Source organism: Oncorhynchus mykiss, chromosome 12 (genome assembly GCF_057628025.1).
Source record: "Oncorhynchus mykiss isolate SJ-2025 chromosome 12, ASM5762802v1, whole genome shotgun sequence".
Taxonomy (NCBI): Eukaryota; Metazoa; Chordata; class Actinopteri; order Salmoniformes; family Salmonidae; genus Oncorhynchus; species Oncorhynchus mykiss.
In genome coordinates, this window is record NC_143033.1 from 67,739,223 (window position 1) to 67,811,311 (window position 72,089).

A 72,089-nucleotide genomic window follows, 5' to 3' on the forward strand; every position below is an offset into this window, starting at 1 on the left:
CAGTGTCACTCGTTCGATTTTGCGAGAAGTTATGAAAAACATTTGTGTTCATATTTTGATTTTTTTATTGTAATTTGGTTAACTTAGTTTCTCTCCAGTCCCTGTCTGTTTCTGCTTATAGGTGCTAGGTCTCCAGTTATTTGAACGTTGTAATTTGTCTGGCTGTCTATTGGCAGCTAAAGCCTGGCCCGTGGGGAATATTCCTGTGTCTGCAGTACTGAATGACTTATCATCAAATTTAAGACCATGTGTATCTGCTCATCCAACTAACCACTTTCTGAGCTGGTGTCAGTATGTGAGAATTACCGTAGCATATATTCATGGTTAATATCTCAGTGGCCCTTAGTGTGGATGTCATTCGTCATTTGTGTTGTGTGTGTGTGTACTTGTGCGTGTCTCTGTCTTCACAGAAAACACAATGCAAGAATTTCAGGCATGATGATAAGAACTTCCTGTGTTTTCAACCCATCACAAGGTACTACTTCCTGTTCACAAGGTACAGCATCCTGTCTTCTGAGGTTCAGTTCAGATACGTGTGTGTGTGTGTGTGTGTGTGTGTGTGTGTGTGTGTGTGTGTGTGTGTGTGTGTGTGTGTGTCGGTCAAACTGCCCCCAAACATGCTCATGTAGCTTTTTTTTTTACTATTGTGATAACGGCCTTGACCGTGGCTTGAAGGTAAAGAGGTAATTCATTTTTTCCAAACATTCCAGACTGGTTCAGATGCTGAAACTGCCCCAAAACACTCACATTCCTCTGTCCCACATTCCTCTGTCCCCACCACAGTTCTATTGTTCACAGGGAGAGGGGGGAGAGATAAAGGGAAATAGAGAGAGAGAGAGAGAGAGAGAGAGAGAGAGAGAGAGAGAGAGAGAGAGAGAGAGAGGCTTGGGTTGAGGTAAAGTCGGTGATGTCTGGGGTGGGGGCTTGGTGGCTTGTCTGTGTACAGTCTGTCCCCATCCTTTGTCGTAAATAAGAACAAGAAAATAAAAAGTGAAGAAGGTGTAGTAAAAGCAACCTCATAATGGGTATAGGGAACATTTGAGTATCATGTAGTAGCCTAAATCTATCGATGTTCCTTTGAGCTGGGTGAATGGAATATAAATGACAATCATCCAATATGCTGTAATAGAAGTAAGGCCATGCTCATACATTTTTAAAATAACCCTCCCTAATCTTAAACAGCACTGACCACCACTGCAGTGTAGGTATGTGTAGGCCTACCCTTCAGAACGGGTCTAAAGACAGAGGTAGCATACTGTGCTCGTTTTATGTTTTCGGTTGATTTTGGAACTTGAAAGTGTTGTTTGGAACGTTCAAGCCTAAAGCTCCTCAAATGATCCTTTTTGAAATTGCATACAGTCTTCGGGGGGGGGGGGGGGGGGGTGATATAATGGCATCCTCTGTGGCACTACCTGGTGTCTCCCGCCTGTCAGGGGTGAGGTTGACCTAGATGAATTGATCCTGTCGAAAATAGAACAAAAGACTTTGAACGAGCCGTTGCGTAAGCATCTGTGTGGCGCCTACGAATGACCATTTACAACATCGGTAGAGAGAAAAGTAATCAAGGGGACGGACAGTGACACATTCAATACTGCCTTGCATGCTGTTTCCTGCATCTAGCTGATGTAGGGTGTAATCATTAGTCCAACAGTTCAGTTCAGGACAAATTCAGGTATGTTTATCCCCGTTTCGTTCCATTTGCTTCCGTTTAAGAAACATTTTTCAACAGAATCAGCGGAATGAATACACCCCTGATCATCACCAAATACAGATCACTTTCATAGCAGCCACATACAAACAGCATTATCGCTTTGCTCATTGTATAATTCTTTCTCGCATCTACACACTATTCTGTGACCAGGCGAAAAAACCTTTCCAAGACAAAATGTTATACCATAACCGCTAACTGCTACACACAGCCTACATCATTAAGACCATATTAGATAACGTCATAGTCAACATCCACTACATGACCAAAAGTATGTGGACACCTGCTCATCGAGGCAGTTTGGTACTCTGTAGTTAGTTTTGCAACCGAGGCCAGACGATTTCTACTCGCTACGCGCTTCAACCCTCGGTGGTCCTTTTCTGTGAGCTTCTGTGGACTAACACTGAGCCGTTGTTGCCCCTAGATGTTTCCACTTCACAATAACAGCACTTAAAGTTGACCGGGGCAACTCTAACAGGGCAGAAATTTGACTAACTGACTTGTTAGAAAGGTGGCATCCCATGACGGTGCCATGTTGAAAGTCACTGAGCTCTTCAGTAAGGCCATTCTACAGCCAATGTTTGTCTATGGAGATTGCATGGCTGTGTGCTTGATTTTATACACCTGTCACCTGTAATAGCCGAATCCACTAATTTGAAGGTGTGTACACATACTTTTGTATATATATATATAGTAGCTGCTACAACTAACACGTTAGTAAACTCGCTATGATCATGCAGTAAACTGTACAGCAAGCAGTTTAACAGTTACACTGGCGGACCCCGGTGGCATTTAATTAATAAAACCTTACCTTGACTTGGAAGAGCCATAGCCAGCTAGCTAACACAGCACCCCTCTCTGTTTGAGCTGGGTGTTTGAGTAGGCTAAACTAGCTAGCTGCATTCACTTCGCATGTAATATGCATGTAACTTTCACATAGAAATGTGTGTTATAGATCTGTCATTATTATTGAAAGCAAGCGTAAGAAGTGGTAGATCTGTTTTATGTGCGCTATTTTTATGCTTCACGTTCTAATGCTTTGTTTTTGAGTCATTTACTTTTGATATGTACACCAGCTTCAAAAAGCTGAAAATACAATATTTTTGGTTATGGAAATGATATTTCACAGCAGTTTAGAAGGTACAATGATTCTCTACACAATACTTGCTTTATTTGTCACATAAAATGAAATTAAGCGAACTATTCAAATTTTAGCAACCAGGAAATGGCGGAGCTATTTCTGCATGGTGTATTTTTAAGTGAAAGTGAAAAAAATATGAAATATAGCTAGCTCTCTCTAGCTGCAGTCCAAACAAGTCATTTTTTGCCCTCAGCCCTCGTGCTAGCCACTTCCCTTGGGGGAATCCCTGTCGAAACCGGACGTAATTTAATTACCATTTTAAGTGGAGGTCCAATTTACTAACGTTGCCCCCTCGGCCCTCGATTTAGCTCGAGGGAGCAAGTGAAGAACTTCGATCACTTGCGGAGTTGATATGGCCCACAATTCAATGCAAACTGTAGTCACGTGTCATACTCCGGTGGCTGCGAAGTGTCAAATTTAATCAACACGGAATGTCAGATTATTGGCATGTCAGATTATGAAGCTAGCTTACTAAAAAAATATATACATATATTGATTTTAGTGTTGGAAAATTGGCTTAATCTAGTAGTAAGGACCATGTAAAACGTAAACAGTTTCATAAACCATATTTTGGGTAATTCTGAAAAGTATTGGCATAAATGACCAAACTATAAAACTATCTAGCCGGCTGTAGCTGGCTAGCTACCTGACAGGAGTGCTAGCTAGCTATGTTTTTTATTTAACCTTTGTTTAACTAGGCAAGTCAGTTAGGAACAAATTCTTATTTTCAATGATGGCCTAGGAACAGTGGGTTAACTGCCTTGCCCAGAACACTGTTGCCACTGTTCCTAGGCCATCATTGAGCTACAGATTTTTACCTTGTCAGCTCGGCGATTCGATCTTGCAACCGTTCGGTTACTAGTCCAACGCTCCAAACACTAGGCTACCTGCCGCCAACGTTAGCTTGCTAGGTACATTAATAGATTTAGGTCGATTTTTTTAAAGCTCAATTTCAAGATTTCACCAAGGACGTTGCCTCTCTGATCATCACTCTCCCTCGCTTGGGCAAGGGACATTTAAGGCACACTCGGATGTGACAATGTAAAAAGTCATTCAAGGGTTGAGGATTTAGGCCTAAGGGCTATCTACTATGAATTTGGAATGCAGCATCTCTCTCTCTCTTGCTTCTCCTTCATTTTTGAAGAAATGTATTTGTTCAAACCGGTTTAACGATTGTCCTTCTCTCTCTTTGAGTCAACTACTCACCACATTTTGTGCACTGCAGTGCTAGCTGGCTGTAGCTTATGCTTTCAGTATGAGATTCATTCTCTGATCCTTTGATTGGGTGTACAACATGTCAGTTCCTGCTGTAAGAGCTCTGATAGGTGGGAGGGCGTACTCCAGAGGTTGTCATAATTACTGTGGAAGTCTATGGAAGGTGGTGAGAACCATGAGCCTCTTAGGTTTGTAAATGTACCCAGAGGAGGATGAAAAACGAGCTGTTCTCCGGCTACACCATGGTGTTACCCCAGAGAGTATTGTTGAGGCTACAATAGACCTTTATTGCAAAACAGTGTGTTTTACTTAGCATCGAATAACCCCTGCGATATGCAACTTTTCAGGGAAGTTAACAACCAATATACACAGGCAATTAGGAAAGCGGCTAGCTTTTTCAAACAGAAATTTGCATCCTGTAGCACAAACTCCAAAAGGTTCTGGGATACTGTAAAGTCCATGGAGAATAAGAACACCTCCTCCCAGCTGCCCACTGCAATGAGGCTAGAAACACTGTCACCACCGATAAATCCGCGATAATTGAGAATTTCCAGAAGCATTTTTCTATGGCTGGCCATGCTTTTCACCTGGCTACCCCTAGCCCAGTCAACAGGCCTGTCCCCCTACAGCAACTTGCCCAAGCCCCCCATTTCTCCTTCACCCAAATCCAGATAGTTGATGTTCTGAAAGAACTGCAAAATCTGGACCCCTACAAATCAGCTGGGCTAGGTAATCTGTACCCTCTCTTTCTTAAATGATCTTCTGAAAATGTTGCAACCCCAATGTTGCAACCCTCATATCGTCTGAGATCCCCAAAGATTGGGAAGCTGCCGTGGTCATCCCCCTCTTCAAAGGTGGTGACACTCTAGACCCAAACTGTTATAGACCTAAATCCATCCTGCCCTGCCTTTCTAAAGTCTTCAAAAGCCAAGTTAATAAACAGATCACTGACCATTTCGAATCCCACCGTAACTTCTCCACTGTGCAATCCGGTTTCCGAGCTGGTCATGGGTGCACCTCAGCCACGCTCAAGGTACTAAACGATATCATAACTGCCATCGATAAAAGACAGTACTGTGCAGCCGTCTTCATCGACCTGGCCAAGGCTTTAGACTCTGTCAATCACCGTATTCTTATCAGCAGACTCAATAGCCTTGGTTTCTCAAATGACTGCCTCGCCTGGTTCACCAACTACTTCTCAGACAGAGTTCAGTGTGTCAAATCAGAGGGCCTATTGTCCGGACCTCTGGCAGTCTCTATGGGGGTACCACAGGGTTAAATTCTCGGGCCGACTCTTTTCTCTGTATATATCAACGATGTCGCTCTTGCTGCAGGTGATTCTCTGATTCACCTCTACACAGATGACACCATTCTGTATACTTCTGGCCCTTCTTTGGACACTGTGTTAACTAACCTCCAAATGAGCTTCAATGACATACAACACTCCTTCTGTGTCCTCCAACTGCTCTTAAATGCTGGTAAAACCAAATTCATGCTTTCAACCGTTCGCTGCCTGCACCCACCCACTCAACTAGCATCACTACTCTGGACGGTTCTGACCTAGAATACGTGGACAACTACAAATACCTAGGTGTCTGGCTAGACTGTAAACTCTCCTTCCAGACTCATATCAAACATCTCCAATCTAAAAATCAAATCTAGAAATCGGCTTCCTATTTCACATCAAAGACTCCTTCACTCACACCACCAAACTTACCCTAGTAAAACTCACTATCCTACTGATCCTTGACTTCAGTGATGTCATCTACAAAATAGCTTCCAATACTCTACTCAGCAAACTGGATGCAGTGTATCACAGTGCTATCCGTTTTGTTACCAATACCACCCACCACTGCAACCTTTTTGCTCTAGTCGGCTGGCCCTCGCTACATATTTTTCGCCAGACCCACTGGCTCCAGGTCATCTATAAGTCTTTGCTAAGTAAAGCTCCGCCTTATCTCAGCTCACTGGTCACGATAACAACACCCACCCGTAGCGCGCGCTCCAGCAGGTATATCTCTCTGGTCATCCCCAAAGCCAACACCTTCTTTGGCCGCTTTTCCTTCCAGTTCTCTGCTGCCAGTGACTGGAACGAATTGCAAAAATCGCTGAAGCTGGAGACTTACATTTCCCTCACTAACTTTAAACATCAGCTATCTGAGCAGCTAACCGATTGCTGCAGCTGTACATAGTCCATATGTAAATAGCCCACCCAATCTACCTACCTCATCCCCACATTGTTTTTATTTACTTTTTTGCACACCAGTATCACTACTTTTTCATCATCATCTTCTCATCTACCACTCCAGTGTTAATCTGCTAAATTGTAATTACTTTGCTACTATGGCCTATTTATTGCCTTACCTCCTCACGCCATTTGCACACACTGTATATACTTTTTTTTCTATTGTGTTATTGACTGTTGTTTATTCCATGTGTAACCTCTGTGTTGTTGTTTGTGTCGTACTGCTTTGCTTTCTCTTGGCCAGGTCGCAGTTGTAAATGAGAACTTGTTCTCAACTAGCTGACCTGGTTAAATAAAGGTGAAATTAAAAAAATAAAAAATAACAAAGGTAGTGAAGGAGACATTGGGGACTCTCCCAATTAAGTAAGCAACAGTAGTTGGTCATCTGTAGTCTTCCTTTAGTACTGGGACACACAACTCACACAGGGGCACCCCCCCCCAACACACACACACACACACACACACACACACACACACACACACACACACACACACACACACACACACACACACACACACACACACACACACATACACATACATATACACACACACACACAATGGATATGTTCTTTATATTTCCCTGCAGCACAAGGGCTCTTCCTGTTATCTTATTCAGGCTTGATTTCTTCCTCCGTGTGTCTGTGTGTGTGTGTGTGTGTGTGTGTGTGTGTGCGCGCGCATGGGCACAACTTTCACTGTGATACAAAAAGGGGCATCGGTGTGCTTTAGGACCATATGGATGCCTCAGAGCGCTCGGGTAGGCTGTTTGGCATATCAACCGGCTGGAAACGGCTGGATTTAGGACAGTACAGACACCACAAAGCATGTGAACAGAAGCAGCTGTTTGAGTGTGCTTTTTCTATGAGTTGTAGAAGCAAGCACAAATATTTATATGATTGGTGTAGCTGGCAAGGTAACTGCTATTTGACTTAACAGAAACAAATATATTCACAGTGCTGAGTTCATAGTGTAACTGACATGAAACATTAACTAATGCTTTAGCTACATGTTTCATCCCCTCTCGACTGAAGTTCTCTCTGAAGGGAATGAACTAGCTAGCTAATACTGTAGCTACCACAACCAGTTCAGCTCTAGTCTCTAGTTGTCTGTCAGGAAGCAGTATAAAACAGCTGTTGTGGGTATGGCAATGTTTTTGTAGCATTTGTTTTGTCCTGTTTCAACAGAAGTAAATGTACTTGGCTAGTTTTTTCCAGTTGATATACCATTAGAGCAAGCCAAAAGTTGGCTAACGTTAGCCAGGTAGCTAGCTCACGAACTGTAGCTATTCTTTTTGCCTCAATCACACTAGTCTAGACCTGAATCAAATGATGAAACCAGCGTCCAAATGACAGTTTTTGACAGCACAATGTGAGATTTTTTGGGGGGGGGGTCAGTATAGCAATGTAATGTTATTGATATGTCAGTTCCCCTAGGTAATTCCCTACTTTTCACAGTGACATGGTATAAATAGCTCTACAGGCTTTATTTGTCTTGATGCAGAGTCGGTACACAACACTATGCTCATCATGTCTTAGCAGGATCAGATGGTGACAGGTGTCCCAGCAGTGCTAAACAGCCAGGGAAGACCAGTCTTTGGAACTCAGGTGAATTTTGCAGTATATTATAACAACCAGTGAATGGATACAAAGTTCGATCTTGAGTTGATGGATGGGCTACTGTCTCAAGTCTGGGATCTGGGAATAATGGTAATTTCCATTATTGAAGCATTTTTTCTATTCTTGGATAAAATAATGTAGAAATGTACACCAAGGTAATTATTTGTCATGCCTCATCTGAGCAGGTTCATATGGTGACTGGGGTCTCAGCAGGGTCAGGCAACCAGGGAAGACCAGTCTGTGATGGAGCTACGGTGAACTTTTGCAGATTCAACACTTTATTCCCTTTGTGCAGCAGACACTGGACAAGCAAAAAGCTTCAAAGATTGAAACTATATCAAGGCAGTCTGACAAACCTCTAAAGTTGATTTCCAAAATGCATCAATTGTTGATAGAGGCTTTTCCCGATGGCACAAAACATGTCAAACAAAAATGTGAGGAAGACCTGGGAGACACTACTGATGATGATGAATGGATACAGATATGGTTGAATGCCCAGTCTTGTTCATATCATCTCAGACATAAATAACTGCAGTTTAAGACCATCCATAGAACGTACTATATGCCAGTGAAATGGAATATCATGCACTCTGAAATGTAATTCCTCTGCTGGTGGTGTAAAAAATAAAAGGGGACACATTTGCATATGTTATGCTCTTGTGAAGGTTGGCTGTATTCAGGAAAAGAGAATGTTATTTTATGTCAGCATGTTTACAGATTCTCCCTTCTGACTGTTTTTGTTTCCTTGGAAATGTTGATACTGGAGACTGTTATCTGAAGAAACTGTGTACCCTAGCATTTATAGCGGCTAAGGGATGCATTGCCATTAAATAAAATCAAAATCCAATCAAATTTTATTGGCCACATACACATGGTTAGCAGATGCTATTGCGAGTGTAGCGAAATGCTTGTGCTTCTAATTCCGACAGTGCAGCAATATCTAACAAGTAATCTAACAATTCCACAACAACTACCTAATACACAAATATCTAAGTAAAGGGATGGAATAAGAATATGTATATATAAATATATGGATGAGCAATGACCGAGCGGCATAGGCAAGATGCAATAGATGGTATAAATACATATGGTATGAGTAATGCAAGATATGTAAACATCATTGTTAAAGTGGCATTAATAAAGTGACTAGTGATCCATTTGTTAGGGTGGCCAATGATTTCAAGTCTGTATGTAGGCAGCAGCCTCTCTGTGTTAGTGATGGCTGTTTTTCAGTCTCTCGGTCCCAGCTTTGATGCGCCTGTACTGACCTTGCCTTCTGGATAGTAGCGGGGTGAACAGGCAGTGGCTCGAGTGGTTGTTGTTGATGATCTATTTGGCCTTCCTGTTACATCGGGTGCTGTACTGTAGGTGTCCTGGAGGGCAGGTAGTTTGCCCCCGGTGATGTGTTGTACAGACCGCACCACCCTCTGGAGAGCCCGGCAGTTGTGAGCGGTGCAGTTGTCGCACCAGGAGGGGATACAGCCCGACAGGATGCTCTCAATTGTGCATCTGTAAAAGTTTGTGAGGGTTTTAGGTGACAGGCCAAATTTCTTCTGAGAAATGTCTTCTTCTGAGAGGTGCTGTTGCGCCTTCTTCACCACATTGTCTGTGTGGGTGGATAATTTCAGTTTGTCTGTTATGTGTACGCCGAGGAACTTAACTTTCCATCTTCTCCACTGCTGTCCTGTCGATGTGGATAGGGGGGTGCTCCCTCTGCAGTTTCCTGAAGTCCACGATCATCTCCTTTGTTTTGTTGACATTGAGTAAGAGGTTGTTTTTCTGACACCACACTCCGAGTGCCCTCATCTCCTCCCTATAGGCTGTCTCATTGTTGTTGGTGGTCAAGCCTACTACTGTTGTGTCGTCTGCAAACTTGATGATCGAGTTGGAGGCGTGCATGGCCACGCAGTCATTGGTTAACAATGAGTACAGGAGGGGGCTGAGCACGCAGCCTTGTAGGGCCCCAGTGTTTAGGATCAGCGAAGTGGGGATATTGTTTCCTACCTTCACCACCTGGGGGCAGCCCGTCAGGAAGTCCAGGACCCAATTCCATAGGGCGGGGTTGAGACCCAGGGCCTTAAGCTTAATGATGAGCTTGGAGGGTACTATGGTGTTGAATGCTGAGCTATAGTCAATGAACAGCATTCTTATATAGGTATTCCTCTTGTTCAGATGGGATAGGGCGGTGTGCAGTGTGATGGCGATTGCATAGTCTGTGGACCTATTGTCACGGTATGCAAATTGCAGTGGGTCTAGGGTGACAGGTAAGGCGGAGGGGATATGATCCTTGACGAGTCTCTCAAAGCACTTCATGATGACAGAAGTGAGAGGCAACGTTGCAATAGTCATTTAGTTCAGTTACCTTTGCCTCCCTGCGTACAGGAACAATGGTGGCCATCTTGAAGTATGTGAGGACAGCAGACTGGGATAGGGAAAAATGGAATATGTCCGTAAACACACCTGCCAGCTGGTGTTTAATGGGAAGGTTGGTTAGCCTCCCACTATGTCACAATGGATGTCAGAAATGTCAAGTTATGTATCACTAGATTTTATTTATTACAAGATTAAAGGTATACTGGATAACTTTCATAAGGTCTGGATGCCTTATATGGAATATTGTATGACAATAGAAGTCTGTAAGGCAAACATGCCCACGTCAGCTGAGATCCCTAGCTTCTGGGCTGCTCAGTCCCGGCCTGTGGTTCTTGGTTGTCACTCTAGGTTTGACTTAACACAGCTGAAACCAATAATGTTTCACAAAGATCCTAAAGCTGAGTGGGGTGTGTTGGGTTGGGGGGCTGCAGGGTGGTGGACCTCTAGGGGCAGGACAGGGAAATCCAGCTATATTGTGTGCCAGTAAAATGAGCTCTACAGTACTGTTAGGCCTATGATATGAATTACAGTGCCCTCCGTAATTAATGGAACAGTGAAGCATTTTTTCCCTTATTTTGGCTCTATACTCCAAAAGTGTGTATTTAAAATCAAACAATAACTACGAAGTTAAAGTGAAGGCTGTCAGCTTTAATTTGAGGGTATTTTCATCCATATCGGGTGAACCGTTTAGACTTTAGATCACTTTTTGTACATTGTCCCCCCATTTCAAGGGAGCAAAAGTATTGGGACAAATTCACTTGTATGTGTATTAAAGAAGTAAAAAGTATTTTGTCCCACATTCATAGCACACAACGAATACATCATGTTTGTGACTACACGTTTGTTGGATGCATTTGCTGTTTGTTTAGGTTGTGTTTTAGATTATTTTGTGCCCAAATGAAACAAATGGTAAATAATGTATTGTCATTTTGGAGTCACTTTTATTGTAAATAAGAATAGAATGTTTCTAACGCTTCTACATTAATGTGGATGCTACCATGAATGAATCGTGAATAATGATGACTGAGAAAGTTACAGACGCACAAATATCATACCCGCAAGACCTGCTAACCTCTCACCATTACAATAACAGGGGAAGCTAGCATTTTTGGGGGGTATGATATTTGTGCGTCTATAACTTTCTCACTCATCATTATTCAAATCAAATCAAATCAAATGTATTTATATAGCCCTTCGTACATCAGCTGATATCTCAAAGTGCTGTACAGAAACCCAGCCTAAAACCCCAAACAGCAAGCAATGCAGGTGTAGAAGCACGGTGGCTAGGAAAAACTCCCTAGAAAGGCCAAAACCTAGGAAGAAACCTAGAGAGGAACCAGGCTATGTGGGGTGGCCAGTCCTCTTCTGGCTGTGCCGGGTGGAGATTATAACAAAACATGGTCAAGATGTTCAAATGTTCATAAATGACCAACATGGTTGAATAATAATAAGGCAGAATAGTTGAAACTGGAGCAGCAGCACAGTCAGGTGGACTGGGGACAGCAAGGAGTCATCATGTCAGGTATTCCTGGGGCATGGTCCTAGGGCTCAGGTCCTCCGAGAGAGAGAAAGAAAGAGAGAATTAGAGAGAGCATATGTGGGATGGCCAGTCCTCTTCTGGCTGTGCCGGGTGGAGATTATAACAGAACATGGCCAAGATGTTCAAATGTTCATAAATGACCAGCATGGTCGAATAATAATAAGGCAGAACAGTTGAAACTGGAGCAGCAGCACAGCCAGGTGGACTGGGGACAGCAAGGAGTCATCATGTCAGGTAGTCCTGGGGCATGGTCCTAGGGCTCAGGTCCTCCGAGAGAGAGAAAGAGAGAAGGAGAGAATTAGAGAACGCACACTTAGATTCACACAGGACACCAAATAGGACAGGAGAAGTACTCCAGATATAACAAACTGACCCTAGCCCCCCGACACATAAACTACTGCAGCATAAATACTGGAGGCTGAGACAGGAGGGGTCAGGAGACACTGTGGCCCACTCCGAGGACACCCCCGGACAGGGCCAAACAGGAAGGATATTATTCACGATTAATTCACGGTACAGTAGCATCCAGATTAATGTAGAAGTGTTTAGAAACATTCTATTCATATTTACAATAAAAGTGACCCCAAAATGACACCCAAAAGGGTTTTAGCTTTAGGTAGGACCCCCAGACCCCCCGAAAGGTTTTGTCCCTCACACTTCTAAAACCAATGTTGCACCCCTGAGTGTATGTTTTTGCTTGCAGAGTGCTGTAGATATGCCTAAATATAGAAAAGAAGAAAACTGTGAAGCCTTCAGGAGATTTCGAAGGGTGCTATCACCACCAGAACCATGGGATCTCTTACCCTGTCTACGCCACAATCACTTGCTCCACTCAAGTCATCATTGAATACCAGTGGAGAAAGGGCAGAAGAGAAACAGAGTTAGAAGGTTGAACAGTCACTACAAACCGAGAAAGAGGATGAGATATCTCACATGGCAGGGGAAGTGAATGTCCAGAGTTGGGGATGGTGTTGTTCTGATCCAGTGACCCGGATCAGTGTAGGGGTGGCCCAGTCATCTGCGAACCATGTCTCCTTAGTCATGGTCCCTGGTCCCACACAGACACCCACTGCCATGGTGGGTGAACCCAATCAACTGGGGGGCTATTGGGGCAGTCAACAGGCCCACCTCTGTGCTCTCCCCATTGTTGTTTTATGTTTGTGGGGGTTAAACAACTTCACCATCCCTTCCTTGAATATATCCTCCCACCTCTGTGCTGAATGTTGAGATGGTGTGCTGTTTAAAAGTAGTATGGGGATGTGAGGTTGACGGTAGGGCCATGGGCCTTGGGTATGGGATTCTGGGACCTGCTGTATGATGTCTTGAGAGGAACATAAAACTACACTATATACAAGAGAGGGACAGCTGCTGTGTTCAAAGGCCATAATCAGTCACAAAGAAGTGGAAGATATTGAGATGATATGAAAATGTGCTGCATGTAGCAGGGGCTGAGATGCAGTTTTACAGCTGAGTTTGTGGGTTTCAGAAGTCGAGTAGAGGGTAAGTGTGCAAAGTAAACCACAGAATGACGAGGTGTGCCAGAGTTCATGTGTGTCCCCACCGCAGTCGCTTTGGAATGAGCACCTGCTGCATTTTCGCCTCAGCACTGCATCAGCTAGAGACTCACGCGCCAAAACACTGTCAGAGAATCAAAGTGTGGTTTACATAGCAGTTTTTCCCCCAGCTGGTTCCCACTTCATACTCATCTGTTGTTGATGCTTCTCTGTGCAAAAGCACGAGTTGCTTTTCGAGTCTGTAAGTCTGTTTTTCTCAAACTTCTCTCAGATGTTCTGATCGCTCTGCCTCACCTTGTTCGTCCTTATTGTTGGATCACAGACAAAAATGTATTGTTTCGTTTAAGGGAACTCTCTCTCTCGCCAACTCTCAAAAACTGAAGTAAAATAAAGTAAATGGACCTGATAGGTTTACAAATGTGACAGTGGTAAATTCGAGTCACTTCCACTGGTTCTGGCCTACAGGCCTATTCTATTTTGGGAACAGATGGATATGACTTCACAATATTATTTAAAGTATCCTAATGGGCAAAAACTGTTTGAATCAACTTTGTTTCCAAGTCATTTCAACGCAAAATATCTATGTGATGGTGAGCATGCATGCCCCCATCGACATCAACAGGGCTGCAGTGGAATGGGTCGAGAGCTTCAGGTTCCTGCATGTCCAAATCACTAAGGACTTAAAATGGCCCACGCGCACAGTCACGAAGAAGGTGCCACAGCGCCTCTTCCGCTGTTTTTTTCCCCTTGGCCCTCAAATCCTCAAAAGGTTATACAGCTGCAACATTGAAAGCATCTTGACTGGATGCATCACTGTTTGGTATGACAACAGCACCACCTTCAATCGCATGGCACTACAGAGGGTGGTGCGGACAGCCCAGCACATCACTGGGGCCGAGGTCCCTGCCATCCAGGACCTCTATATCAGGCAGTGTGAAAGGAAGGCCCGGAAGGCACCCAAGCCATAGACTGTTATCTCTGCTTCTGCACGGCAAGCGGTACCGGTGCATCAAGTCTGACACCAAATGGCTCCTGAACAGCTTCTATCCCCAACAGTAGCGATGCGTGGGTAAAAACAGTGGGAAGCCAAGCCAGAAAAAAAAAGAAATATTACAACCTATGTGTTGTGATAATTACATTGTTTGCGCTATAACTTAATAAGAAGACACAGTGGCAGAATAAATTCAACAAAACCTTTGTTTCATCACAAAACCGGAGAACAACCTCTGTCCAGTAAAGTCCACAAAGCATATTGCATGTATCAAATAGTTACATGTCCTACAGCATGGTCAAGAAAGTTAATGTTTCCAACATTTTTGGACTAGTAAACAACTATTGATTTAGAACCACGGAGAGTTACTGCAAGTTACAAAGAACACAGGAACTGCCTCCACTATTCCAGCACCATTTCAACTTCAACATATAAACATATGAATGCGATGACCAACTGGCAAGTGTCTTCACTGACATTTTCAACCTCTCCCTGACCGAGTCTGTAATACCTACATGTTTCAAGCAGTCCACCATAGTCCCTGTGCCCAAGGAAGCAAAGGTAACCTGCCTAAATGATTACCGCCCCGTAGCACTTACAACGGTAGCCATGAAGTGCTTTGAAAGGATGGTCATGGTTCACATCAACAGCTTTCTCCCAGATACCCTAGACCCACTCCATTTGCATACCGCCCCAATAGATCCACAGATGATGCATTCTCAATCGTACTCCACACTGCCCTTTCCCACCTGGACAAAAGGAACACCTATGTGAGAATGATATTCATTGACTACAGCTTAGCGTTCAACACCATGTGCCCACAAAGCTCATCACTAAGCTAAGGACCCTGGGACTTAACACCTCCCTCTGCAACTGGATCCTGAACTTCCTGACGGGCCGCCCACAGGTGGTAAGGGCATTTTTCCTATTTTGGGGGGGGGGGGGGGGGGTTATAATTTGATTTACATAACACGCTTACCACTTTGAGGATGCAATTTTTTTTTTTTGTGAAACAAACAAGAAATTGTTATCCACGTTATCCACTAAATTGTTATCCACGTCGGCACCAATGATGTTAGGATGAAACAGTCAGAGGTCACCAAGCGCAACATACTGTAGCTTCAGCGTGTAAATCAGCTAGAACGGTGTCGGCATCGAGTAATTGTCTCTGGCCCCCTCCCAGATAGGGGGAGTGATGAGCTCTACAGCAGAGTCTCACAACTCAATCGCTGGTTGAAAACTGTTTTCTGCCCCTCCCAAAAGATAGAATTTGTAGATAATTGGCCCTTTTTCTGGGACTCTCACACAAACAGGACCAAGCCTGGCCTGTAGAGGAGTGACGGACCTCATCCTAGCTAGAGGGGAGCTCTCATCTTATCTACCAACATAGACAGGTCACTAACTCCCCTAGCTCCACAATGAAATAGGGTGCAGGCCAGGCAGCAGGCTTAATGGAATCTGCCACTAGCACAGTCAGTGTAGTCAGCTCAGCTATCCCCATGGAATAAATGTTGTGGATCTTAATGTTCGGACCACCTCTGACAAATCAACTGTAAATTTTGGTGTTCCTCAAGGTTCCGTATTAGGACCACTATTGTTTTCACTATATATTTTACCTCTTGGGGATATCATTCGAAAACATAATGTTAACTTTCACTGCTATGCAGATGACACACAGCTGTACATTTCAATGAAACATGGTGAAGCCCCAAAATTGCCCTCACTGGAAGCCTGTGTTTCAGACATAAGGAAGTGGATGGCTGCAAACTTTCTACTTTTAAACTCTGACAAAACAGAGATGCTTGTTCTAGGTCCCAAGAAACAAAGAGATCTTCTGTTGGATCTGACAATTAATCTTGATGGTTGTACAGTCGTCTCAAATAAAACTGTGAAGGACCTCGGCGTTATTCTGGACCCTGATCTCTCTTTTGACGAACATATCAAGACTGTTTCTAGCACAGCTTTTTTCCATTTACTTTCCGGCTACCCGGATAAAGAACTAAATAAACCTCAGTTAGTGCTAAATACAGCTGCTAGAATCCTGACTAGAACCAAAAAATTTGATCATATTACTCCAGTGCTAGCCTCCCTACACTGGCTTCCTGTTAATGCAAGGGCTAATTTCAAGGTTTTACTGCTAACCTACAAAGTATTACACAGGCTTGCGCCTCCTATTTTTCTGATTTGGTCCTGCCGTTCATACCTACACATACGCTACAGTCACAAGACGCAGGCCTCCTAATCTCCGTCCCGGTCTCAAATCTCTAGAAGACTGATGTTTGGGGAGTCTCCCACATACCTTTTGGTGAACACCAAACGTGTTTGTTTATTTTTTTCTTTAAGCAATGGCTTTTTTTCTGGACACTCTTCTTTAAAGCCCAGCTCTGTGGAGTGTACAGCTTAAAGTGGTCCTATGGACAGATACTCCAATCTCCGCTGTGGAGCTTTACAGCTCCTTCAGGCTTATCTTTGGTGTCTTTCTTGCCTCTATGATTAATGCCCTCCTTGCCTGGTCCGTGAGTTTTGGTGGGCAGCCCTCTCTTGGCAGGTTTGTTGTGGTGCCATATTCTTTCCATTGTTTAATAACAGATTTAAATTGTGCTCCGTGGGATGTTAAAAGTTTGGGTTATTTTTTTATAACCCAACCCTGATCTGTACTTCTCCACAACTTTGTCTCTGACCGGTTTGGAGAGCTCTTTGGTCTTCATGGTGCCGCTTGCTTGGTGGTGTTGCAGACTCTGAGGCCTTTCAGAACAGGTGTAAATATACTGAGAACATGTGACACTTACACGGAACCCAAACCGGCTGCGCGCGTGCACCATCGTGCACTACCGTGCATAAATGTATTTTGTCCCCCTACACCAAACGCGATCACGACACACAGGTTAAAATATAAAAACAAACACTGAACCAATTACATTAATTTGGGGACAGGTCGAAAAGCTTTAAACATGTATGGCAATTTAGCTAGTTAGCTTGCACTTGCTAGCTAATTTGTCCTATTTAGCTAGCTTGCTGTTGCTAGCTAATTTGTCCTTGGATATAAACATTGAGTTGGTACAATTTTATAAATGCCGACAGATAACATGTTCGTTGCCATGTTGGGATCTTTTGGTGTCGGTAAAATTAGTTAATGCGAGAAATGGTGGTAGAAACATCTTAATGCCCTAATTAGCCATCATATCGAAGTGAATTGGGAGTCACGCGATGATATGGTGTGTGGTCCTCCCACTATGACTCGAGAAACCATGCAGTTTATTAGGCTACAGATTAAATAAATGATGATGAACTTCACAGGGTGGTGAAAGTGCACACTGATTTTGATGCTCCTTTCCAAAAAATATCGAAGGTCTTATTCTGGTGAAGTGATGGATGATGCTTGACTGCAAAAAAATTGTCTGGCTCTTATCCATAATAATCTCATCATGTAGACTTGCCTAACCTTACACAGTGTTGCCAATTTAGCGACTTTGTCGCTATATTTAGCGAGTATTCAGACCCCTCTAGCGACACATTTTCAAAAAAGCGACAAGCAACAAATCTATCAACTTTTTATGGTGTTATTGGAGACTTTTGGAGACTGACGTGAAAGCACGCATCGTTCTTACTCTTCTCAACGAGCAGTCGGTGCTGCTGTGGGCCCCACCCCCGTCCCAAAGCACTCACAGGCGGCCCAGTGCATGCGGGAAACCGCCGCTGGCTGATCCCACCCTGGATTACATTAAAAAAACAACCTGAATTAGGGCCAGACTAGTTACCATAATTTTCTCACATTGCCATGGTCACTTTTTTCTATTGTTTCTTTTTGGTCCATTTAGATTGTTAATGTAGATGTAAAAATGTAAAAACAATGTTATGGTTAAAATTTTTAATGTTTTACTGTGACTTGTTGTAGGCTCCTAAGTGTACGGTGTAAGGTTAAAAACCAAACCAAATTTAGAAACCTAAACTAAAATATATATTTTTTTTTAAATCATTAAAAAACTATGCAAATCCGCCAGTGTCTCTTTTGGGTCACTTTTGCCGATCCCAAGCCTGGATAAAGGAGGGTTGGAATTGTGACATTTAAGAAAACAAGAATCGCAGAAGAAAGTTCATTTGGAGTTCTAAACATATTTAGGGTGTTTTTTACTCACTTTTAGTCTCTCCCACGACGTGATTCCTCTCCTACAGCATCCATCACAATTACATGCACATGGCCAATTATGCAAATTTGGGGACTTTTAGGACAGCCAATAGATACTTTCCTTACTGAGGAGTTGGCAACACTGATCTCACAGACTTCCCGCACTGTATCTACGAGCTGTTGGCTAACTATCAGGAGAGTTGAAATGTGATGGAAACACATTGAACTTTAGATTTTTATTCAGTACATTAAAACTGAATGAAAATCTGTCGCCAATTGGATAGAAACCTAGCTATGGAGATAGATTACTGCATTGTTGGGTTTGGAGCTAGCAAGAAAGGCATTTCACTGTACTTGTGCACGTGACATTACAACTTGAAACTTGAATTCACCTTAGTTGACAACTCAACCAAAGGTAAATCAAAACTAGACGTTGAACTGACGTCGGTGCCCAGTGGGTAGCTTCTCTTACTTCACAACACAAAAAGCAGGACAACAGCTCACAGCACAAGTACACTTTCTCACATATGTTTTTTATAATCATATCAAAATAGAATTAAGTGGCCATTATCACAACATTCATTTTTTGATAACTCACAACAAAACAGACAATAACTCATTACAGTTGAAAGAAGGCATTATGACACATGCCACATTTTCAATATTTAAAATAAGTTTGGCTGGTAGTTAGGCTATTTGAAGTGAGAACACTTTACCTGACAGTGGACCAGCAGTGGCCCACACACAAGCACTGAGCTTCTTTGCTTGACACATCTGGCCCATGCTGCTTTTAATGTCTGACACTTTTATCGGGGCACTTCTTCTCTTCAAATTGTAGTGTTAGATTATTCACCAAATAAATGAAATAAAGCAACGCAGCCTCAGGATACAGAAGGTCTGATGCTCTACTGTTCCCTATGCAGACAAGGACTGGTTAGCAGTGAGCATTAAGAATAAGGGACTATCTGATTTATGGACTCATGAGTGTTAGCGATCAAATACATAAATATGATTCTGTTCACATACTTACATATACTCTCACACGGGCATACACACGCGCATATTGTACACACGCGCGAGCACATACAGGCACATACACACGCACAACCACACTGACACACAGAGTTATACGACAACACAAAGTCATTACCATAACCTGTCTATCATACAGACAGTGAATGGCAGGCAACACCTTTTCCCCTTTTTCAAAGCTTTTCTTTGTAGTTACATTGGGCTCAATTCGATCAGATCCGTGTCCGCTTTAGCCAACATTCCCATGGTGGTTGTTTTGGCAGTGTCAGAGGTGGAACTGAGTCCCCGGCGATAATACCTAAAGCGGACATTGCCATTGGCTGAGTCTCACGAACAGAAATCCTATGCAGCCTTGTTAACAAGTTGGAACACTGGAATGTGAGATGTAATCTACACCTCCATTAGGATGGTGAAAATCCCATCATTTGATTAATCAGTTTTCAACCTGAGCGTAATTATTTATCTATAGCCGACACTTTCTTGTTCTGAACTTCGAGCCAATTTGACAGCTCCAATGCAGTTCCTCCTCTGACACCGCCAAAACATAACGCTTGATCTGATTGAATCTAGGCTATGGTCTGTGCGCACAAAGGCTGACAGCTCAAATTATATTGAGACCGGAACAGGGATCGATATTCAACCCCCAAAATGCTTCATATGCAGTAATCCTATTGAAAGTGAACACATGAGACCTATGTGATATAAGGAATAAATAATGTTAAAGACAGACATAAAGGTGTAATGCAACCCTGTTTAGCACCTTGCATCTTGTTTTAATCCCATTCTCCGAAAGAAGTGTGGAAGCCTCGGCTGAACATGAGAATGCAAACCTGTGCATTGTTGTTGATGGAATTCCAGTGTTTTAGATCAAATTAAATACAATTAAATATGTTTTTAGAAAAACGAGAGTCTACATTGTGTAACTACTGAGACATGCAAAATCTTTGCTGCGGTAGTTCTATTGACCTTCCTTAGTGCAGGAATAGACTAGAACATATAGAGCAGCTTAAGCACAATTGTAGGGATACTGCACACATCAGTCAAGACTACCAGTCATTCCAACAGTCCTAGCTCATATACATGTCATCATTTCTTTCCCATTGTCCCTGTAATATCTGCTTGCCATGGTATTTTCCCGATCCTCTATCATTGTACCTTTCTAGTCCGAAAAATAAAATGTCTTCTTCCATGTCAGAACCCAGTAAGCAACATTTTTAAAATATTAAAAAAGAAAAAAAGTATTTTCAAAGGAAAAAACAGGTATTTTCAACGTCTTGTGCTCATAGGGAAATGGGAGATTTGGACTGACATAAAAATGCTCTCTCTCTTTGGTCTTCTTGACAAGCATGATCAGTCCACTTCTTGGGATAATAAACCATGCCTTGGATGAGAATGTGAAGAGTTTTTAACCGACTTGATCTCTACTGACTGGAGTGGTTTACTATGCTGTTCAAAAGTCACGAGGGAGGTCCAATAGCACTGAGTCCAACGACAGTCCAACATCCTTGTGAACGTTCCAACGTTCATCCAGTGTTCCAATGATATCTTCCAAAGTTCTAATGTTGTTCCAATGATCTGTTCCAAAGTTCTAATGTGGTTTTAATGTTCTGTTCCGACGTTCCAATGTTCTTGATCCGACTGGGGGAACATCTTGTTGTTAATAGGAGATCATCTTTTGATGGATCAGACATATGTTGATGGATCACCTCAGCCTCGTATGTATTTGCATCCCATTCTTCTTGTCCCATATTTCTTTCCGTCCAAGGGTTTGTTTTGGGTTCACCAGACAATCATTAGTACTATTAGGGAATACCTCACGGTCACAGGACGAGCAGGTTACTGACACTCGAATATTAACTCATAAGAAAGGAATGAACTGCTCGGTGTCGCCACTGGATTGTCCACAACAAAACACAGAGAGCATCACTCCCTGGATGAGAAGGAGAAACAGAAAAATTGTTAAAATTGTTATATTCTAGACCAGGTCGAATATAGTTTTTGTATATGAATATACACTTTTCTGTGGAAAGTATGTGGAAGGGTTAGGAAAGTATTTGAAAACTGTTTGCAAATACCTTGCCCAAAAAAGTATTTTAAAATGTTATTTGAAAGTACTTGGAAAGTATTTGTGGTATTTGAAAGTACTTGGAAAGTATTTGAATGGGTTTGGAAAGTATTTGTGTTAGGAAACCGTTTCTATCCGTTCTATCACTTACCTTCAGAGAGATTGTAGGTTCTACATTAGCATTGCTCTCATTGCAGCCTTGCTGATACGCTTGCGGTTGTTCTTCCTCATTCTCTTCCTAGTTGGGCCGGGCCGAGCAGGTGGCCGGGGACCAGCCAGGACTGAGGGCGCTCGCGTCGAAGTGGGCAAAACTGTGTCTGGGAGAATAGGACAATATTAGATTCAGATGATTTAACAGTTTGGAATACACATGAAACTGAGAAACATAAATCCAAAACACATATACACACACACACAGACACACACCACACAGACACACACCACACACACTTGCTAGCTCACAATATTCTCTATCTACCTGTTCTTTGTGTGGTGGTTTGAGTTTGATGTTTATGATTAGGCCGATGGTACTGCTGCTCCTCTTCTTCTTGTTGTTGTTTCTGTTGCTCGCGTCTCAGGAGCTCCTTTTCATCGTCCAGCCTCCTGTGGAGTAACAACAGCTCCTTCCTCTCCTCCTCCAGCTTCTCCTGTTCCAGTTGGAGAGCATGCTGGAGGCTCCTCTCTGAATCAGGGGTCTCATTGTCTTTACGTCTTTGATCAGCTTCCTCAAGGGGAGGGAATCTGCTCTCGGGCCTCTGATTGGTTTCCTCCGTAGGATGGAATTGCTGTTCCGTTCTTTGATTGGCTCCCTCTCTGCTTTTGGTTTCCTCTGAGGAGGAGTTGGTCCCATGTCGCTGTTGCTTTGATGTGTTGGTGCGTAGCGAGGGACTCTGTGTTTGTGTGGCTTGTCTCTGTGTCTCTTGGTCTCCCTCCTCTTCACTGAGGCTCAGACTACCCTGCTGCCTATCTCCCCTACTGACATTTCCCTCAGTAATGTTAAATAGCGAGTCCCCACGCGTCTCGACCCTGTCTCTCTTCTCGTGGTCAAGCTGTGCCATGTCGATGTCCATTGCGGTTGTAGTGCCGTTGACACTACTACTGTCTCTCCCCTCCTCCATGTCATCGTGATGTCGAGGTTCGGTCCACTCGTTAGCCCCCAGCTGTCTGGTATTGTTAAGCACCCACTGAGGATCCATCTTGTCATGGTCCAGCCCATAGCCCCCTTTCCTCTCCCCTGCATCTGAGGAGGTGTCCTTGGGGTTCCAGTGCTGGTCCAGCAGGTCTTCCAGCTGGATCCTCTGGTTGTGCTTCAGCTCATCTCTGCGGTGCAGCTCCTCCTTGGATCTGGCCTTGGCTGATCCTTTGTTGTTGTCTTTCTGCTGTCTGCGGGGCGTGGACTTCTTCTTGGGGACGGCCGGGGGACGAGGGGCGGGCTGGCAGCGACACTCCACGTGGTCGTGGACCGAGACGACTGCCTTGGAGTAGTTGGGCCGCTTGTCCACGTACTGGATCTTCATCACCTAGTGAGGAGGAGGAGGAGGAGGGAGATTCAAAATGACTAAATCACTTTTTTTTATGACAAATCCTTTATTTGATCAGGTAGGCCTAAGTCAGCTGAGAACATTCTCTTTTACAGAAACAACCTGGGAAAGAGTTTCAGGGTAGAGGGCAGGTGTTGAGATGGGGGGTGGTGTATATGTACCTGTAGGTGCCTGGTGTGGGTCAGCACGGGGACACACTGCAGGCTCTTGGTGTTGCAGCAGCCAGAGCATCGCTGTACCTCCACACAGGGAGGCCACAACATGAAGTTGGCGTTGCTACGGTCCAACATGGCACGGGTCACCTCCATCACCTCTGTCCTCACCTTACATAGTGCCTGCTGAGCCGGCTGGGCGTCTGAGACAACAAAGACAGACAGACAGACAGACAGACAGACAGACCATTTAAAACCTCCCATATTACAGACAGGTTTCATAAGATGGGACAGTGTACATTAATCAGCAAATAATTGTAAATGTGCTGGAGCCTCAGGCTTAATGTTAAAAGCATACCATCTACACTGCTCAGTGCATACAAAACAGCCAGCACATAGGCCTCAAAATGTAGAAAACATTTTGTTTACACTAATTCTACTGAAGGTATATTACTTATTCTGTTTAAAGAAATCACATGCTATTGAAACAGTGTATGCATGAATCTTCATACGTGTTGGAGTGTAACTTGGAGTTGCAAGTCATAAGGCGTTTGTTCAGCAAATAACTAATGAATCGCAATATGGTGACATACTTTATATGTTTCTTTACCACAACATGCATTACACAACTCATTTTGGATTAGATATAGCTGTCCAAAACCACCCAAGTCAACATGAGTGACGGAAATATGTGGAATTATAGCCTAGCGTCAGAGACTATGAGGAAGGTGAAAACTCACCCAGACTCCTTGGCAATCGGTTGTTAGTGTTGTTGGAGTGTTGTCCACTCGGCAAAAAATCGTCAGAGAAATCCTCATCTGACAAAAAACAATCCAATCCAATATTAGTTTACAGATCTAATCAGCTCGTTGCTTCAATTGTTTATTTTTTATTTTGTATATTTTTTAGGGGGTTATGACTTTTACTCTCTGTGTGTGTGTGTGTGTGTGTGTGTGCGTGTGTGTGTGCGCGCATGTGCATGCATCTGTGTACGGTGCATGTGTGTGTTTATGAGGAAGTTTGAGCTTCCCCTTAATAGATGTCTGTTTGTGTGGGAATTTCTCTCTGTCATGACCTCATGTTTGTATGTTTTTGTATCTTGAGACACTGAATAGTTCCCTCTTTGTTTCTCTTATCTCGTTGAGTTTGTATATAGTGTTTACTGTATGTGATGTTCGCTATTCAATGATGGGAATATGTGTATCTATTTAAGAAGTCTTTCTGCCCTCTGTGTCACTGACGGTTTGTCTGTTAGTCAGTCTGTGAGATTCTGTTTATAGTATTCACTGTGTGTGACGTTGGCCTGTCCCTGTTGGGAATGAAATCTGGGCATCATGTGACAACAGTTTTCACTTTCTTTCCCTCAGTCTCTGTTGGTCGCGTTAGTTCGTCTGAGAGAGCCTCCATCGCGTGTCCAGTGTGTCTGGCTGGCTTGTGGTCCTGTACCGCTCAGTTGTTAGAGCATTAGGCTTCGGGAGCCAGGATGTGGGTTTGAATCCCAGGGCCACCCATACGTAAACATATATGCACCTATGACAGTAGGTTTCTTTGTAAACCGATTCTGCTAAAATGCATATGCATGTTGATGAGTATCAGCATAGTACAACATTAGAGATATTTACCTACGGAGTCACTGAGCAGCAGCAGCTGCAGGTCCTCTATGGAAGAGATAGGGTTGCTCCTAACCAGCTCCACCAAACCTGGAGGGAGAGGATCCCCCTGAGAGAAAGAGATGAGACAGAAATAAAACTAGATTCTCCCAAATCAAATATGTTCTCAGCTTCCCCATTTATTCTGTGTAGATATGGAAGCAAAGAGACAACAGCAGTGGTACATGTAGGCAGTGGTGTAAAGTACTTAAGTAAAAATATTATAGAGTACTACTTAAGTAGTTTTGGGGGGTATCTGTACTTTACTTGACTATTTCTGAAATGTTTTATTTTTACTTCACTACATTCCTAAAAAAAATATTGTGCTTTTTACTCCATACATTTTCCTTGACATCCAAAAGTACTGGTTACATTTGAAACGCTAAGCAGGACAGGAAAAAGGTCCAATTCACACACTTATCAACAGAACACCCCTGGTCATCCCTACTGCCTCTGATCTGGCAGACTCACTAAACACAAAAGCTTTGTTTGTAAATGATGTCTGAGTGTTGAAGTGTGCCCCTGGCTATCCGTACATTTTAAAAACAAGAAGATTGTGCCGTCTGCTTTGCTTAATATAAGGAATTTGAAATGATTTATACTTTTACTTTTGATACTTAAGTACATTTAAAACCAAATACTTTTAGACTTTTACTGGTGACCTTCACTTTTACTTGAGTCATTTTCTATTAAGGTATCTTTACTTTTACTCAAGAATTACAATTTTTCCACCACTGCATGTAGGTAGGTGTGGGTTAGGGTTAGGGGGTTACCCGACTTACCCCCCTAATCATTAATGAAACAAGAGGATGAAGGAAATGGCTGCTTGGATTCACAATGGCCACTAAGAGGGGGTGAATGACTATTGGCCTTGTGTCACCTCATCTGCTAATACTTAGGGGTCACAGGAGTCAGGAAGGGTTCAGGAAGTAGTGGGGGATGGAGTGATTGAGAGGAGGAGGAGGAGAGGTGGATCAGAACAGAGAGATGGACATCGGGGGAATAATGGAGGGATGGATGAATAAAGGAGAAGAAGTTGCATCTATGGAGATATTAACTCTTGCTAGCTGGGTCTACCACTGTTTGACCTATTGGGTCCGAATCCCGGATCTCATGCTCACCACAATACTGAGTTAGCTTTCTGAGCTAATGCCTAGGCATTCATTCATTCAAGGAGCTAACACAAGTCGAACCACCTCTGTCCGTTACATTCATCCATTCAGTTTCTTGTGAGAATAAAACTAAGCCCTTTGGGGAGTGCTTTGAGGAGGAAGAAGCCATGCGTGAATGGCATTCACACACTATTAATGTACATAATGTACTTTTCCCCATTGTTGTTGGGCACTGAAGAAAGTCCAGCCATACAAAAGGAAAATGCCATGAGTTAAATTAACATCTCTATTTGTGTAGCGATGCCCCTGAGGAGCCATCCCAGTTATTTCCTCTCCTTGGCCCCAGTCTAAGGATTGAGGCTCCAATGGCACCCTATTCCCTATTTAGTGCACTACTAGCAATGTCATTTGGGATGCAGCCTAATTGTGCTGGCTGTGCATTATGGTCTGGGCCTTTGTTCATAGAGTGGCCGTTGCCCTGGCGATTTGTATCTGGGCGGGAAAAATTAAATAAACACTTCACCCCCTGCAACTGATGTAAACAGAAAATCATAACCTTCACCCTATAATACTGTAGGAATCCAGGAGTTACTCTGGTCCTAATTGGTGAACTCTAAATCAGAACTCTAAATCACACACACAAGTCAGCATCTGACTGGGTCACATCTGGAAGTTCTGGAACAGTCAGGGTCTTCTAAAATTTACTGTCATTCTTCTGATCACACAGACTGAGACAGGCACTTATTTTAGAGCCATCATGCAGTAGATCTCCATCTCTCTTAATAGAGATGGAAACAGAGACAGTCCCAGTCCCCGTATTTCATACATAGTGCACTTAACAGGGAATACATTGCCCCAGTGATGTTTAATGGGAAGTGGGTTGAGCTGAGGAATGCCAGGTACAGGCTATAGGAGTAGAGAGCTGAGGGATAAGGATACATGATTATGGGTCTAGTTTTGCTGCCTGCCGGCATGCGAGTACACACGCACACACACACACACACACACACACACACACACACACACACACACACACACACACACACACACACACAAATGCACATACGGCTGAACATATGGCACATTCTCACATGCAATCCCTAAAACCATGCCTATGAGCACATAGTTTATGCATACGTTTACACACAAACACATTCAGAAATCACATTATACAGCTAGAATCCATTCTGTGGGATTTAGTTGACTGAGGGAATTCCCTGATAGTATACCTCAAAGACACCTCATGTGATCACTAGCTACAGGCATGTACACCAATACATCACTGGATGAGAGGATGTATAGATAGATGACAGAGGACTAGTTCGACTATACATTAACACTTTCTAATCAACCCTTACTGCCACCTCCAACAACCTGTCCTCAGGGCAATTCGTATGATTTTGGACATTTATTTGCATCCCTCCAAGGCTGCCTCCAAAAGCCCAGTCTTTGACATGACAAATGTGGTGGACAACACACACCACTGGCAGCTCTAGGAACAAGACACACTAGAGGACTGACTTGCCTAGTTAAATAAAGGTTGAATAAATAAAAAAATAAATAAAAAGGAAGTCATCGATCTGATAGCATGAAAGCAACTGAACGGCATTCTGGGAAACCCAGCAAAGAAGGGGTGGCGCCGCATTTTGCCCTGTTTAAACATCCATTTCCCATAACTGAAGACTGTGTGTGTATGTTGTTATGACCCACATAGTCAGAGCTTTGTTTCACTATAGTCTCTTCCCACAGCCGCTACTGCCCAATCCTGTGAACTTCCCAAAGATGGCCCGATGTAGCTCAGTCGGGAGAGTATAGTGCTTGCAATACCAGGATAGTCGGTTAAATTCATGGGACCACTAGTATGTAAAATGCATGACTGTAAGTTGTTTTGGATAAAAGTGTCTGCTAAATGGTATATATACACTTAGAGTACAAAACATTAAGAACACCTTCCTAACATTGAGTTGCAACCCCCCCCCCCCCCCCCCCCCCCCCCTTTTGACCTCAGAACAGCCTCAATTCAGTGGGGCGTGGACTCTACAAGGTGTCGAAAGCGTTCCACAGGGATGCTGGCCCATGTTGACACCAATGCTTCCCACAGTTGTGTCAAGTTGGCTGGATGTCCTTGGGTGGTGGACCATTCGTGATACACAAACTTGTGAAAAACCCAGCAGCATTGCTGTTCTTGAAACAAACCAGTGCCTACTAACATACCCCGTTCAAAGGCCCTTAAATATTCAGTATTGCCCGTCCACCCTCTGAATGGCACATATACACAATCCAAGTCTCAATTGTCTCAAGGCTTAAAAATGATTCTTTAACCTGTTTCCTCCCCTTCATCTACACTGATTGAAATCGATGTAACAAGTGACATCAATAAGAGATTATAGCTTTCACCTGGATTCACCTGGTCAGTCTAGGTAATGGAAAGAGCAAGTGTCCCTACTGTTTTGTACATTCTGTCTATATTAGTATTATATTCAAGTTAGGGCCACTTTGGCCTCTTCTCAAGTCTATCAAAATGAGACCCTCAAACTTGAATTATATCTCCTCTCTTAAAGATATAAGCCATAATGGGGACGGGACTCACCATGGTTTAATTCACCATGCACTTAACATGTGTGTCATATGCAGGGCGTATCCTGGGGAAGGAACTTTTAGGACACTTGCTGTGTATGCTACGATACAAAGTACATAGAATCGACTCCAGCAGTCAAGACGAGACCCCTCTCCCCTTGAGTTAAACACATTTCTTCCTATTCTTTTTAACTGTCATCGTTTGTATTAAGGCCCTCGACACCATGATTCAAGACAATGGTCAGCCATAGCATAATCAGAATGATTTATAGTTGTGTTGCTGTGACAAGCGCTCATCCTATTGCTAGCCTGTCAAATATCCTGTGGACACACACACACACACACACACACACACACACACACACATTTGGCATTGCCTCCCAGGCATGTTTCATGATGGGTCTGGTGAGATTTTAGATGGCCTTTGCCTTCCACTCATATGATGTTTATCAACAGGTTTATGCGTTTAGGCAATCTGGAGAGGGGCCCATGTTGAGCATGAGCTTGTGGACAAGCATTGGAGGAAAGATTGTTATTTTCACTTAGGGATTCTGGACTATAAGAAGTTTAGGTTCTGTAGACGGGTCTGCCATGTGCTGTAATTGTTCTATGGTTACATTGCCAAGCAGGGCCCAATCAGATGTCCTCACCATGAGGCCCTCACAGCCTGAAGTGAAACTTAGGACTGTTTCAAATAAATTGTATATAGAAGCATTAAAGCCATGAGGTGAGCTGTCATAAGGTGTGGTTTTAGATGATGAGCAGTTTAACTTACAAGACGCAGCTTAATTAATCAACAATAACAAGTGCACATGTGGTTGTATGCCACAAACATACACTAAGTGGAGGGGTGAGGGGCCTGGTTCACATTTATTTTGTACAAAACCTTACTGAATGTAACAAGTTGGTGCCTTTTGTTTGGAGAGCACACAAGGCCTAGTGCACACATTGTTAAAATACAATGACCCTGAAATTCAACAATGGTCTATAATTGGGGCCTGGTGTCAAATATACTCAACAATGGTCCCTAATTTTACCATTCACAGTGAAATTAAACAAAGAAAATAAACGTAGCCTTTCAAATGAGCTAAACAGAAAAACATATATTTGGCAACGGACTTTGGGCAATTAGGCTTACATTTGAATTAATTAATTGACTCTGTCACCTACCTCTGCGCTGCCCGACCGCAGACATGCCGCAAGCAACGCGAACAGCTGAACCCAAACCCACGAGCTCATCTTGCTGCCCAGGCTGGATTCTCCGCGATAGACCAAGCATTTATGGAAACAGCACGAGTCTCTCCCTCAGCACTAGGCGTGGGGACAGCGGCTCGCTCTGTGGAATTGGAACTCCTTGCCTTGCAAGTGGACGGACACCTACACTTGTCGTCTCAGCAAAGTATCCAGTGAATTAGCAATTGTAGCCTGCTCAATGATACGCTTCCCACACAGAACGTCCACCCAGTTCGAAATTCCACTGTCAGGGGACTAGGGGAGTAAGGCGACTTTTTTGAAGATGATTTTGTCCATTTTCAGTTGATGTCTTTAAATCCCCAAGGAACTGTTTGTGGTGTGTTCCAAACACAATAATCTCCTGCAGTTGGGATGATAGTCTCAGACTGTTTGGTATCACACAATTTAAAAATGTTTTTAAGGCACCAGTCGATACATTAAAAGTCCAGGTGCGAAATTAAAACGCCCAATGTTATAGCCTATGGCTTTAAAATAGACATCTTACATTATCCTACAAAATAATCAATATAATGAGAAAAAACATCTTCAAACATTTTAAGTTAATTGTATATATCAGACAAAGTTTACAAACAAACAATACTCTAGACTAGATTAGTAAAATGTTATTTATACTACACATTAATACAGGCTAATGCTAGGTAATCCCTCGAGACATCAAAACTCTTCAAGTTGATTAAAATCCCTTTTTATTTTCCTTTTTCCACGCGTTGTAGCCTACACGAGGTTATTCTCTCCTTATAACGCACGGCGCGCCTCTATATGAAGCGCCACACAAGTGTGGTACGTAGCCTACAATGGGAGTTTGCTGTCCGCTGCTTCGTCACAGGCTTATCAATATCCAAAGCTCTCTGTGGCACAGTGCGCGTCAGCCCTGGTCCCTCCTGATTACGCCTCTACCGCACTTGACTGGAGAGCAGATTTCCAAGAGTTTGTACAGTATCTCTCCCGCCCCCTGAAGGCAGGGCCATCATATACATAAAAAAGGACTGACTGGGCTCTTGAGGGAAAGGTCTTAAAGGAGAAGTCTCGTGTGAGTTATTGCAAGGGTTTATGTCTGCAACCATGTATTAAAAGCTGCAAATTCACACTGAAATGTGTGTCATAGATCTGTCATTCTCATTGAAAGCAAGTCTAAGAAGCTATACATCGGTTCTATGTGCCCTATTTCTAAGCTTTTCTTCTTAAGTTTAGTTTTTGCATCTTTTACTTTCGGTTTTGTACACCAGCTACAAACTGCTGAAAATACAATTATTTTGGTTATGGAAAATATATTTCTCAGCGGTTTAAATGGTACAAAGATTCTCTACACTTCCTTACACTTGCTTTTTTTGTCACATAAACTGAAATTAGGTGAACTATTAGAATTTTAGCAACCAGAAAATGGCAGAGCGATTTCTACATATTTTTAATAGCCCATTAGCACAGATGTTTGAAAGTACAGTACACTGTAAAACAAATCATGTAATTGTCACAGTGAATTACTGTATAATCAGCAGTAACATACTTATAAACTGAATACAGTAGATTACCGTAAATTACATTGCATTGTGGGAAAAATGTATTTGTTGTATTTTGGAATATCACTGTAAAAATTCTGCAAAAAACACAGTAGCAGTTCACTTGTATTTGTATTTGTGAATATTCCAATAAAAATGCCACACTCAAAGCATACAGGCAACAAAATCAAAGCAAATCCAAAGAAGCAAGACAGAAAAAGTTTTTGCTAATTGTTATTATAAATGGAATATTTATTCTTAGTTAATTAGTACAATTCCGGCAGACTAAATATCCCGAAGCTTCTGCACATGTGCAGAGCATGTTCTGCGCAAGTGCATATTTTCTACTTTATGCGGAGAGAACAGGCTACTGAGGAGGATAACGCTTGTTTAATTAAAGTCAGACCAAAGCTGAATCAATGTTCTGCAAGATCACATAATGATAGTATTCTACATAACAGAACCAAATATAATAGCATAGTATAAGATGACTGTAAGACAACAAACACCACCTCATTCAATCATGAAAGATAATTCTTCAAGTTTTACCATGAAACATCTCTGCAGAATCTGCAAACCAATTATTTTATCTCAGTCAGTTTCATGGGGATATACGCTACCGTTCAAAAGTCGAAATGTCTTTGTTTTTGAAAGAAAAGCACATTTTTGGTCTATTAAAATAACATAAAATTGATAAGCAATACAGTGTTAATCTGGTAAATGACTATTTTTTAATGGAATATCTACAGAAGTGTAGAGGCCCATTATCAGCAACCATCACTCCTGTGTTCCAATGGCACGTTGTGTTAGCTAATCCAGGTTTATCATTTTAAAAGGCTAATTGATCATTAGAAAACCCTTTTGCAAGGATGTTAGAACAGCTTAAAACCGTTGTTCTGATTAAAGAAGCAATAAAACTGTCCGGCTTTAGACTAATTGAGTAAATGGAGCATCAGCATTTGTGGGTTCGATTACAGGCTCAAAACGTCCAGAAACAAATACCTTTCTTCTGAAACTCGTCAGTCTATTCTTGTTCTGAGAAATGAAGGCTATTCCTTGTGAGAAATTGCCAAGAAGCTAAAAAATCTCGTACACCGCAGTGTACTACTCCCTTCACAGAACAGTGCAAACTGGCTCTAACCAGAATAGAAAGAGGAATGGGAGGCCCCGGTGCACAACTGAGCAAGAGGACAAGCACATTAGAGTGTCTAGTTTGAGAAACAGACACCTCACAATTCCAATAAAAATGGCAGCTTCATTAAATAGTACCCGCAAAACACTATTATTGTTGTGTGACTTGTTAAGCACAGTTTTACTCCTGAACTTTTTTAAGCTTGCTACAACAAAGGGGTTGAATACTTTTTGACTGAAGACATTTCAGCTTTTCATTTTGAATGAATTGGTCAAATGAAAAACAAATCTCCACTTTGACATTACGGGCTCAACTATGTGGTGTGTGTAGGCCAGTGACACAAAATCAACATTTTATCCATTTTAAAATCAGGCTGTAACACAACAAAATGTGGGAAAAAGCCAAAGGGGTTTTAGAACATTCTGAAGCCACTGCATGTAATGTGTTGTCATAAAGAGTTTCATTTGAAGGGTAACATTCGCCTAAGGAACTCACTTGGTGAAAGCCACAGGACAGAACATGAAGGAATTAAACAAATCTGTCAACATTTCCCAGTAGCACCGGGCATATGGAAAACAATTCAATACAACGTTGGGGTTTGTAAAGACAAAATGCCTTAAATCTCAATGAATTCATGAATGCATTCATCCATTCATTCATTACATATTCACGAAATTGATGCTGCATTTACAATGACCATGTCATGAATAACCCACGCTGACTTCAGAACAGAGATGAATAGGCTACTGCATAACGCAGTGCCCTTCCTTCCTCCATTTCACACGATGAGAGGTCGTGATCGTGGTCCCTGTGATCGTGGTCCCTGTGTCCTTTACCCACATCGCCCCTAGCGAGAAAGTAGGCCTAAGAGGTGTATCTAAACACCACCAGAGCTATTCTCAGATATTATGACCTTTCCTATCTGCTCATGTTTATGGGAACATTTCTGGACAATACTGCCTGTGACTCATCCTAACTTAAACTCACTTAGACTTGAACCCCAAAATAGTGAGCCAACATTATGGACTGGATGTAATGCGTACAGGTTGATTAGATTTGTTGATATGTCTCTATTTCTACAAATTAAAACGTGTCACTTATTTTTTTTAATAGTTGTTGTTTTTGTCTGTAGAAAGGGAAAGAAAAAAGAGGGGAGAGAAAGAAAAAGGAGAAAAGAGAGAGAAGAAGAAGTAACAGCCAAAGGAACTAGCTCCCCGAGTGAGCTTCAGCAACAGCGTTGAGAAACACCACATCACTTGTTAGCAGATAAGTATGTCATCAACGTAATAGGAAAATAATGTAGTGCTTTGCTGTAAATTGCCAGGGACAAAACCGCATACCGGTCAGGGAGGAAATGTTCATTGCTCACAGACAGAGAAGTGACTGTGTTTGGCATTTTACGCCGAGGCTCATAGAAGCTGTGTGGGTGTCAGAAGAATCGGCCAGTGAAACCGTTCAGTGAAACATTGTGGTTTTAAAGAGAGGACCAGAGGTCAAGTTTGGATGAGCCACTAAAATGTGTCAAGGCTGAACTCTTTTCCCCTGTCCAGCCTCTTTCAGGCTCTCTGCCTTTCTGGACATTTGCCCTCTTATCTCATCATGATCATTGACCTTAAACATGTGCTCAGGACAAATTTATATGAGCTTTATGCTATAATTATGCTATATTTAAATTCCGTTTCATAAGGTAAGTAGGGAGTCACCTTACACTTCCTGAGAAAGAAAGCATGCCAAACTCCAGACAGCACCACACTCCATAATTACAATGGAAACACACTCCATAATATGTGTTGCCTGCAGTTATGGCAAAAAAAAATCTCAATTTCCTTTGGAGGTTGTGTTAAAAGAATAAAGACTAGTTCCATAGTCCCTGTTGACCACACATGACCACCAGTAGGGCTGCAGCCAGAACGGGCCTAATTAGAGCCTGATGAATAATAGGATGCCATTGTTTCTGTTCGGACTGCAGTCAACGGAGGAAACTGAGCTGTTGAGCTATATATATATATATTTAGTCCTATGTATGTAACGTTCACACATTTATCCAGGGCCCATTATGAGTCAAGTCACTGGTGGAAGTATTAGTCATGATAATGACGGAATGAACGCGAGAGAGAGAGAGGGAGAGAGAGAGGGAGGGAGAGAGAGAGGGGGGGGGGGGGTCAGAGTAGCGGTTTAAGAGGGGCTTGGGGGGACTGAAGTGGAGTAAGGGTCGAGGCCTATGTTAGGGCTGGAGGTAAGCGCAACACCAAAGGTTAATGGACCAGAATTAGGCAGCAGGACTGACCTTAACTCAACTCTGAACTGGCCCGAGGCTCCACTGCCAACACCAATCTACACCAACCTCCCCACTCTGACGGAAAAAAAAGTAAACAAACCCAAAACAGGATAGCTTGTAATGCTTAGAAACATAATATATATATAAACAGCTTCATATTTGTGTTTATATTAAGGACATTTATATTGAAGCATTTTAATACAGTGCGCTAGCTATTTAACCGCTCGAGGCCATGGTGGGAAAAACGGAATAAAAGTAAATACCAAGAGCAATGGAAAATTAGATCTGGAACCCTTGACCCCCTTTGGATCTGTGAAAAAGCCCTCAAATATTTTAGTGAGTGCTGTCATTTCTCAATGGCCGATAAAGCTCTCTCTGTTTGGAGGAAATGGGGGTTAGACAAGGCCAGTGTGTGTGAGTGTGCGAATGTGCGAGGGTGTACATCATTGCGCATTTAATGTAGCTGAATGCTGTTCAATGATCTGCTTGTGTATAAAACGATCCATCGTATAAAACGATCCATCGTATAAAACGATCCATCGTTGTGTGTATGCGTGCATGAAACATTCACCTTTCTGTTTCATATCTTATATGTGGCAAGAGGTATAAGATTGTTCTGTACATGTATGTTGGTATGAACGTGTGTGTGTGTGTGTGTTTTGTAGCAAAATGTGTGTCCATGCTCCACACAGTATGAATGTGATGTGGTTGTTAAGTTGTCACTTCTGTAGAGGGTGATTTATGCCTCTCTCTCCACTTCATGGTTTTGATGTGAGTCGTTATGGTCGCAGGTGTCTCTGGGACACAGGCAGATGTAGGATCCTCTGTTTGATCTGAGTGCTGGTCTTGTCTGTGGGGAAATCCCTCTCTCATCAGATGCACACTGTACGTGCTCCTCCCTTTCCATTTCTATCTCTCCCTGGAAACCAAATACAGGTACACACTCCACTCGAGCTGCAAGACGAGAGGCTATAGTTTAAGATTTTTTTTAAATGGTTACTTTATATAGCAAGTGAAGGAAGATTGACACATAAGTCGTTATTAACATTTTTTGTGTGTGGGCAGTTTTGAGCTGGCTCATCAGGATTGTACAGTATGATTCTTCTCTATATTGGCAGCATTGGAGTCATCTACTAAGTATTCTACTAAACCCTGGTCTACAGTTTATCTACTTCCCCCCATCTACAATGTTCACCTCTTGAGATATTAAAGCTATACCTGCACACACAGCAAATGGTCCAGTGTTAAATCAAAACGGAGTGTTAAATTTAACACTGGTCCAGTGTCTATATGGGTCCACACTTTTTATTGTTAAATTAACACACTGCTTAGTTTAAAGCTCATTGGCATATTTCCCATAGTGCCTGGATTTTCTAGTGAGTTGTAAATGTAACACCCATGACTGTATTTGTTAGTCACAAAGAAAGACATGATGGTTGCATTCATCCATTTTTAGCCCTGTGTCCTCCACCAAGTGATATCCTAAGTGAATATGTTATCATTGAAATTGCATTATTTAACACAATAAAACACACATTTAATTAGGCCTTAATTTGAGGGCCTAGTTTATCCTAATATAGTTGCCTGAAACTCATGGTTTATAGGCAATATCAGACCTGCAAGTCATATTATGCTGGCTTGCAAAGTGACGTGTAATTCCTGTTGGAATCCAGCCAGAGTGGGGATATCCAACATTTGCCATTTGCATTCACCCGCAACCTGCATTCATTCAGAGTGACTGAATATATGAGACTACCTAAAGCATTTAAAAAGTCCAAGTAACAGATTGGATTGGTTTAGAAAAATTTATGTTATTTATATTTGAGTAGCATACAATTAATTAATCAATCAATGTACATGCAAAATTATAGCTATTGAAACAAACAATTCTAAAAATCAACCTGCAATAGACCATGCTGGGAAATGTGATAATGATTTATATTGGTTTAACACTTGTTATTACCTCCAACACTGGAGTTATCAGCAGCACCTGACCCCTTAAATATATTCATAAATGTGGACCTATATTCATAAAATGTGTTACCTATATCCACATGGAAAACTTTATATCTTGTCTATTCCATGCCTATTACAGGCCATATCATTTCATTCTAGGTGATATCTGGCCTATTCCATGCTTATGCTGTTCCATCTTGCCCTTGATCCACGACCAGTCCATCTCCAACTGACAGAATGTCTTAGTAGGGAGCCTTGTGGAACGCCACAGACTGATCTTCCATTAGTGCCGAGCCTGCTGATAACAGAGTATCAAATACACCAAATGGACGGCAGGGAATCATTAGCTCCACCTTTATGCTAGCACCACCATTACCATTCACATGGCTCAGGTTCCCTTGCTGGATGGAGGAATGTAGCTATCTTGATTAAAAAAAATAAAAACGAAAAATTATTCGGCTAGAGACAAAACCAATTCTTATGTGGAGACAATGCAAAGCAAATACAGGACCCATCTTGGTTCATTGACTCACACTGAATTTTAATAGTGTAAGTTTCCACAGAATAAAAGACCACAATGCATGATTATTTATCAAGATAAACCAATAGCAAGATGTTATTTGAAAAATAACCTAGCAAGCATGTTTTCTGTATAAGATGAGAGAAGATGGGCAGGTTGTCAATTGAACCCAAGCCAAAGCCTAATTTGCATCCAAGCAGAAATATTCAAGGACAGTCTAAAGCTCTTTAGGATAGTGCACAGATTACTTTGGCAGGCAACAGTCCGCATCTCGCCCCAGGTGACCATAAGTTAACTAATGCTATAGATGAATGTGGTCTACATGCATGATTCTTATGAAATAGACAAAATGCTCATATGATTACGTATTACTGCACGGCAGCAGTAAGCAGACAACAGCAGAACTACAGTTTCTTCAGAAGGTATTTAGACCCCTTGACTTATTCTACATTTTGTTGTGTTACAGCCTGAATTCAAAATGGATTAACTAGATATTTTTTCGCACCAATCTACACACAACACCCCATAATGACAAAGTGAAAACAGGTTTTTATAATTTTTTGCAAATTTATTGAAAATGAAATACAGAAATACAGTGCCTTTGGAAACTATTCAGACCCCTTGACTTTTTCCACGTTTTGTTACGTTACAGCCTTATTCTAAAATGGATTGAATAAAAACATTTCCTCAGCAATCTACACACAATGCCCCATATTGACAAAGTGAAAACAGGTTTGTAGACATATTGAAACATTTATAAAAAATTAAAAAAACAGAAATAACTTATTTACATAAGTATTCACACCCTTTGCTATCAGACTCAAATTTGAGCTCAGGTGCATCCTGTTTCCATTGATCATCCTTGAGATGTTTCTACAACTTGATTGTAGTCCACCTGTGGTAAATTCAATTGATCGGACATGATTTGGAAAGGCACACACCTGACGATATAAGGTCCCACAGTTGACAGTGCATGTCAGAGAAAAAACCAAGCCATGAGGTCGAAGGAATTGTCCGAAGAACTCCGAGACAGGATTGTGTCAAGGCACAGATCTGGGGAAGGGTACCAAAAAAGCAGCATTGAAGGTCCCCAGGAACACAGTGGCCTCCATCATTCTTAAATGGAAGACGTTTGGAACCACCAAGACTTTTCCTAGAGCTAGCTGCCCGGTCAAACTGAGCAACCGGGGGAGAAGGGCCTTGGTCAGGGAGGTGACGAAGAACCCGATGGTCACTCTGACAGATCTCTAGAATTCCTCTGTGGAGATGGGAGAACCTTCCAGAAGGACAACCATCTCTGCAGAACTCCATCAATCAGGCCTTTATGGTAGAGTGGCCAGACAGAACCCACTCCTCAGTAAAAGGTACATGACAGCCAGCTTGGAGTTTGCCAAAAGGTCACCTAAAAACTCTGACTATGAGTAACAAGATTCTCTGGTGTGATGAAACCAAGATTGAACTCTTTGGCCTGAATGCCAAGCATCACGTCTGGAGGAAACCTGGCACCATCCCTACTGTGAAGCATGGTGGTGGCAGCATCATGCTGTGGGGATGTTTTTCAGCGGCAGGGACTGGAAGACTAGTCAGGATCGAGCCAAAGATGAACAGAGCAAAGTCCAGAGAGTTCCTTGATGAAAACATGCTCCAGAGCACTCAGGACCTCATACTGGGGCGACGGTTCAGCTACAAACAGGACAATGACCCTAAGCACACAGCCAAGACAATGCAGGAGTAACTTCGAGACAAGTCTCCGAATGTCATTGAGTGGCTCAGACAGAGCCCGGATTTGAACCCGATCTAACATCTCTGGGAGACCTGAAAATAGCTGTGCAGCAACGTTCCCCAACCAACCTGACAGAACTTGAGATGATCAGCAGAGAAGAATGGGAGAAACTCCCCAAATACAGGTGTGCCATGTTTGTAGCGTCATACCCAATAAGTCTTGAGGCTGTAATTGCTGTCAAAGGTGCTTCAACAAAGTACTGAGTAAAGGGTCTGAATACTTTTTATAAATTAGCAGAAAATTGTAAACCTGTTTTTGTGTGGTATTGTGTGTAGATTGATGAGGGAATTTAAATGATGAGAGAATTTTTTTAAAACATTTTTTTTAAAAATAAGGCTGTAACATAACAAAATGTGGAAAAATTTTGTCAATACATGTTAGTATCACCTTTGGCAGCGATTACAGCTGTAAGTCATTCTGGGTGAGTCTCTAAAAGCTTTGCACACCTGGATTGTACAATATTAGCACATTATTCTTAAAATAATTATTCAAGCGCTGTCAAGTTGGTTGTTGATCATTGCTAGACAGCCATTTTCAAGTCTTGACATACAGTTGAAATCGGAAGTTTACATACACTTAGGTTTGAGTCATTTTTCAACAACTCCAGAAATGTCTTTAACAAACTATAGCTTTGGCAAGTTGGTTAGGACATCTACTTTGTCCCAGCCACAAGTAATTTTTCCAACAATTGTTTACAGACAGATTATTTCACTTATAATTCACTGCATCACAATTCCAGTGGGTCAGCAGTTCACATACACTAAGTTGACTGTGCCTTTAAACAGCTTGGAAAATTCCAGAAAATTATGTCATGGCTTTAGAATCTTCTGATAGGCCAATTGACATCATTTGAGTCAATTGGAGGTGCACCTGTGAATGTATTTCAAGGCCTACATTCAAACTCAGTGCCTCTTTGCTTGACATCATGGGAAAATCAAAAGAAATCATCCAAGACCGCAGATAAACAAATTGTAGATCTCCACAAGTCTGGTTCATCCTTGGCAGCAATTTCCAAACACTTGAAGGTTCCACGTTCATCTGTATTAAACAATAGTACGCAAGTATAAACACCATGGGTCCACGCAGCTGTCATACTGCTCAGGAGGGAGACGCGTTCTGTCTCCTAGAGATGAACATAGTTTTGTGCGAAAAGTGCAAAATCAATCCCAGAACAACAGCAAAGGACCTTGAGAAGATGCTGGAGGAAAAAGGTACAAAAGTATCTATGTCCACAGTAAAACGAGTTCTATATTGACATAACCTGAAAGGCCCCTCAGCAAGGAAGAAGCCACTGCTCCAAAACCGCCATAAAAAAAGACAGACTACGGTTTGCAACTGCACATGGGAACAAAGATTGTACTTTTTGGAGAAATGTTCTCTGGTCTGTTGAAACAAAAATAGAACTGTTTGGCCCTAATGACCATCGTTATGTTTGGAGGAAAAAGGGGGAGGCTTGCAAGCCAAAGAACACCATCCCAACCGTGAAGCACGGGGGTGGCAGCATCATGTTGTGGGGGTGCTTGGCTGCAGGAGGGACTGGTGCACTTCACAAAATAGATGGCATCATGAGGGGGGAAAATTGTGTGGATATATTGAAGCAACATCTCCAGACATCAGTCAGGAAGTTAAAGCTTGGTCGCAAATGGGTCTTCCAAATGGACAATGACCCCAAGCATACTTCCAAAGTTGTGTCAAAATGGCTTAAGGACAACAAAGTCAAGGTATTGGAGTGGCCATCACAAAGCCCTGACCTCAATCCCATAGAACATTTGTGGGCAGAAATGAAAATGCTTGTGCGAGCAAGCAGTTACACCAGCTCTGTCAGGAGGAATGGGCCAAAATTCACCCAACTTATTGTGGAAAGCTTGTGGAAGGCTACCCAAAACATTTAACCCAAGTTAAACAATTTAAAGGCAATGCTACCAAATACAAATTGAGTGTATGTAAACTTCTGACCCACTGGGAATGTGATGAAATAAATTAAAGCTGAAATAAATCATTCTCTCTACTATTATTCTGACATTTCATATTTTTAAAATAAAGTGGTGATCCTAACTGACCTAAGACAGTGAATTTTTACTCTGATTAAATGTCAGGAATTGTGAAAAACTGAGTTTAAATGTATTTGGCTAAGGTGTATGTAAACTTCCAACTTCAATTGTATTTTAAGACCGTTTTAGGTCAAAACTGTAATAAAGCCACTCAAGAACATTCAATGTCGTCTTCATAAGCAACTCCAGTGTATGGCCTTGTATTTTAGGTTATTGAAAGGTGAATTTGTCTCCCAGTGTCTGTTGGAAAGCCTCTAAGTCTCTAGGATCTAGGATTTCACTTGCTCTCTTCCGTTCCTTTTTATCTTAAACAACTCCCTAGTCCTTGCCGATGACAAGCATTCCCATAACATGATTAAGCCACCAATATGCTTGAAAATGTGAAGAGTGGTACTCAGTGATGTGTTGCGTTGAATTTGCCCCAAACATAATGCTTTGTCTTCAGGACATGAAGGTAATTTGTTTGCCACATTTTTTGCAGCTTTAATTTAGTGCCTTATTGCAAACAGGATTCATTTTGTATAGGCTTCCTTCTTTTCTTTCACTTTGTTATTTAGGTTAGTATTGTGGTCATTTAGGTTAGTATTGTGGTCATTTAGGTTAGTATTGTGGTCATTTAGGTTAGCATTGTGGAGTAACTACAATGTTGTTGATCCATCCTCAGTTTTCTCCTATCAGACACATTAAACTCTGTAACTGTTTTAAAGTCACCTTTGGTCTCATGATGAAATCCCTGAGCGGTTTCCTTCCTATCCGGCAACTGGGTAAGGAAGGACGCCTGTATCTTTTGTAGTGACTATGTTTGTTGATACACCACCCAAAGTGTAATTAATAACTTCACCATGCTCAAAGGGATATTCAGTGTCTGCTTTTTAAATGTTTTTCCATCTACTTATAGATAGCCCTTCTTTGTGAGGCATTGGAAAACCTTCATGATCTTTGTGGTTGAATGTGTGTTTGAAATTCACTGTTCGACTGAGGAACCTTACAGACAATTGGGGTACAGATATGAATTAGTCACTCAAAAATCATGCTAAACACTATTTTCACATACAGTATGTTACTATTATGTGACTTGTTAAGTACTTTTTTACTTCTGAACTTACTTAGGCTTGCCATAACAAAGGGGCTCTATTAATTTGTCAAAATGTCTCAAGGCATTATTCCACTTTGACATTATGGGGTATTGTATGGATGCCAGTGACACAACATCTGAATGTTATCCATTTTAAATTCAGGCTGTAACACAACAAAATGTGGAAAAGTCAAGGGGTGTGAATACTTTCTGAAGGTGCTGTAAATGTTTTCCATCTCCACAGAGGCCTTGGCAAACTGAACTTGACATTATGGTGACTTCAATTGTCCCTGATTTGTTCATTTACATTCAACATGGAGGCACCTAAAAGTACTGGAGTTCAGAAATGTTTTGCACTACTACAGTAAATAGCAAAACACTCAGATACTATTTGTCTTTTCAAAGAGCACCGGTAAATGATTTAACGGTGTCTGCCAGTCATTCTTTTGACTGTGTAGTTTCTCCTGGTCGGCGATAGAGAGGTGAAGTTGCTGTGTGTGCTGATGTGAAGAGTGTGACGGAGCAGGTAGACTACAGGGTTAATGTGGCACACATTACATTCTTGACGGTCCAGGTAGTCATGTTTCAGCAGAACACTGTAAAGTAGTGCCAAGAGAACGACCGAGTCTAGGAGAGGGAGAAAGAGAGAGTGAGAAAGAGAGCAAGAGAGAGCGAGAGAGAGAGAGAGAGAGCAAGAGAGGGAGCGAGTGAATGAGTGACAGAGAGGCATTACTAGAATGTACTGTCTGTAGTAATACATAGAGAAGGAGTGAAGGATTGACGAGGAGAAGGAGTGAAGGACAAACAGAACATGCTAAAAGAGAGGGATAATAAGAATGAAAAAAAGACAAAGAGAGAGACAGCAAAGGATCTATTTGGAGAAATGAGACACAAACTCACACAGATGTTCACAGACCTGAAGGTATGCATGCTGTTTCAACACATAGTCGAAGTCTCCCCTTTCCAAAGGCGTTATTCTGGCTACGAGCCAAGAATCAAGCTCCTCTAAAATTTGCAGGCTTAGTTGCCCAAAGTAATTTACAACTTTATCATCTCCTGACTGTTTTTCTATCTTCATGCCTCCCTGTACGCTGGCTAATGTAAATTACATTTTTCCAAGCTACGTGTATGTCTGCACTATGGTCCTGTAGTTTTGCACGTGCCAAAACTCTACCCACCTACCCACCATCCATTAAACTGATTATTGGACCCTTAGGTCATTTATGAGGAAATGATGCCAATACTTGTTATCCACTTTGCCAAAAACATGCCCTGACTGTGTTTTGGCACACATTTGCCTGCTCAACATATTAAGCCTCAATTATCTGCAGGGTAAATGCCAGGCATGCCTGTCTCGGGATGTCAACATGCTCTGTTTGCTAATGGTGTCTACTATTCTCTCTATACTGATGTCAACACTGGTTTGAGATTAGATCATGCCTTACTAAGGACTGTCATTGAATCTGTGCCATAGGGACAGGTATTGGGTCTCTAAATACAGAATTATACAGAAATAGAGAACCACAACAATGGAAATATGTTATGTTGTACACATATCAGCCCTCCTTTGACTGTCTGTCCTCAGTACTTGCACTTGTATACGGTATATTCTCTGACTGCCTATTCTCCCTATCCTGGTTGAGAGAGGTGCTTAATATAGGATATATTAATATCCTATGCAGGTCTCTGCCTGAGACTTTTCCTTTGACAGGAAACCCATTACCTCACTACACAACCCCCCTCCCTTTTCTCAAACAAAATCCCTCCAACATTATTTCAACCCACCATCAACCTCCTTTCAATATTCCCTAAATCTCCACTCAACTTCCCATCAACCTCCTCCCAACCTTCTCCCGAATTACGATCAATCTTCACACAACCTCCCAGGTCTGAGCAACATGCAGGCGCTGTCAGAGATAAGCACACACCTCAGTAAATGTAAATATACATCACAACTAGCCAAACAGAACAAGGGAGAGAGTGTGGAGAGGAGAGCAGGAGACAGCCGGAGAGGAGACCAGGAGACAGCCAGACTTGGAGGGACCGCCACATCCACCACAGAAATAGAAACGGGGAGGGTCACAGGTGTGTACTCTATTGGTCAGACTGAAGGCTCTTCCCTTCCCCCCACCCCACCGCTGTCCTTCCTGTTTAGAGTGCAGCTTCCTGATGACGCTGTCAGTGTCATATTCCCTCATCTGGTATTGCTCTCAGATGAGAGATCACTGTAAGACAGGAGGTCTAGGCACAGAAATATGATTATTAGAATGGATATTCTCACTTGAGTCAATGTTCTGTGCTGTAGCGGTAATACTATTTCTATTGGTCTAGATTCCTGGAGGCTGGGTCTGTCATTACATTAAAACCAATATCAAACTGAGAGCTTACCAAGTTTCAACAAATTGTTCATTTTCATTTAGCATTATAATCATATGCATTATTCACAGGACAAGATGAATGTTGTGTTTTTAATTTCTCGCTGAAAAGTGGGTTTTTATTGTTCAAGTCCAAAGCACTTTATTGGTTGTTACATGGTTGTATGCATTTACAACTAAGCCTCCCAGTTGGCGCAGTGGCCTAAGGCACGGCATCTCAGTGCAAGAGGCGTCACTACAGTCCTTGGTTCGAATCCAGTCTGTATCACAACTGGCCCAGCGTTGTCCGGTGTAGGCCGTCATTGTAAATAACAATTTGTTCTTAACTGACTTGCGTAGTTAAATAAAGGTTCCATTTATTATAGTGCATGGTCAAGTTCAGGTGAGAAACAAGTAACATGGACAAATTAAGAGAGTAAGGAACACAAGACGTAGAAGGTTGAAAAACAGAGATAATTAATTTGTCCCTATCCCAAAACCTTTATAGTGTTGCCATGCAGCTGCACAACCAAAGTGAAAATCCTTATAGGATCTCATAAATTAAAGACGACAGATCAACGGGGATTCTTGGAAGACATTTATACACAGCAAATCACATCTGCACTTACGTCAACACACGCACACATACTGTGTATACACACACCATGCAAACACACAGTGGAGGAGGAGGTGCTGACTGGTTCACCTCAGGATCCAACAATCAAAGCAAATAATCACACAGGCCCAGACAGCACTGAGCCACTGCGGAATAATCACAAAAGACAAAAAGCAGTAACCGCATCCAAATATATACCACATTTATACGCCTGTGTCTATATACACCTCCTCAGTATACAGTTGAAGTCGGAAGTTTACATACACCTTAGCCAAATACATTTAAACTCAGTTTTTCACAATTCCTGACATTTAATTCTAGTAAAAATTCCCTGTTTTAGGTCAGTTAGGATCACCACCTTATTGTAAGAATGTGAAATGTCAGAATAATAGTAGAGAGAAATATTTATTTAAGCTTTTAATTCTTTCATCACATTCCCAGTGGGTCAGAAGTTTACATACACTCAATTAATATTTGGTAGCATTGCCTTTAAATTGTTTAACTTGGCTCAAATGTTTCGGATAGCCTTCCACAAGCTTCCCACAATACGTTTTGTGAAATTTGTCCCATTCCTCCTGACAGAGCTGGTGTAACTGAATCAAGTTTGTAGGCCTCCTTGCTCATATGCGCTTTTTCAGTTCTGCCCACACATTTTCTATAGGATTGAGGTCAGGGCTTTGTGATGGCCACTCCAATACCTTGACTTTGTTGTCCTTAAGCCATATTGCCACAACTTTGGAAGTATGCTTGGGGTCAATGTCCATTTGGAAGACCCATTTGCGACCAAGCTTTAACTTCCTGACTGATGTCTTAAGATGTTGCTTCAATATATCCACATAATTTTCCCCCCTCATGATGCCATCTATTTTGTGAAGTGCACCAGTCCCTCTGGCAGCAAAGCACCCCCACATGATGATGTTGCTACCCCTGTGCTACACGTTTGGGATGATGTTCTTCGGCTTGCAAGCCTCCCCCTTTTTCCTCTAAACATAACGATGGTCATTATGGCCAAACAGTTCTATTGTTTCATTTGACCAGAGGACATTTCTCCAGAAAGTACGATCTTTGTCCCCATGTGCTGTTGCAAACCGTAGTCTGGCTTTTTTATGGTGGTTTTGGAGCAGTGGCTTCTTCATTGCTGAGCGGTGTTACGCACGCCTCTATGAAGAGGGAACGCAACACCCTGCTACAACTCCCCGTGAAGTGAAAGAGGTATGGGACTGTAGGTGCGAGTAAGGATGACAAAGGCAGAGAGAGTGGTACCGTTTACAAGGAATTTATTCCGTCATGGGGAAAAGGGGCTGGACGGAACCAAAGCAAAGAAAGTAAATCTCAAAGCCCCCTCTCCTACCTTACCTGCCTACCCACGACTTACCTAATTTAGCATCACCTGGTGCCCTAACCAAAATACAGGGGGTGGTCAGCCCAGGTCTTACCTAGTGTGCCTAGACAGTGAATATACTACGGGTATGTGTATGCCCGCAGGCCTCTTTCCTAAGCACTCCCTAGGTGCCTTCCCCTTCCCCCCTGGGAACAAATAAAACAGAATATTAAGCCATTTCACAAACAAACTGAGAAACACAGGACATCAAATATGCTCTATCTGACTGAGCAACAAACTCACACAGAACATACCAAAGCTGCTCCCATCTACAACTAACATATGCTATAGCCATCAGCCTCCTCTCTCAGCCATCAGCCTCCTCTCTCAGCCATCAGCCTCCTCTCTCAGCCATCAGCCTCCTCTCTCTCAGCCATCAGCCTCCTCGCTCTCAGCCATCAGCCTCCTCTCTCTCAGCCATCAGCCTCCTCTCTCTCAGCCATCAGCCTCCTCTCTCTCAGCCATGAGCCTCCTCTCTCAGCAATCATCTTTCTTCAATGACCTCCCAGCAATGATCTCTCTCCTGAACAACAGAATACTGGCTTTTATAACTGGAGAAGGAATCTAATGGGATACAGCTGTAACTTGACGAGGGGACGGGGTCAGCTCCAATTAGCCGTGGCGTCGACCAATCAGCTGCTTGGGGGATTTCAGGAAGCTATCATGAAACACACATAACAAACCACAACCCAGAAACTGGGGAACGTAACAAGTGGCCTTTCAGGTTGTGTCGATATATTACTCGCTTTACTGTGGATATAGATAGTTTGGTGCCTGTTTCCTCCAGCATCTTCACAAGGTCCTTTGCTGTTGTTCTGGGATTTATTTGCACTTTTCGCACAAATTGTACATCTGTAGGAGACAGAACGCGTCTCCTTCCTGAGTGGTATGATGGCTGCGTGGTCCCAAATTGTTTATACTTGCGTCCTATTGTTTGTACAGATGAACGTGGTACCTTCAGGCATTTGGAAATTGTTCCCAAGGATGAACCAGACTTGTGGAGATTTACAAATATTTTTCTGAGGTCTTGGCTGATTTCTTTTGATTTTCCCATGATGTCAAGCAAAGAGGCACTGAGTTTGAAGGTAGGCCTTGAAATATATCCACAGGTACACCTCCAATTGACCCAAATTATGTCAATTAGCCTATCAGAAGATTCTGAAGCCATGACATAATTGTCTGGAATTTTCCAAGCTGTTTAAAGGCACAGTCATCTTAGTATATGCAAACTTTTGACCCACTGGAATAGTGAGTGATACAGTGAGTTATAAGTGAAATAATCTGTCTGTAAACAATTGTTGGAAACATTACTTGTGTCATGCACAAAGTAGATGTCCTAACCGACTTGCCAAAACTATAGTTTGTTAACAAGAAATTTGGGGAGTGGTTGAAAAACGAGTTTTAATGACTCCAACCTAAGTGTATGTAAACTTCCGACTTCAACTGTATATAAGTGAAATGATCATTTATTAAGTAGTTTTGAGGAGACAGCTGCCGGTAAAGAATGCTGATGATCATTGAGTGAGGTCCATGGGCAAGCGCCAGACCTGGGTTGAAATAGTATTCAAAATCGTTCAAATACTTTGTATTTTGGTTGAGCCTGCCTGGAGTGCAGATGCCACAGCGTCCCTGTGTTTGGACTTGTGGAGCTATTCCATTGGTCCCATTGCACTAAGATCAATCAAGGGCATCTGAAGTAGTTGAAAGCAAACACTTACACAGGTGTCTGCACTGTAAAACGGTGACCTCCCTGCCTCGAGCAGAGGAGTGGTGGTAAAGAAGCAAGAGGAGGAAGAACCCCATCAAATAAAACGCATAATGGTTTACCAGCGAGGGTAGGAAATGAGAGGGTAGGAGTGAGCGTTAGCGGTTAAAGAGGGAGAGAGAAAGAGGGGAAAATCCACATTTCACCCTGCCAAGGATGAGAGGGAGAGGGTGTGTGCCGCCTGTTAGGTGTAAAGCCAAAAGGCTTGACTACATTCCTAGTCTGCTGCTCTCCTCTCCTGCGGGGCTTTTCATTGGGTTGTCCCCCTCCTGGTACTCCAAATACAATGCAATTTGTGTCGGAAAACAAGGCGAGCTCTCGGCGCAGTGGAAAGAAAGGTTTGGAGTGGCCTACTTTGACAGGGTAGCAGAGAACTGTGTCAAGGATGTGATGCCTGACTGCATGCACAACAGAGCAGGGGACTGACAAAATGTTATAACATGTGGCCTTACTATTTAACCTCGGATCTGAACGTTTCTTCATTCACACTGGTAGCACCTCACCATGAAGTTAGCTGTCAATGCAACACCACGGCAAATTCACCTTGTGCGCTTTGCTAGCCCGTACAAACAGAAACATTTGTGAAGTCTACATTTTCAGGTTGGTGTTATGGGTTCAACACAGGCATGAATCAACACAGGCATGATGGGCTTGATTCCAAATTGACCTTTGATCCCTGGATGACAGTCAAATCAACACGTTTGAACTAAAGGTGATGAGACAAGAACTCTTTCCATCGTTGGTCTGCTTTCATACAGAACAGAGCAGCCATATCCTGCCCCGCCCTTCCTCGCTACTCAGAGCACCACATGGCTTTCACATCAGCTCTCCTCTCGCCTCTTCCTCTCCTCTCGCCTCTCCTCCTTCAGCTTCCTCTCCTGTGTTTGTTTGTCCTCCGTTCAGGTCCCAGGTGTTTTCCTCCCCTGGCTCAGGATTTGCGTTCTGTAGCGGAAAGAGTTGGTCATCCGCTCTGACTCAGGTACCAGTGGTTTCCCTCCCTCTCCCTCTCCCTCGCTCCTCTTCTCCTCCTTTACCGCTGTGGTCCTACACCTCCCGACCCGGGATCCTGCTCCCGGCTCCCTCCCTCTTTCTCCGGCATCCAACCATAACACAACAAGCTCCACTTCCTGTCTGAACGGGAACAATAGTAGGATAGCTTTGATGGCGTGTGGTAGGTTGTTGTACTGTAGGTGCTGGCTTTTCAACATTGAAATCACAACCGGAGTCATAGATCTGGAGTCAAACTGAATCGTGGTTGTTCTTAAAAGTTCTTGATATCCTTGAAATAAATCCGTTTTTTTTCACATATGTGTGGTCCGTTTACTGTAGCAGACACTTGCAGTATATTCAGTCAACGTGTATATAAGGGATGAAACCCACGACTGCTCCAACCAACTGTGCCCTAACAACAGCTGTACAGATTAGTTTTGTGTGTGTTATGATACAAACCCCAGCGAAGTGGAAAGAGGTGTATGTGTTATGACACAGACAGCAGCTGGACAGGTGCTGCAGAGGGCACAGGTAGTCATTATTAAATGCATCAGCAGACTACTGTGTAAACACTGAATACATCATCAGCTCTCTCCCTCTGCCACATGGTGCCTTCAGTCCCCAGCCTCCAGCCTTCAGTCCCACTAGCACAAAGAGCCTGGACATGACCTCTCCTGGACTTGACCTAATAAAACAGCTATGTATGTCTGAAATGGCACCCTATTCCCTATATGGTGCACCACTTTTGTACAGAGCCCTATGGGCCGTGATAAAAAAGTAGTGCACTAAATAGGGAACAGGGTGCCATTTCGGCCGCAGCTCCTGGACAGCCAGCGGACTGAGTTCACTCACAGAGACTCTCTGATGTGTTAGTCATAAACATCTTTCTCTCTCTCTCTCTCTCTCTCCTCCTCTTCCTCTGTCTCATTCTCTCCATCTATCAATGCCTCCATTTATTCGATTAGGCCCGAGTCCTCCCGGGGTCATCCTTGTGTTAGGATTCCGAGTTGCCCATGGCAACAATTTGATCATCACGCCTCCACACCAAGTCCCTGTCCCTTTTGTCCACACATACAGCGGACGGACGGAGGGAGTGGTGGTTTCGAGGGGTGTGTGGGAAGGTTATTGAGGAAGGCGATGACTCATGCCACATACCACCCTGCGGGGCACAACAGCACCCCCTGTTGATGGGCAGGGGAAACCCCGTGGCGTGGGTGTATTGTCTCTAGAGAGTGGAGTGCAGACATGACATCACATAACAGGATCTCTCCCACTCACCTCTTTGGTTTATGTGGAGGATGGTGGGAGGGTGTCGGTGCACAGGTGGATACTAGAGTGTTGTTCTTTCTTTCTTTCTACTGTGCCCATGGCGATAAGTTACTGTTACTCGATCAATGCCCTCCATTGTTTCATTTCATGAGTATTTAGCAGGATTAACAGTGCACAGCATTGATAGATAAATACTGTATAATACTCTGACAGACGGTACACATTGAGGAGTGCGAGGCCACTACTGTCACAATCGCCTTTGAAATCAGACTCGTTAAACAACCTGCTGTTCTGTGATGTGGCTGCATGTCTTGACAACGTCATAATCATAATTGAATGACTATTATCCTTTTCATGTGTTCCTATGTGTTGCTATTTGTTCCTATGCGCCTACTTGTTGTTTTGTTATTTTTGCCCTGCGTAACACGTCTGTTGGGCAATGACGTCATCCCTCAGCATCACGGTCTGGGGCCTCATACAGGAAGCAGTGTTTACTGAGTTGTGAGAGCGACTGATCGTCTTGTCAAAAGGTAGACCTCTGGAACATGTGTTAAGTGAGTGTGAGTGCAACCTCTCTGCCTTCACACTAGCCCTGTCCTGTGCTCCCTTAAACACACACACATCCACACGCATGTGCACACACACACACGAGCGCATGCCAGCACGCACGCGCATACACATACACACACACACCAAGACACACACACTCGCAACGCGGCAGGGAGAGGAAACTGCAACACAATGATAAGGTCTCAGAACACAATGGGTCCAGCAGAGCTCACACAGAGCCAGGACCAGTTTAGCTCTGAAAGGTCAACAAGCCTCTCCAGGCTTTCATTCGGTTCCCGCCGATCTTATGGTTAACGTTCTAATGATTACTCTGATGGTCTTTATTTTGCAAATGTGGAACCATCCGGAAATACCGATGAAATATGAAAATGCAGGGCAGGAAAAAAAAGAAAAAAAAAGAGAGAAGGCGAATGTGTTTGACGTCAAGCTTCCCATGGCCTGGGAGTTTTTCAGCTCTGTGGCTGCTGTTGCTGGGATCGCTGGTGAGCTGCCAGGTTAACAGCCCTTAGTCCTTTTGTCTTTGTCTGGGCAGCTAATGGAACAATGCCCATCACTGGACAATGCATGGGGCAGTTTTGGAGGTTTGGGTTGTGTTTTATGAGTTTTCCAGTATTCAAGACTGAATACAGTACAGTAGAATGTCTCGTGTGGTGATGCTGAATGTCAGGAGAAGGTAATGAATTGTGTCCATATTTTCCCCTCAGATGTTTTAGAGTAGCTACAGTTTATTATAAAATCAAACTTTTTTTTCCCTCCGAGGCTTATTTAAAGATACTACACTGCTCAAAAAAATTAAGTGAATGCCTAAACAACACAATGTAACTCCAAGTCAATCACACTTCTGTGAAATCAAACTGTCCACTTAGGAAGCAACACTGATTGACAATAAATTTCACATGCTGTTGTGCAAATGGAATAGACAACAGGTGGAAATTATAGGCAATTAGCAAGACACCCCAATAAAGGAGTGGTTCTGCAGGTGGTGACCACAGACCACTTCTCAGTTCCTATGCTTCCTGGCTGATGTTTTGGTCACTTTTGAATGCTGGTGGTGCTTTCACTCTAGTGGTAGTATGAGACGGAGTCTACAACCCACACAAGTGGCTCAGGTAGTGCAGCTCATCCAGGATGGCACATCAATGCGAGCTGTGGCAAGAAGGTTTGCTGTGTCTGTCAGCGTAGTGTCCAGAGCATGGAGGTACTACCAGGAGACAGGCCAGTACATCAGGAGACGTGGAGGAGGCCGTAGGAGGGCAACAACCCAGCAGCAGGACCGCTACCTCCGCCTTTGTGCAAGGAGGAGCAAGAGGAGCACTGCCAGAGCCCTGCAAAATGACCTCCAGCAGGCCACCAATGTGCATGTGTCTGCTCAAACGGTCAGAAACACTCCATGAGGGTGGTATGAGGGCCCGACATCCACAGGTGGGGGTTGTGCTTACAGCCCAACACCGCGCAGGACGTTTGGCATTTGCCAGAGAACACCAAGATTGGCAAATTCGCCACTGGCGCCCTGTGCTCTTCACAGATGAAAGCAGGTTCACACTGAGCACATGTGACAGACATGACAGAGTCTGGAGACGCCGTGGAGAACGTTCTGCTGCCTGCAACATCCTCCAGCATGATCGGTTTGGCGGTGGGTCAGTCATGGTGTGGGGTGGCATTTCTTTGGGGGGCCGCACAGCCCTCCATGTGCTCACCAGAGGTAGCCTGCCTGCCATTAGGTACCGAGATGAGATCCTCAGACCCCTTGTGAGACCATATGCTGGTGCGGTTGGCCCTGGGTTCCTCCTAATGCAAGACAATGCTAGACCTCATGTGGCTGGAGTGTGTCAGCAGTTCCTGCAAGAGGAAGGCATTGATGCTATGGACTGGCCTGCCCGTTCCCCAGACCTGAATCCAATTGAGCACATCTGGGACATCATGTCTCGCTCCATCCACCAACGCCACGTTGCACCACAGACTGTCCAGGAGTTGGCGGATGCTTTAGTCCAGGTCTAGGAGGAGGTCCCTCAGGAGACCATCCGCCACCTCATCAGGAGCATGCCCAGGCGTTGTAGGGAGATCATACAGGCACGTGGAGGCCACACACACTACTGAGCCTCATTTTGACTTGTTTTAAGGACATTACATCAAAGTTGGATCAGCCTGTAGTGTGGTTTTCCACTTTAATTTTGAGTGTGACTCCAAATCCAGACCTCCATGGGTTGATACATTTGATTTCCATTGATAATTTATTTGTGATTTTGTTGTCAGCACATTCAACGATGTAAAGAAAAAAGTATTTAATAAGAATATTTCATTAATTCAGATCTAGGATGTGTTATTTTAGTGTTCTCTTTATTTTTTTGAGCAATGTATATGGAGCGTTTGCCTCTGGTGGGGATCTTGAGCCGAAAAGGGTCGCCGAAATAGAGACAAACGTTGACTACGGAAACTTTCCCTTTAGCTTAGTCATGAATCACCCTATAGACAGAACACAGAGACAGGACCCGTCTTAACTTCAGCAAGACCGGATCAAGAAAGACAGCAATTCTTCCCAACAACAGTGGCTATGTAGCAGCATCTGTCTGATCTATCCTCAAAGGAGAGGGGAGCAGGAGCAGGTCAGCCCACCCAAATGTCATCCCCGGCTGTTACATAAGCCAGCACTGTATTCTATTCTCCATTATGACACCTATGCCACAAACATTCTCCATCCGGAACACTCCCAACGTGGCGGAAAGGTCACGGGAAGAAAATGAAAGAAAAAAAATAAAAGTATTGTCGCTGACCGATGGCATCATGCAAAGGTTAGCATGGAGAGATGATGACTTTGGGTGCATTTTTGGAGGCTGTTTACCCCCCTGATGTTATGTCTGTGATTCATGAATGATGTTCTGTCTGCAGTGAATGGATTGCACTCATTTATCAATACCGTTGTACAGGTTCAACTTTAACCTGAACCGTGTGGACATAAGGCCATTGTTGACCCTCACATCTCAATCATCAGTATTCTGTAGTTAAAGGACAAATGCAATAGCATTTGGAAAACTACCCTTCGTGTTAGTTTGAAACGTTCCAGCTCCATGAAGACAGCGTTCTTTAGAATGGCTGCAATCTCCTGTTGCACACAAGGACAGTCTTTGTTACCATTGTGTACAGTCAACCTAAAGCTAATATAACAAAGGCATCAGAGATGATTTATAATCTGTGACGGAAACTGGAATCCATCTCCCCCGACGCACCCACATTTATTTTAGGGGATTTTAACAACTGTAAAGTTGTTAAAGTCTTGCGCACATACCATCAGTATGTGAAATGTCACACTAGGAAAAATAGGACTCTTGATTTGTGCTATGGAGACAATACCTAAGGCGTTCTCTGCCACCTCCAGACCTCCCCTGGGGACATCAGACCACAATGTGGTCTACCTCAGGCCAACCTACTGTCACCTCCTGGAGAGGGAGAAACCCACAGTTAAAACTGTCCAGATCTGGAATGACAACAGTATCACTTGTCTGCAGGGGTGTTTTGACTCTACAATGTGGGAGGTATTTGAGGACAGCAGCTCTGATCTGGATGAACTCACAGAGGTTATTTCAGACTATGTAAACTTCTGTGTTGAGTCAGTTGTGCCTACTAAGACCTGTAAAATCTTCCCTAACAACAAGCCTTGGGTATCAAAACATCTAAAAATCACTACTTGATAGGAAGAAGGCAGTTTATACTGGGGGTGATAGACAGGCTTTAAGAGATGTACAACGTGAGATCAAAAGACATACTGGTGGACAAGGAGGCATACAAGCAAAGGGTGGAGAAGAGCCTCTCCTCAGGAAACTCAAGGGTGGCCTGGCAAGCGATTAAATCCATGGCTATAGTGCCCCCCACATAGACAGGGGAAAAACCAGTGCTGACCTTGGGGGATATGAGGGCTAGGACATGGCTAATGAACTGAATGTTTTCTTCTCATGATTTGAATCAGACAACTTTGTTTCGGAGGTAAAACAAATGGAAGCATCATTACAAATGTTTGAGAGAGTTGTTGTTCAACAGTCTGATGTTGTAAAGTTGTTCAGGGGATGTAACACATACAAAAGCCCAAGGCCAGACAAAACAAGTGGGCATGTGTTAAAGCACTGTGCTGAACAATTGGCTGGTGTTTTTACAGACATTTTCCAATCCTCACTCAACCAGCAACACGTTCCAGTATTGTGGAAAAATCTATAATTATACCAATTCCCAAAGTATCTAATCCCTCTGTGCTGAATGACTGTCGCTTTGACATCCTTAGTTATGAAATGCCTTGAGAAAATTGTGAAAAGTCATATTCTCAGTGTCACCCAGAAACTCCTCGACCCATTTCAGTATATGAGCCCAGCAGAGGAGTTGATGATGAAAAAAGTTGGGTTCTTTTAATATAGACTGTACTATACTGACTCTGTTTTACAAATCCTTCATTGAGAGTATTTTAACTGTTTGTATTGTTTGTTGGTTTGGCAATGCCACTGTCAGCCAGAGAAACATGCTGAGAAGGATTATTACCACAGCAAGCAAGGTACTTGGAGTCAAACAGACAGGCCTGGATGAGATCTTTAAGGTCAGGGCCCTCCGTAAGGCTCACAAAATCATTTTAGACCCAAGCCACCCCCTGTACCCGGACTTTGAATTACTCCCCTCTGGGCGCAGGTATAGGGCACCCCTCAGCAGGAAAAACAGAACGAGACAATCATTTGTGCCAGGTGTGATATCCCTCCTAAATAGCTCGGGCGAATGTCCCCATTGACCCCGTAAGGCCAGCAGGCTAGTCCTTTCCTCTTCTTTTTTTTTTATTTACATTTTTTAAAAATGTTTTATTCCTTATTTCTTACTATTATTATTTGTATTGGTGCGTAACTGTTATGATAGTTGCGCTGTCAGTCTTGTTTTGTATTTAAACGCCACTTTAAAATGTGTACATGACACTGCAACAACATTTTGCCGGGGGGGACAATAAAGTCGGTAAGTAAGAGTGCAGTGCATCACAATGAAAACTTCAGAGGAACAAATATAACCCCAACTATATCTGTTGGTTATGAGTTCATCATCGTTTCGTTTTTTTCCTTTTACAGTAACCTTTTGGATGAGCTTCAGAAAACGACTGATCCTAGACTCTTACTCCTGCTGCTACTGGGGAGGCTGGCACTCAGAGAAATCTGACCGAAAGGTAGAGGCGCTCTTTCTTGGAGCCTCTTTAGTTGTAATTACATGGTGATAAGACGACAACAATGACACATTGCCAGAGAAATGAAGGAAGAACCGCGGAGGAGATAAAGTGTTAGCTCCACTCTTTCTCATCTCTACTCTTTCTTTCTCCCTCTCGCTGTCTTTCTCTCTCTCTCATACACTCACACTGTGGTTCAATGTAATCTCATTGAAATGACCTGGAAACAATGTTGATTCAACCAGTGTTTGAGATACACAAAGTGTGCATGAAGAGTTTGCACAGAATATAGGATTATTATTGCTAATTGATAGGTTAAATTGTCAGTGTCTCTTAATCCTGGTCCTTTATTTTTCCCCTGGCACTACACACCTGATTCCACTAATCAAAGGTTGGATGATGAGTTGATTAGTGGAATCAGGTGTGTAGTACTAAGGAAAAAACTAAAATGTGCACCCATTTGAGTCCCCACGACCAGGACTAACAAACTCGGTTAAAAACTTCCCCAGGTATTGGACAGGTGTTGATCTATTTACACCTGCAAAGTATCTGTGCCTTTCAAACCCGCACATTGGCAGTGGGATGACAAGGAGAGGGGACAGAGGGCAGAGAGACGGATGGGAGAAGTACATTGTCCAAAATAGCAAGGTTGGCAAGAAGACAAGGCAGTGAATTACACAGAACGTGAACTTCAATACAGGACTCAGGGATGAACATGTGAATAGCAGTGTCAGAGACGAGAGTCAGGCCAAAATAAAGGAACAAGCATGTTCATTGTCTCTCCATTACTCTCGCCTTCCACTCTCCTCCTAATGCGTCAGTGTGCCCCGTGTGTGTGTTTGTGTGTGTATGTATGTGTTAAAACACACTACAAGAAGGGGGAAGTTCTGCATTGTCTAAGTTCTCCATTCAGTCAGCTCTCCACCACCATCATCAGCCTACCCCCTTTCCCCTCACTCCCTGTCTAGTGCATATTAACAATAGTCTATTCTGTGGCATCCCGTGCAAGAAGGGACACACCCAACCCAAGGCCGGGCTGCAGGGAGAGAAATTTGGGAGGTGGCCAGTCATCAGGGACAGTGGCTCGATTCTCATCTGGGAGGTGGTCTGTCTTAACTGTCCCATGCTAATTGTCATAGTGAGTGGAGTGGAGTGACAGACAGACAGAGTGTGTGTTTATGCGTGTGTGTCATTGTTATGTTTCAGTCTGTTCATATCAGCCCAGTACATCTTATAGCATGGGGCATTTTTGTCTACTCTGGGTTATTGTCTCACTGTCAAGTGACTTGGTCTCTCTCTCTCTCTCTCTCTCTCTCTCTCTCTCTCTCTCTCTCTCTCTCTCTCTCTCTCTCTCTCTCTCTCTCTCTCTATCTCTATCTCTCTCTCTCTCTCTCTCTCTCTCTCCGTCCGTCCGTACGTACGTACATTTCATGGGCCCCCGTGTCCAGCAGCTAGTGCCGATTGGGCCGCTGACCCAAAAAAGTCCCCACCCGCGTTACATAGAATCACAATGCACCCCATTACAGTGGGGGACAGACCAGACAGAAGGTCACTCCTTCGCCCTCATGCTCCGACACGACAATCTCCCTCCCTAACTGCACAGCCCACTGTCTTTTGAGCCAGACTTCCTCCATTGTCACATACACAAATATACAGTTTCTGAGTGGCTGGGTCTGCACACTAGTGCAATTATATAATTATGTGATTGTCGCGGGGGGGGGGGGGGGGAGAAAGAGACGAGGGCTTTTGTGTGCCGATGGATGGAATGTGGTGCGCTTGGCATTTTTCAGCAAAAGGGCAGCTTTCTGGAACCTTGTGCCAAGGAGAGGAGGGTGAGATCACAGCTGGTGGTGCCCACTCTGTATCTCTCTCTCTCGCTCTCTTACTCTTTTCCTCTCCAACCCCCCCCCCCCCTCCATTCCGTTTTCTCTCACATTCTCTCTTTATCTATACAATATATCCCTCTATCTGTCCCGGAGAATTCCAGGTTCGTGCCGCTGCTCTTGGACAGACGTGGCCTTTCACTGGGTCTTGAACAGGATTTTGGGCATCAGAAGATAAGGGTTAGGGCACACTTTGAGACCATGGTCCGAGGGCCTGGGGCGAGTGCTCTGTTCGGCGATAGTGGAGCAGAGCTATTGTTGCTGGTCAAGAGCTGTTAGTGGGATAAGAGCAATTTGAGCCGAGGCAGGTGTTTATTGAGATTACAGTAGGCTGCAGCACGGTGTCCTTTTGAATCAAAGTCAAGACTAACAAACAGGTGTTTCGTCAACCGTTCCCTTTTACTGGAAGAGAATGTCCCACTCTCAACCGTTAAAAGATTTTCATCGATGACCTCTGTGTTTGACTCTCATTTTTTAAAATGAGGTTTATTTGCTTTATCAGGGGCCTCCTTTGCCATTTAATGAAAACACCTGGACTAGTTTAGGAATTCCTCCTCGTTAGCTGCACCGTACGCAGTTTCAATCCCATCTAGTGAAGATATCTAGTAATCTATGATACTTTATCCAAGTTATGTTCCCACTCTACTTAAATTGTTTCACAGTATTAGGCCTGCATTGCTCCAATGTCTTACTTAGAACCCTATAAACAAAGAACTAAGTTTGAAACGAAACCAAAAAAAACGGGTACTTGGGGGAAAATTCCCATAGAATTCCAGCATGTCTGATCCCCTCGCCTCTCGTCAAAGGCCCCCTCTAGAGATCACACAGCGCGGAGTATGTGAAAGAATGCTAAGGGGACGGGGGAAAGGAGCTAGGGGGCTTGAGATTCCCATCTAAAACCCATTACTCCGTCCTAAAACGGGCGCCACAGCTTTTTTATGGCGGCAGTAAAAGTTATGAAATGCAAAGAAGTAGAATCAAAAGTAATTTAACATCAACATCTCCGACATCTCCACTTTTATCCAATACAGACTGAATTGGATTAAAAGTGGAGATGAGCCAAGGACCCCTCCCATCACTACGGCTGGCCCTATAAGCAGCCAAGTTGCTCAGTTCATCTTAAAATACCCCTAACAAATTGTTGTGAATGCAAAATGTCTGGCCCGATCAGGGGTATCTTCCAAAATGTTTTGGCATGTCACCAGAACGACATTTTCCCATCAGTATGATAATGCGATGTAGTTCCATGTTGCTCCATAGTGTCTCCGGTGGCCATGTCTGTTCCTACATGGCCATGTCTGTTCCTAAATGGCCATGTCTGTTCCTACATGGCCATGTATGTTCCTACATGGCCATGTCTGTTCCTAAATGGCCATGTCTGTTCCTACATGGCCATGTCTGTTCCTAAATGGCCATGTCTGTTCCTAAATGGCCATGTCTGTTCCTACATGGCCATGTCTGTTCCTAAATGGCCATGTCTGTTCCTACATGGCCATGTCTGTTCCTACATGGCCATGTCTGTTCCTACACAGAGAACATCTATGGAGTGGAGTAGAAGGCGCTAAACTAACATTAGACGAGCCTAAAATCATGAGAGCATTTGAAGGGGATAGGCGCAAATCCTTCTCACAATTAAAAACGTTGTGTTTTCTTAGCTGTTTTAAATAGCTCACAGGATATATTGTACCCACAGAAGTAAGCTGTGTGGCATAGTCGGGCTATGAAGGACATGGGAGATAAGAGCACAAAGTGTTGTATTAACCTTTGAACGTTTTTAATACCTGATATAAACACAACATTCAGTATTTCTACATTATGACTAAATTGATGCTAAAGAAAAAGTTACTTTACATTTATATAATAGTGACATTCACATGATATCATTGTGAACTGCCTGCCTGCCTGCCTGCCTGCCTGCCTGCCTGCCTGCCTGCCTGCCTGCCTGCCTGCCCGCCCGCCCGCCCGCCCGCCCGCCCGAGACAAAGGCCAGACTTTTCCTGATATGGTGACAAAATGCTACTGCCAAGTGTAGATTTCTGGCTCTCAAAGACCTGTAAATTCTTCTTTAAGAGGCTCCTCTGTCCTCAACTCGTTACCTGTATTAATGGCACCTGTTTGAACTTGTTATCAGTATAAAATACACCTGTCCACAACCTCAAACAGTCACACTCCAAACTCCACTATGGCCAAGACCAAAGAGCTGTCAAAGGACACCAGAAACAAAATTGTAGATCTGCACCAGGCTGGGAAGACTGAATCTGCAATAGGTAAGCAGCTTGGTTTGAAGAAATCAACTGTGGGAGCAATAATTAGGAAATGGAAGACATACAAGACCACTGGTAATCTCCCTTGATCTGGGGCACCACGAGAGATCTCACCCCGTGGGGTCAAAATGATAACAAGAACGGTGAGCAAAAATCCCAGAACCACACGGGGGGACCTAATGAATAACCTGCAGAGAGCTGGGACCAAAGTAACAAAGCCTACCATCAGTAACACACTACGCCGCCAGGGACTCAAATCCTGCAGTGCCAGACGTGTCCCCCTGCTTAAGCCAGTACATGACCAGGCCCGTCTGAAGTTTGCTAGAGAGCATTTGGATGATCCAGAAGAAGATTGGGAGAATGTCATATGGTCAGATGAAACCAAAATATAACTTTTTGGTAAAAACTCAACTCGTCGTGTTTGGAGGACAAAGAATGCTGAGTTGCATCCAAAGAACACCATACCTACAGTGAAGCATGGGGGTGGAAACATCATGCTTTGGGGCTGTTTTTCTGCAAAGGGACCAGGACGACTGATCCGTGTAAAGGTTTTTGAGTGAAAACCTCCTTCCATCAGCAAGGGCATTGAAGATGAAATGTGGCTGGGTCTTTCAGCATGACAATGATCCCAAACACACCGCCCGGGCAACGAAGGAGTGGCTTCGTAAGAAGTATTTCAAGGTCCTGGAGTGGCCTAGCCAGTCTCCAGATCTCAACCCCATAGAAAATCTTTGGAGGGAGTTGAAAGTCCGTGTTGCCCAGCAAAAGCCCCAAAACATCACTGCTCTAGAGGAGATCTGCATGGAGGAATGGGCCAAAATACCAGCAACAGTGTGTGAAAACCTTGTGAAGACTTACAGAAAACATTTGACCTCTGTCATTGCCAACAAAGGGTATATAACAAAGTATTGAGATAAACTTTTGTTATTGACCAAATACTTATTTTCCACCATGATTTGCAAATAAATAAATAAAAATAAAAAATCCTACAATGTGATTTTCTGGATTTTTTTTCTAATTTTGTCTGTCATAAAAAAAATTACAGGCCTCTCTCATCTTTTTAAGTGGGAGAACTTGCACAATTGGTGGCTGACTAAATACTTTTTTGCCCCACTGTATATTGAATATATTTAATGAATGTACTTTTGTTTTGTGATTAAAAGATATTCTGAATACTGTAAAGGCTAAAAAGTATTCAGTATGCTGAAATGAGTATAGGTCAGTAGACGGAAATGGCTTGATGGGGCAACCATGTGGTAGAGTTAACTAAATACAGTCCAGCACCTCTAGGTCATCCTCACCCTGCAACATTCTGACAACATAATTAAATAGACCCCATCTTTCAAAGATAATTCGTAAAATCCAATTAACTTCACAGACTTTCCTTGTAAAGGGTTTGAACACTGTTTCCCATGCTTGTTCAATGAACCATAAACAATTAATGAACATGCACCTGTGGAACGCTTACTGCTTACAGACAGTAGACAATTAAGGTCACAGTTATGAAAACTTAGGACACTAAAGAGGCCTTTCTACTGATGCCCAGGATTCCTGCTCATCTGCGTGAACTTGCCTTAGGCATGCTGCAAAGAGGCATGAGGACTGTAGATGACAGTGCTACAGGGAAACAGGACGGACAGCTGATCATCCTCGCAGTGGCAGACCACGTGTAACAACACCTGCACAGGATCGGTACATCCAACCATCACACCTGCGGGACAAGTACAGGATGGCAACAACAACTTCCTGAGTTACACCAGGAAAGCACAATCCCTCAGTGATCAGACTGTCCTCAATAGGCTGAGAGAGGCTGGACTGAGGGCTTGTAGGCAGGTCCTCACCAGACATCACTGGCAACAATGTTGCCTATAGGCACAAACCCACCGTCGCTGGACCAGACAGGACTGGCAAAAAGTGCTCTTTACTGACGAGTCGCAGTTTTGTCTCACCAGGGGTGATGGTCGGATTTGCGTTTATTGTCAAAGGAATGAGCGTTACACCGAGGCCTGTACTCTGGAGAGGGATCAATTTTGAGGTGGAGGGTTTGTCATGGTTTGGGGTGGTGTGTCACAGCATCATCGGACTGAGCTTGTTGTCATTGCAGGCAATCTCAATGCTGTGTGTTACAGTGAAGACATCCTCCTCCCTCATGTGGTACCCTTCCTGCAGGCTTTTAGGGCCTTCCTCTGACACCTCCTAGTATAGAGGTCCTGGATGGCAGGAAGCTTGGCCCCAGTGATGTACTGGGCCGTTCGCACTACCCTCTGTAGCGCCTTGCGGTCAGAGGCTGAGCAGCTGCCATACCAGGTGGTGATGCAACCAGTCAGGATGCTCTCAATGGTGCAGCTGTAGAACCTTTTGAGGATCTGAGGACCCATGACAAATCTTTTTAGTCTCCTGAGGGAGAATAGGTGTTGTTGTGCCCTCTTCACGGCTGTCTTGGTGTGTTTTGACCATGATAGTTTCTTGGTGATGTGGACACCAAGGAACTTGAAGCTCTCAACCTGCTCCAGCATAGCCCGATGAGAATGGGGGTATGTGCGGCCCTCCTTTTTCTGTAGTCCATGATCATCTCCTTTGTCTTGATCACGTTGAGGGAGAGGTTGTAGTCCTGGCACCACACTGCCAGGTCTCTGAGCTCCTCCCTATAGGCTGTCTCATCGTTGTCAGTGATCAGGCCTACCACCGTTTTGTCGTCGGCAAACTTAATGATGGTGTGGGAGTACTGCTTGGCCACGCAATCATGGGTGAATAAGGAGTACAGGAGGGAACTAAGCACTCACCCCTGAGGGGCCTCAATGTTGAGGATCAGCGTGGCAGATAGGTGTGTCACATAGGTGTTATTTTTGTCCAGGTGGGAGAGAGAGAGAGAGAGAGAGAGAGAGCGAGAGCGAGAGAGAGAGAGAGAGAGAGAGAGAGAGAGAGAGAGACGGGCGGATAGAAGAGAGAAGGCTGTCGCATGCCATAGACAGAAAATAATGCTGAGTATAGTGGTTTGAACTAACCTTGAAAGTGCTGAATAAATCCACTCAGCCAAGACTGCACAGATGTTGCAGACCTGGGAAAAGATACAGCTCTGTGGATCATAGGTGCCACATTAACTGGAAGACAAATTCAAAATTCAATTCTCTACAGATACTGAGAAAGCATTAGGAGCACACTGTACATTACACTGCAGTGGGAAAACTGAGGAAATCGTAGTTGCATCTGTTAGGGAAAATATTGCACCAGTTTAACTGGTCTGTGGTGGTGCCGATCCAAGATGCTGATTGAATAAGATGACTTAATTCACCAATTGTCCACAACGTCCAACCAAAATGTAACTTCTGCTTTATCCCAACCCCTCCAAAACACACACATACATATACAGGTTGGAGCAGGGGGCTGCCACACTGGGCGCCTATGGAACAGTTGTTGTGGGGGGCTATGTGCCTTGCTCAAGTGCACAACGGCAGGCAATGGCATCTAGGATTGGATAGTAGCAACCCTCCGGTTTCCAGCTCACTTCCCATCAGACCTGGATTCAAACTGGCAACCATCCAGTTGCTGGCACGCCTCTCTAACCGCTAGGCTACCTGTCGCACTGCCGATTTAATAACTTCCCAGCCGTAATTTAATTTCACGATGACAAACAGCGACAAATGACCGCAAAAGCTCGTTCTGTCTGAGGAATCACTACTTGGTAACAAGAGAAAAAATATAAGTATTGCCATTGGACTTTTCCTCTCTATGCTCAGTCATAGAATTCCTAAACTTAATCACCACTTAAGTTGGATATATTTGTGGCTACGTGATTTGCGTACTGTAGGTCCACATTACTCTGGAATCGTTAAACCCTTCACAGTGTTGTAAAGACCAGTGTGACTTCTACCTGATGTAGTGGAATCTCTATGTGATATTAAAAGTCTCAGCAATACCTGGCAAGAACAATAACTGTGTTTAGTATTTCAACACTTCAGTGACACTCAAACCTTTTTCAGAGTTTGACACAAACAAAAGTGAGTTATTCAGTTAATGTGTTTTGTTTCTCGCTCTCAGAAAATACGTTTTCTGTGTCTGTTACATGCACCAATAGTACTATATTTTATTATAGACACAATTTCATTGTACATTAGCTTGAGATCTCAGTGACCACAGCAAACCAGCCGGTCAGATACTAGTACCGTACCGATCGGAAGTAGCGCACAGGACCACCTTATGATCCACTTAGGTCACCTGGGATAGATGAAACTAGATTAAATGATGCTCTTTGCTCTTCTAATGATTATCTAATCACATATAGACACAAGCTATGGATTAAATATGTTGTATGTTCTCTACTCTGTTTTGGAACACAGAGATGCAGTATAATGTACTTTAAAAGTTCAAAATTGTAAGCTGAAAGATATTTGCCATTCAGTTGGTATGATTCTGTACGTAAATGTGAAACTCCATTTAGTATGATATATTTAGGTTCCATTTTCAATTAGGTTACGTTAGGTTACATTATTAATGGAAAACCGCTCGTACCATATCATCCGAATAATAGGAGGCATAATATCATACATCTTACCTGGTCGTACAATAGCATACGAATTGGATGAGACCAGGTTGTTTGCTGCGCTGTAGCAACAAATTAGAATTATGGGAATTATGGGAATTTACGTTGATGGTTAGGGAAACTAACTACAAAGGTTGGGATAATTTACATGAAAGGTTAAGAGAACTAACATGACAAAGGTTGGGTGAATTTATGTAGCAGGTTAGTTTTCAAGATCTGTAACTTTCAAAATACAGAAATCATCCCCGTATGATGCATTTTACATGAAGCAAACGGGGATCATTTCTGTATTTTGAAAGTTACAGATCTTGAAAATGTGATTGCTGACAAGTAAAACATTGTGGGAATATGTTTACACTGAACTAATGAAACAAATACCAAAAGATTGTTTTTGGGTGGAGTTTTCCTTAAAATTTTGAATAAGGGTTAGGGGACAGGTTAATAACTAAAATGCATCAGTTGTCCCCTACTCAACTCAAACATCCAACTTTTGGATTGCTAGATGGTCATGGCTTACACACCCCACCCGACTGACCAACTAACCGAACTCCCTCCTTTTGTTGCTGTCTTAGTAGGTATCATATGTCTTGGAGGTGCTAAGAAACACATAAAGTATGTTTCATATGGCTCTGAGGCCAGGCTGACTTACATGGCCTGATGGTGCTACCATGTGGTAGAATGGACTAACTACAGTGTAGTGCCTCTCTCACCCTCACCCTACAGATTCCTGTAACAGTGAAAGCAATACAATGAGACAACCTACAGAGAGAGAAAACATAGCAGCCACCACCTGCTGTAGTCAAAAGATGAACAAAGATCCAAAAAATCACTCTCTATTTCCCATAAACTCAACAGAAACCAAACAAAAAGAGGTTTAGCTAAGGAGATGCCGCATCAAAGGACGTAGTATTTTATTAAAGAAAAAGAGTAGCATTTTATTCAACAATAGGTTTCAAATATGTACACTTAAGTGGAGCTTCATCAGTCAGAGCTGAATGTTCAAAGGTTATGTAATTATTACATTACTGTTCTGTTGGCTGTACTATTGTACATTATGATCCCACCGCTGCTGATGCTCTGGGTCTTGCTGAGGCCTTGGTTCTGCACGGTGAGCTGGTGATGGTCGATGTGACGGAACTCGGATGCAAAGAGGCCAAATAGGACAAAGAAGCACATGACCAGAGCCCACTCAGAAATGGACGCCATTGAGCGGTAGCCAGTATCAAAGAGTAGACCTATGGCCACTGAGGAGGAAAGGGGAGTCAAGGAGCACAACCCAAACAGGTGACAATGTCTAAAATATAGCGGTTTGTAGGGAGGACATACAATTTTATGATATTATTTTTATGCGCAATGTTTTCACTGTAAATTCAGGTAAAGAAGCATGATTTAGGATGATTTTTTTATCATTTACAATTAGCTGTGTTGACCCTGGATCACCATTCAGCTGTGTTGATCTTGGATCGTCGAGCACTCCCCTTGTGCTCTCCCTCTCTCTGATTTATCTCAGCTGATAGATCTGATGTTAAAGGATACTGGTGATGACCAAGATGGTGCAGATGCTACAGAGGGCAGCTCTGAGAGGCCCCATCCAGCGACGGTCTTTAGAGGGCTGGACTTTATAGGTGAGCCACACCTGCAACCAGAAGTAGGCCAGGCCCACAAAGAAGGCCAGAAAAGCCCCGAACACATGGATGCCAAACAGCACAGATTGCTGAAAGAGACGGAGAGAGGAATGGTGGTGAGAGGGAAAGAGCCAGGCAGGATATTGTCAACCATATTTCAATGTATATCAATATAGCATCTTTTTAAGGGAACATGCTAGGATTGGGACGATATTGGGATTCGTATGACGACAATACTGTAGTTATAGTATCCTATTGTAATCGTAAGGCGATACCCGAAAGCTGCCGAGGATGGAGATGCCCAGAGATGAGATGAAGCCCAGTATGATACTGGCGATGTTCACCTTGCTGTTCTGACCATAGTCCCTGACCTGCTGAAACCGGATCACCACAACCCACAGGACTGACAGAGATAGGGAGAGGGAGAGGAAGAGAGAGACAGAAAAGAGAGAGATGGGGGTGTAGAGGAGGGTGGAGTGGGGAGGATAGAAGGGAGAATAAGAATGAGGTTACATACGAAAGACAAGACAGAATAATAAAGTGGTATGAACCAACGTGTAAGTGCTGAATAAATTAACTTACTCAAGACTGCACAGATGTTGCAGACCTGGGAAAAGACACAGCTCTGTGGATCATAGGTGCCACATTCACTGGAAGACAAATTCACATTTGAATTATTTACACATTTGGAAATGACTTGGTAATGAAATATTGACTTTTAAACAAATAGCCAGTGGTATTGTGGCATTGTGGGCTCAGTCACATTTCCCAGCATGTTTTGTTAGTGGTTATACCCGTTTAACTGGTCTGTGGTGGAGCCTCTATTGACATAGTCTAGATACACAGTGGAATTCAGGGTAAACCCTTTACAGTATTGTAAAGACCAGCGTCACTCTTACCTGATGTAAGGGAATCTCGCTGTGATATTAACAGTCTCATTTGATACAGCGATACCGAACCTGGGAAGAACAAGACCTGTCGTTAGCATATCAATGCTTCAGTGGTTTTCTGTTTGTTATTTGCACTGAGAGTACGTTTATTATCCTCAACACAATCTCATTGTACCGTAGCATAAGACCACACTGTTATTATATCTAGACAAGTAGCTGGAGAGAGCAGACCAGTCTGTTAGATACTCACACCACCCATATTCCCACAGTGCCAAACACCGCCAAGCAGATTGGAAGGAGTGCCCAGAGCCACATTATTGTTTACTTACTTCCCCTGGGAAATATGAAACGAGACAACTGAGACAGCCAGATACACTTTAGCCTAATTTCAATAAAAAGGGACAAAGGCCCTCAACTGAGGAACTCAGGAAGCCATAAAAATATCTTACCCCAGGACATTTCACATGGTGACTATCCCAGAAAAATATTTCTGCGATAATCTTTGAGGATCACCTTCCTCGGAGCCTTACACAGGAAACTGTCAGAGGCACCTATAACCTGGTAACAGAGAGACCCAAGAATAGTCAAACAAAACTAAGGTTAATCATTGTATGTTGAAGTGAGCATAGGCTTGATGGTGCCACCATGTGGTAGAATTGACTTCCGCATCCCCCTCACACAGAGATCCCTGTAGCAGGGAAACCAATACCATGTGACAACCAGCAGAGGGACGAAACAGAGCATCCACCGCTGCTGCAGTCAAAACATTGAGGACATATTCTCCCCTTTCAACACAAACAAAGAGATAGGCTCTAGGTGAATAGATGCTGTAGACGACTTACCTAGAAGCAAATCTTGTCCCGTATTTTCTGCCATAACTCTCAGGGTTGACTGAGACATCATGTAGCATGCTGTCTATCTAATGCAATGTGAAACAGTCAGTCTTCACCTTCAGCTCGATAGCCTGACTAAACGGACTGACAAAACAAGAGCCTGAAGAAACTGCAGCATTCTCCTTGGCGGGCAGCCAATCTGTCTCTGCCGATGCAACGGCGGAGGACCGGGTGTGTTCAGGAGGGTGCAACGTTAAAAAGCATTCAGATATAAATGCGTTACGTAGAACAGCTATCCTTATATGTCACATAGAATTAGGTGTCATGCCACGTCTATAAATTATATTTCTATCTGCAACGTTCTTAATGCTTTTACCTCTCTGAATACACCTCTGGTTGTTTGTGTGAGAGGGTAATTCTGAAGAAAATGAAGGGCAGCACAGCTGATGACAGCCACCACCTGCACACGGCACTCACCGAGATGAGTGTGAGTTTCCCAAAGGTATGCTTTATGTTTTTGGGAAACCCACACACAAGGCTGCTTGTCCTAAAGGCTTGGACACACAGTGCTATATGCCTATTTAATCAGAAACACTAATAGCACTGAAAACAGATTTGGTACAACATCTATCAACAATATGGACCTTTGATGCAAAAAAAACATTGATTGTTTCAAATGTTTGTAAAGAAATTAATCTGCTGTTTTACAATGCAAAATAAAAAAATAAAAAGTTGTTTAAATGACGTGTTTGCACTGGGAGAACAAATGTCATGATATTATTTTTTATATGACAGACACTGATGGAATGCTCGATATTCTCTGTACAGTACGTTTAAAGTTACATTTGATTAAACATTAGTCAACTAAAAACACTTACAGTTATGTAAACCCTCATGACTTAAACTTTGTTGAAGTATCAGTTCCTGTATCACATCATACATCACATTAAAGTTGATTTCAATTTCCATGGCAATAATCAGTTCATTCATCTTCCTCTATATAAATACTGTAGATATGTTTCCAGCTTTCATGTCTTGATGTGCCATTGAAATAATATCTGTTGGAACAAAAATAAAACCAAAAGGGGAGAAAATCTTAGATCCGCTTGACTGAATTACAAGACAATTAGAATTGTGATTTTTTTTTTTATATAACTTTATGCATTTTTTCAATACTTTCATAATATAATATTCAATAAGTAAATAAATAACAGTAATACAAAAGTTGTTTGTGCGTGTACAACAAAATGCTGGGTTGCAGGCATTGGGCCACTTAGTTGTTGTTGTTTTTTTTTTAACTGCTGGGTTATTGAGATATGACCCAGCGGGTCAGCTCAGAAGACTGGAGTCATGGCTTTGTAGGGGCGTGGCTTTTTTTATTTTTGGCCACCCGTGAAAGTAAATGTCATTCTGGTTCATGTGTTCTGTTGTATTGTTATCACATGTTAAGGTTAAACACAGACACCTTTGTATCTTTAATGATGCTTATACAAGTATGTGAGTTCCCCAAGAGCTTATGCTAAAATATGGGATATCTCAATGTTGTGATATGTATATAATAATGTTATAAATGTTATATTCAAATATGTAATGTGCAAAGAAATTCAAAGAAAATTGAAATTTGCAGTGTACAAACTTAACATGATTAACAGGAATGACCTTTACTCTTACAGGTGGCCAAAAATCATTATTTGAAAGCCACGCCCCCAATAGGCCATGCCTCATGAAAATAACCTATGGATTACATTTTTTTTAAACAGCTGCTGGGTCAAACCAACTGATGGTAAAAAAAGAACTAATGATGGTTCAATTAACCCATGTTTGGGTATTCACACAACTAGCTGGGTCAAAATAACCCAGCGTGTATGTGTGTGTGTTTGTTTTTAGATACTAAGCAATGAACAGGTCACGGTCACGGTCTCATTGGCTTTACTATGAAACGACTCCGTTGGTCTTCAGACCTTGTTTCTGCACGGTGAGCTGGTGGAAGTCGATGTGACGGAACTCGGACCCAAAGAGGCCAAAAAGGACAAAGAAGGACATGACCAAGGCCCACTCACAAACGGCCGTTCCAGATTTGTAGCTGGTATTATGAAGTATTGCCACTGGGGAGGGAAAGGCCAGGCAAGGAGCAACAACACAAGCAGATGACCTGTCAATGTCGAAACTATACAGTTTGTATACCGTCTCATTCCCAGCTAAGTGTAGTGTACCACTGTACTGCCAGTCTGGTCAGGGAATATATACTACAGTCCATTGTTTATGTGTCATATTTTCACTGGTATTCAAGTTGCTATATTTTGCATAAACACTGTTAAGCATGCATCAACAGTGAGTAATAGATGTGTTTCATCTTCCTACATGAAGAGACATTCTCTCGCCCCCAGCGGTATGGTCTGTAAGGATACTGGTGATGACCAGGATGCTGCAGATGCTACACAAGGTAGCTCGAAGAGGTCCAACCCAGTGGCGGTCTTTAAAGGGGTGGGCTTTGTAGAAGAGCCACACCTGCCCTTTATCACAATAGTTTACACTGAAGCGAGATTCTAAACGATACCTGGAAGTTTCCGATAATGGAGATGCCCACACAGGAGATGAAGCCCAGTACGATACTGGCAATGTTCACCTTGCTGTTCTGACCATAGTCCCTGACCTGCTGAAACCAGATCACCACAACCCACAGGGCTGACACACAGAGAGAGAAGGGGGTATTTTTGTTTGTTTGTGTGTTGTGTTGTGTTGTGTGTGTATGTATATACAGTGGGGCAAAAAGTATTGTCAATCACCAATTGTGCAAGTTCTCCAACTTAAAAAGATGAGAGAGGCCTGTAATTTTCATCATAGGTACACTTCAACTATGACAGACAAAATGAGGAAAAAAATCCAGAAAATCACATTGTAGGATTATTTATGAATTTATTTGCAAATTATGGTGGAAAATAAGTATTTGGTCACCTACAAACAAGCAAGATTACTGGCTCTCACAGACCTGTAACTTCTTCTTTAAGAGGATCCTCTGTCCTCCACTCGTTACCTGTATTAATGGCACCTGTTTGAACTTGTTAACAGTATAAAAGACACCTGTCCACAACCTCAAACAGTCACACTCTAAACTCCACTATGGCCAAGACCAAAGAGCTGTCAAAGGACACCAGAAACAAAATTGTAGACCTGCACCAGGCTGGGAAGACTGAATCTGCAATAGGTAAGCAGCTTGGTTTGAAGAAATCAATTGTGGGAGCAATTATTAGGAAATGGAAGACATACAAGACCACTGATAATCTCCCTCGATCTGGGGCTCCACGCTAGATTTCACCCCGTGGGGTCAAAATGATCACAAGAACGGTGAGCAAAAATCCCAGAACCACATGGGGGGACCTAGTGAATGACCTGCAGAGAGCTGGGACCAAAGTAACAAAGCCTACCATCAGTAACACACTACGCTGCCAGGGACTCAAATCCTGCAGTGCCAGACATGTCCCCCTGCTTAAGCCAGTACATGACCAGGCCCGTCTGAAGTTTGCTAGAGAGCATTTGGATGATCCAGAAGAAGATTGGGAGAATGTCATATGGTCAGATGAAACCAAAATATAACTTTTTGGTAAAAACTCAACTCATCGTGTCTGGAGGACAAAGAATGCTGAGTTGCATCCAAAGAACACCATACCTACTGTGAAGCATGGGGGTGGAAGCATAATGCTTTGGGGCTGTTTTTCTGCAAAGGGACCAGGACAACTGATCCGTGTAAAGGAAAGAATGAATGGGGCCATGTATCGTGAGATTTT

General features: G+C 43.1%; 2 protein-coding genes and 1 pseudogene across 3 annotated transcripts; all 3 read right to left on the reverse strand.

Annotated features, from left to right (window-relative positions):
- Positions 1 to 18,989: 18,989 nt before the first annotated feature.
- On the reverse strand, positions 18,990 to 30,896 carry LOC110538013 (uncharacterized). Its single transcript, XM_021624537.3, has 7 exons — positions 29,771 to 30,896; positions 24,885 to 24,981; positions 24,003 to 24,080; positions 23,272 to 23,465; positions 22,048 to 23,089; positions 21,721 to 21,886; positions 18,990 to 21,434 (listed from the first exon to the last, which is right to left on the reverse strand). The coding sequence occupies exons 1-6, from the start codon at positions 29,837 to 29,839 to the stop codon at positions 21,741 to 21,743; spliced, it is 1,626 nt and encodes a 541-aa protein (XP_021480212.3). The 5' UTR covers positions 29,840 to 30,896; the 3' UTR covers positions 18,990 to 21,434; positions 21,721 to 21,740.
- A 34,939-nt stretch (positions 30,897 to 65,835) lies between these two features.
- On the reverse strand, positions 65,836 to 68,511 carry LOC110538014 (modulator of macroautophagy TMEM150B). 2 transcript variants are annotated; one of them, XM_021624538.3, is made up of 8 exons: positions 68,314 to 68,511; positions 67,921 to 68,029; positions 67,722 to 67,805; positions 67,481 to 67,540; positions 67,164 to 67,231; positions 66,857 to 66,984; positions 66,493 to 66,670; positions 65,836 to 66,200 (listed from the first exon to the last, which is right to left on the reverse strand). In XM_021624538.3, exons 3-8 carry the CDS (start codon positions 67,784 to 67,786, stop codon positions 65,974 to 65,976), a joined length of 726 nt encoding a protein of 241 aa, XP_021480213.1. In that variant the 5' UTR covers positions 67,787 to 67,805; positions 67,921 to 68,029; positions 68,314 to 68,511; the 3' UTR covers positions 65,836 to 65,973. The 2 variants fall into 2 exon arrangements, with proteins under 2 accessions (XP_021480213.1, XP_090049201.1); XM_090193075.1 differs by lacking the exon at positions 68,314 to 68,511 and having other exon boundaries at positions 67,921 to 68,056.
- A 1,725-nt stretch (positions 68,512 to 70,236) lies between these two features.
- LOC110538934 (modulator of macroautophagy TMEM150B-like) overlaps positions 70,237 to 72,089 on the reverse strand; it is a 6,079-nt pseudogene continuing 4,226 nt past the window's right edge.

Excerpts from the sequence above, each read along its gene's own strand:
- LOC110538013 (XM_021624537.3), bottom strand. The coding sequence starts at position 29,839 with ATGAGCTCGTGGGTTTGGGTTCAGCTGTTCGCGTTGCTTGCGGCATGT. Across the intron at positions 24,982-29,770 it reads TGCGGTCGGGCAGCGCAGAG|GGGGATCCTCTCCCTCCAGG; the intron begins GTAGGTGACAGA and ends TCTTTCTCTCAG. Across the intron at positions 24,081-24,884 it reads GCTGCTCAGTGACTCCGTAG|ATGAGGATTTCTCTGACGAT; the intron begins GTAAATATCTCT and ends GTTTTTTGTCAG.
- LOC110538014 (XM_021624538.3), bottom strand. The coding sequence starts at position 67,786 with ATGTGGCTCTGGGCACTCCTTCCAATCTGCTTGGCGGTGTTTGGCACT. Across the intron at positions 67,232-67,480 it reads GCGAGATTCCCTTACATCAG|TGAATGTGGCACCTATGATC; the intron begins GTAAGAGTGACG and ends TTTGTCTTCCAG. Across the intron at positions 66,671-66,856 it reads CCATCCTCGGCAGCTTTCGG|CAATCTGTGCTGTTTGGCAT; the intron begins GTATCGCCTTAC and ends CGTCTCTTTCAG.